The following is a 72,089-nucleotide window of genomic DNA, read 5'->3' on the forward strand; positions in this document are numbered from 1 at the left end:
CACAGTTATCTTGTATATAGGTAGTTTAAGTTTGATACTGCTTTCATACTTGTACTGTGTATGGGTATATGGGCATCTGTTGGCTCCTACTAGTTATATATGGAGGTAGGTGTTGATCAAGATGGAATCTGTTCCTCTAAGTAAATAGAGATAAAATCCTATGTTCATTTAGTTTTTCTTGATGTTTCAAGTTCCTGGCCAGGACAGATAGATTTATTCAGAAAAGAGTTTCTGATGAGAAAAATCTTTTTAATCAAGAATTGGAATTAAAAGAGAACATAATATTCATAGCAAATGGAGTTTGACATAAACCATGACTCCAACTTGAGTTGGGATTTTGTAACAGAGAGATTCTAGTGCATGGCAACATATGATTATAGGTTCATTTAAGGTAAACCTTATTACTAATTGGGTGGCCATGGCATGCTATGCTAGGTGTTAACCATGGTCTATGAGGTTCATAAAATGATTTAGAGAAATCATTTATGGTAAGAAAGAGTTCTGATGATATTAAGAGTTGATATCATGTCTCATTGCCAATTAGTGACGAGCCTAGTAAGTCACACACATACACAAGTTATCACCTATTTAAATATGATTTAATTAATTAATTAAAGAGTTTAATTAATTAATTAAATAGGTTTGGTTTGCAATTAGATTGCAAAGTCCCTAGCATGACTTGAAACCAAATCTAGATTATTGGATGTATAATATAAGTTAAATTTATATTTAAAGTGTTTAAATATGAATTTAATTAATGAGAAATTAATTAATAGAGATTAATTAATTAATTTATATTTGATATAAATTAATTAGAAGAAGAGAATTAATTATTTTGGGTTGAGAACTCAAAATTAAGACACAGGGGCATTTTGGTCATTTCACAGTGTGACACATGGCACCATGAGATGGTGACACATGGGATTACACATAAGCTTGCCAAATGTTTTTTAATCATGTAAGATGATTAAAATCAAGATTAAATATAGGTTTGACACTTGGCACAATGTGATTGGGTCACTTAAACCTAGAGCTAATCAAAGGGTGACATGTGGCAAGGGTTTAATGTGTTAACCTAGCTATTTAAGTGTTGTTATGAAAAAGAAAAGCAACCAGCAGCCACTCCTCTCCTTTGTCACGCCACTTTAAGGGTTTTCATCTTTTCTTCTTCATCTCTCATCAATTCAAAGAGATTAGCCATCAATCTCTTGAATTAAGAACGCTAGAAATTGTTTCTAGTGTCCTGTTTACATCTCTATTCTCTTAAAAGGTAGAACTTGAATTTCTAATTAATAGAAAAAGCTTTAGAAGCTGTTTAAGGGCTGCCATAGGTGTTCTTGGTGTGGACAAGCTAGAGGGACAACATCTGGTGTCCTGAAGACGAATCTCAAAGGCGCAGACACGCTGTAGTGCATCAAGAGGTTAGTGTAATCGTTCTTGATTTAATCTAGGGTTCTAAAATTAATCTGATTAATTTTAAAATCTTAAATGGAAAATACAGATCCAAAAACATATTAAAAGAGTTTTAATATGTTGTTTATCATTGAAATCAAATAGATAAAAATAAATCTTGCATGATGCATGTGACCCTAGGTGAAAATTTTTGAATTCAATGGTATAAACTTGTGTTTTTCACGCTTCCGTTCCTTCAAAAATTACATTGATTCTCTACTAAAGCTTTAAATTGTTTAAAAACATCAAAGACTTCACTTTTGAGTTTAATGAAATAAACCCAACACATCTTGGTGCAATCATCAATAAATAGGAGAAAATAATTATTACCATTCAAGGACTTGTTTTTCATTGGGCCACACACATCAGTGTGGATGAGCTGAAGTTTCTGGTTGGCTCTCCATGCTTGATTAGTTTGAAATGGTAGCTTTGTTTGCTTACCCTACTGACAGATCTCACAAACTTGAGCATCATAAGAAATTTTAGGCATATTTTCCACCTGCCCCTTCTTGTTCATCTCAACAATGCTTCTCTGATTGACATGACCAAGCCTTCTGTGCCACAGGTTTGTAACTGATTGTGAAGCACTTATATAGGCCTGCTCATTTGCTTTTTCAAAATTTACCACAAAACTTCTATTGTTCATCTTGACATAGAATAGTTCTATTCCAGAAGGATAAAAAATAGTGCATGTTCGATCCTTAAAAAATAGTGAGTAGTTCTTTTCAAGCATCTGTCTAACACTCAATAAATTTTGGCTAATACTAGGTATATACAAAACATTTGGAATAGTTTTGATACCTGAGATTATTGAAACAGCCATTGACCCTCTTCCTTTGACTTCCATGAACTCTCCATTTCCCACCTTTACTCGAGAATTGTAAGTATCATCAAGGATCCTGAAAATCTTAGCATTATTGCACAAATGATGTGTGCAACCACTGTCAATGAGCCAAGCATCAGAGGGGTCATTCGTTGAGAAGCAAGAAACTGCAAAGAGTTGCTCCTCCTATGCCTCATTGCATCTACCAATTGAGCTTGTGAAGATTTGGAGCCTTTGTTTTTGGATTTATAGACCTTGGATATGTGCCCCATCTATTTGCAGTTGCCACATATATCATCAGGCCTCCACCAACAGTACTTTTCCAGGTGTGTTGTTTTTTTGCAGTGTTTGCAAGGAGGGAATGACTTCTTTGACCCTTCACTAACGTTTCCTCCATCATGCTTGCTTTTATTTTTTTGGTTAGGCAACTGCTTTCCCTTACCAGAATATTGCTTTTGCATAGAAAAAGCTCCTTCAGTGATCCTCTCTTGTCTCATAGTCCTTCTTTGTTCTTGTGCTTGAAGAGCACTCATTAGCTCGCCTAATGAGATTTTGTTTAGGTCCTTGGACTCTTTAAGAGAGGAGATCCTAGATTCAAACCTCTCAGGAAGAGTTATAAGAACTTTCTCCACAATCCTTTGGTCTGTAAATTCCTCACCAAGCAGTCTAATGTTATTAACAATTAAGGAGATTCGATCAGCATACTTACCAATTGTTTCATCCTCCTGGATATTTAGGGACTCAAATTCTCTTTTCAGATTTAACACTTGCATTTGGCGTGTTCTATCACTGCCTTGGTATTCTTCTTTTAGCCTCTCCCAAGCCTCATTTGCTTTGTTGCAAGCCATGATCCTGTAAAACACAGAATCAAACACTGAATTCTGAATGAGTGACTTGGCCCTGGATTTTTTTGCCTTTTCTTAACTGTTGAATTTAATATGGGCTAAGGTGGGGTTTGCTGGTAGAGGAGGTATTGGTTTGTCTTCAATCACAGTTTCCTAGAGGTCATAGGCTTCCAAAAAAGCTTGCATCTTTACTGACCAAATGTGATAATTTTGACCAGTGAAGATGATAGGTGGGTTTAAAGATTGGCTGCTGGATGCCATTTGATTTTTAGGCTGAAAAGCTTTTGTTTTTGGTCCTATAAGATCAAATAGTGCTCTGATACCACTGTTAAAACAGAACTTTAAAGCAAAAAGGAAAGTAATCCAGCTCAGTTTTATTCAAGAAAATTTCAGAATTTATACAAGAAGAGAAATAACAAACTTTCCTATCTAGCTGCCACTTACAAAGTGGGCAAAAACTGAAATGAGAATAATCAACCACTAACAGCTACTAACTTCAGAAAAATAAGCAATTATTTTTGGACGTGATCTTTTGCTTAAAAATAGGAAACAATAAATTGAAATAACAAAGAAACAATGAAATGGAACTGAAATGCCAGCTTTCTAGCAAAAATCCCAATTCACGGAAAACTATTCTCGTAATGATTCAAGAAAAGATTTTTCTTGGGAAATTTTCTATGTTTAAAATCAGAGTCTTTTTCTAAAATCAATAATATGCAAATATGTGACGGTTTGTGTAAAAGTAATAAAGTATATGTCAGAGAAAATTCAGACCTCCAAAAGGCATTTTCCTTCTGAAAGCTGAGAGATTATCTAATAATGGCTGCCAAGATGGATTTTGGGCTCCTTCTGCTGCCATCACAAATTTCAACTTTTATCCCAATTGGGTAGCAGTGCAAAATTTTCAAGTAAGATCACAAGTCGAGTCCATTAAGATATATTCAAAATTCAAGCCACATAAAAATAATTACAAAAATAATTATGTATCATGATCATGAAATGACCTAAATTTTAAATACTCATTTATTTAGTTTTATTTACAATACTTTAATTATAATTTAGTTATTTAAAGTATGTGATGAAATCAATAGTTATTTTATGGGAATATTTTATGCATATGTATTGTTTTAAATAGATCACCTCCAATTTATAAATAATTTTAATTATATATATATATATATATATATATGTTATAAATAACAATTTATGCATTTATATTAAATAAGCAATATCTTATATTAATAAAACAACATAAGCAATAATAAATGATAATATAGATTCTAAAATTTCTATTAAAAATTTTAATGTTTTATTTTAGTTAATTAGTTGATAATTTAATTAATTTAGATTAAATGATTTTCTAATTTACATTAATATATTATTACCAATAAAATAGGATAGATTAAATTTTAAGTAAATAATTTATAATATAACCTATTTGCTCTTGTGTAAGTTAGTAATATATTTTTTTAAGAGAATAGTACATATGTTTTACTTTGTAAAATTAATAATAGTTATAATAGTATATATATAATATAAATAGGAAAGAGGCCATCAGCATGTGAATTTTCTTTAATCAAGAGCTTCTCCCTCTGTCAACAACCAATCAAATAATTAAAAAAAAAAAAAGAAGATACTTAAGTTTGGAACCACGAAGAACAGACCCAAGAAATGGGTCCTTTAACTCGTCTCTTCCTTGAGGAGCTTTTAGCTCAACCAGTTATGTTTGGCAAGAAACAATGGCCGGTGAGTGTCCCAAGCAACTCCAGTGTCCTTCGGCTAGCTCCCTGAATGTTAGACGATCACCACACAGCCCAAGAAATGGCAAACAACAAGAAAGGAAAAAAATGTGAAGTTAACACCTTTCCAGCATCCAAGTCATCATCTGCCTTGTCATTTCCCCTAGTTAAAGTGTTTCAATCTAAGGGTGAAGTTTCAACTCTTCCCCACCGGTTTTAATGGAAGTTTCCAGCGAGAAATAAAAATAGAGAGAGAGAGAGAGAAATGGGTCCAGCATCTTTTTGGGCAACTTCCAACCAATCCGACAGCCAAATTGGCGATCCGAGACCACCGATGAACTCAGAGCAACGAAACCTTCGAGATGGGACTGACCCTGCTTCGATAAAACATCGTTTGAAAAAGACAATCATCGAACGGTTTAGATCGCGTGATAAGATTTTTGACTTTTTGATACCTGAAAATTAAATATAATTATATGATAATTATTAATAATTTTTTAGTTTCGTTTAGGTGCGATCGGATTGATGATAGCTTATCAGCGCCTAGAATCGAGTTTTCGGATAGACCCTGCTGCTCGACAGCCGGTCCCAGAATATGGTCAATATTATAGTCGATCCTAGGGGTTTAAGACATTTCGGACGCATTTCAGGTGTCAGATTTGATATAGATAAACCCAAACTCTAAGTTGCTCAATATTTGCCTAATACTGGATTTAAAATAAAATTCATAACATATTCATGGGTGATCAGAAAATTGTGATTCTTTTTGCAATAGTCTTATGATATCGTTAAGGACCGCGGGGCAAAATGTTAAAATTTTTAGAGCTAATTTGAATGACTTTTGCAAAATATCAGCTTTAAGCCTTATAATTGAATTGTTGGACTGTATGAGTTTTGTTTTATTTTTAGGAGTTGATGCGTCCCAACCGCAAGTGCACGGGTCGTACAAGTAGTATAGAAAAATATCGATCCCACGAGGAGTTGTGTTAATGATTGAATTTTTGATATAAAAGTTGACTAAATTGAAGTATTTATGAAATTAAAATAATGAATTAATGGGTAATGGAGTATGAAATCTAAATGTGCAAAATTAATATTCTATTCAACAATGTATTACGTTAAACTAAAATTTCATCAAATTGAAATAAGCGAGTTCAAATATGGCAATATTGAAAATGGCAAGCAATTAAATTCAATTGAAAATTAACAATGGTAAAAAGGTGATTCCGGAGTTTGGGATTTCATATTCGAGCTATTTTGGGATTTTAAATTGGTTGTCCAATCTTATGAAACTTATGAGTTTTAAGGAGATTAATTCTTAAATCCTTTGAATTCCCTTTCGAGTGAGACAAAGAGTGCCTTAATCAAACTAATCCTACTTTCGTGGAGTTAGAATTAATTAAGACCCATTAAGTTCCTTAATTAATCTATGAATCCTCTTAATCCTTAGCCTATTTCTAGGTCTAAGTTAATTAAGTCCAATTTCCTGATTATCTATCACAAGGCCTTCTCCTTTCGGTGCTTCAACCATGGATTAAGAACATTACTCAATGGGATCCTACATTAAGCATGTCATTAAGCATACAAGAAATGAATAAAACTCATTAAGACCACAAAATATGGATTACCCAATCAAAATCCACAAAATATCTCAAATATTACAACCCTTACTCCAGAATCAAAAGTAAACTACTCACTATCCATAATGCTTACAAGATATGATGAGTTTAAATGGAAATAAAGCTTTAATCTAAGCTAAGAAGTAAGAAATTAAACACTAGAAATGTAGAAAAGTGTAAAGAAAGAAAGAAATCTGCAAATCTTGGTTGAAAATGGTGTGGAAGGTGAAAATGACTCCTCAAATTCTGCTCAGCCTCCTCTTCTTCTTCTTTGCTCCTTGTCTCTCCCAAAATTGGGAAAATGAGACTATATATAGCATTTTTCTGACATGGAGCCCTAAAATAGTATGTTCTAGGAGGAATTATTTGAGGGAATCTCCTGCCAGCTCATTAATGAACTCTTCAAGGGACTGCATAAGTGGACTGCATAAGTTATGCAGTCCCTTATGCAGTTTTCGGCTGGATCTGGGTCACTTATGCGAAGCTGCATGACTTGGTGCATAGGTTATGCACAATTTCGTGAATGTGCATAAGGGAGGCGAGAATGTGCATAAGCTATGCAGTCTCCTTATGCACATTTCGGCTGGTTCTGGAACAGTGATCTTTCTCCTTATGCAGATCTGCATAGCTTATGCGGCAAGTTATGCACAGTTTGGTCAATGCATATTTCAGCTTGAAAACTTGTTTTTGACATCTTTTTGCTGTAGAAGACACTCCTCAATGGCAAAATTCTCTTTAGTCCTTCAAAAACACCATTTTTCCTACAAAACAAAGTAAAAATTACAAATTAATCCAAAATCGACAATTATGAAAAACTAACTAATTAACTAATGAAACTAGCTAAAAATGACTAATAATCAAATAAAATGGTTATGAAATTAGACCTAAATGACTATGCAAAATGTGTGCATCAAATACCCCCAAACTCAAGCTTTTGCTTGTCCTCAAGCAAACTTTAAAATGTGGTGCAAAGTTTCTAGGGGTGCCTTATCCTAAGAGTTATGAAAATTACCAATTAAAGTAACTTAACACACCTTTAGCCATACCAACAATCCATATACCCATCCCTCAAAATGCAAAGAATCTAATGCTTATCCAAGCTTTCACCGCTTAGCCATCAAGTCAATTATCATTCAAAATCCCCAAACCAACCAATCAAAAGAGAGAGTCATGCTCAAAAGGAATTCTAGAACAATCAATAGTCAAAGTGTCTCTATATGGAATGATGGAATTGAATGAATGAATGAATAGTTCTCCAATCCCATAGGCAAATTCCCCACTCCTATCTCCACTAATGTAGCAAGTACTTTCAAGAGATCAAAGGTCTTTTTAGGGATGTAATGGGGTCATGGGGTTCAAAATGAGGCTAAAAAGAAAGATGGGTAAAAAGGATTCAAAGCATGAGAATATTTTCAATTTTGAAACATAAGGTACACTTTATTATATATATTTTTTCTTTTTCTCTCTTTTTTATATGGGAGAGAGAAATACACAATGAGGATTGTCAAGTGCTAGCATAGTTTACAAAACACATAAAAAATGGAGGGACATTTTTGATACTTTAACTTGTATTTTGCATTTTCTTTTGATGATTGTCCCTAAAATTGCCACCCCCAAACTCATTTCTTTTAATACTTTGGGTGGATTTCTTTCATTTTGAATGGCAATAGTGAAAAGCACATATACTAGCACTTTTACAAGATGACAAGCATTTCTTCTCCCTTTTATTGTATATATTTTTTTTCTTTTCTTTTTCTCTTTTTTTTATGTACCTAATATTGTAAATAATTATTCTCATGAAAAGGGTTGTAGTGTTTGGTTCATTGGCTAGGTAGCAATAAGGGATTCAAGAAAAATTAGGGATAAAAAGGCTCAAAAGGGGTTTGCAAGGGTAATTTTAATTAGGAAAAGGGCCAAAGGTTTAAAATGAGAAGGTTTAAATCAAAGAATGCCTAATCATCTCTCTTTTCAAGTACAAGCTGGTATTTCGCCTTGAAAGGTTTAGAAAATTTGTTCTAGGATTGGTGAGACATCATTTGACTACCTTATATCCAATAACTCCCTCTAAACACTCCAATCTCTAAATGACTAGTTGGGTGGCTTTTTGGCTAAGAAGATATAGGCAAGGGATAGACACTTCAAAACCTTGCACCTTTTAGGAACTTTCAATCCACAAACCCAACTAAAAGGTGAGTCAAATCACTCTCATAGGCACATTTTCAATACTCAAGGGATTTGGCAAAAGATTTTAATGCATGGTGCATGATTCCTAAAATGAGTAATGCATGAACTAAATGGAGGAAGTCTATTTGTATGCAATTTGTACAATTTCTAAGTGATGTATAATGTGTGTGTAAATGTGTAATGAATATGTATGTATGGATGTATATGTAAAATATTTACAATATATGTAAATGAAATGGGATGAGATGCTCTTATACTCAAAATGTGAAAAATAAAGCTAAAAATCAAAATGTGCACCCCCAAACTCAAAAGTAGACATTGTCCTCAATGTCTCAAACAGTAGATAACCAAAACTCAAAGCAAATAATATTGACCAGGAATTGTAAAAATTAAGAGCAAAAAGAAAGAGTTACAGTATGAGAATTCAAGATAAAGGGATGCATAAGAAGCCGCATGTTATGCGAGTTAAGTGTCATCGAGCATGTGCATAGGTAAGGTGCATAAGCCATGCGGTCTTGCATAAGAGGCAATATATGTTGCATAGGCTATGCAGACAGTTGCATAAGGAAATACAACTGTGCAGATTCTGCAGTAGCGAAAAGAGTTGCTGAGCTATGCAAAGGTTATGCATGAGGAAATTCATAGTATGCAGTGTATACAAAAGTCTGCATGGGAATTGGCAAGGGAAATGTACAACCAGCAGAAAAGTATGGAAATATAGACAGAGTATGGGCAAATATGTACAAAAAGGCAATAAGTGCAATAAAAATCAAAGAAGACTAATGTAATAGCTATCCAATAAAACTTCAAAAGAAACAGAATTTAAAAGAAACTAATTCAGAACAAACAAACAAAATCCAAAACAAACTATAAATGTTTGAACATATTTACAAAGAAAAGGTCCTACAAGATTGAACAAAAGTAAAATAAACACTAATATATGTCTATTGTTTTTCCTTTGTCCAAGGATGTTGCTAAATGGTATCAGTCGAAATGATGGTGCAGGAGGAGGTGATGGAGGTGGGGGTGGCATGCCCAGAAAGATCATGAGTTGCTTCACCATCTCCTTCAGTTCTTTCTGTTTGTCCCTGGTTTCCATGACAAGGTCAAATAGTTGATCATGACGATCCTTGAGTGTATCAAGACCACTGTCAAGCTTCCTATCCACAAAGTAGATATCATCACTAAGCCTGTCAAGGTAGGTGAATAAGGCTTTAGTGTTGAATGCAGGAGGTGCTGTGGATGAGGTAGGTTCAGCTGTAGGAGGAATGGGCTGAGCAGAGGCTGCTGGGATGTCCTGTGCAGGCTGAGGGGGTGGGGTAGGTGTGAAAGGTTGGGTTTCTGGTTGTGCAATAGGCTCAGTTTCTGCTGCAGGGTGGGCAGTATCAAAATATGATAAATGGAACCCTGTTTTGGTTAAGTGTGCAGTATCAAAATATAAAGTGTCCTCAAGTGCTGGGATTGAGTGCTCTGCAGGATTAAAACCAAAATGCTTGGCTATGACAGTAATGAGCCCACCCAAAACAATGTCACCTATGGATTTGGTGGCAATATGCAGCACATGTTCACAAAAGAAATAACCAGGAGATACCTTAACTTTGTGAAATGCACACCATAACATAAATAGTTCAGATTTGCCCACAGCACCAGAACTAGTCCCTCTGCCCAATATGGTGCTAGCCATCAGCCTATGAATAAACCTAAGTGCAGGGTCAAGGATTTGGGATGTTTTTGATCTTCCAGCAGAGAAAGTTTGAGGTTGGTTTGTTATGATTCTCCAAAATTGGGCAGGATTCCAAATGCCCTTGTTGGCTACCTCTACTCCAGTATGTGGTACTCTAAAGAACCCATCAATTGCAAAACCAAAAATGCTATGAAATTGGTCCAATGACAGCTCTCTATTTTGCCCCAAGCATCTAAATGTCATAATTGGTTTATGGTCTACATCATGCAAGTTGAGGGTAGCAGAGAATGAAGAAATAAACTCCAAAACTAGAATTGGATAAACTACCTCTTGCTTATGCACAAATTCTGTCCAACCCATACCATCAAGAAATGCAACTACATTGTCAAATAAACCAAGAGATTGTAAAGCATCAGCAGATATATACCTAGTGGGTTGTACCTTCCTATCCTTAAGTCGCTTGAAAGCGGCTTTTTGAATTGTATCAGGGAGAGGCCAGGGTAGCTTTGATACAAATGAGGTTGCCGAAATTGTCTTTTTGCTGGAAGAGGGTGTAGAGGCTGGAGCTTTTGGCTTTTTGGGAGGCGGTTCCGACAGTGGGATGGGTGGGTCTTTGCGTTTGGACAGAGGAGGGGCAGAGGACATGGGTCGCACGGATTTGGACCGAATTTTGCGTTTGTATGTGGTTGGGGGAGGTGGTGGGGGTGTCGTTTGTGGTGGAGGATTGGAAGTGGGGTGTATCGATGACAAAGGAGAGACTTCGAGAGGAGAAGCGGGGCGGGAATGTGGAGGGGAATCCATTGCCGATGGAGAAGAGATAGGGGGAAATGAAAATGTAGGGGGGAATTTAGGGTTTTTGTGATGAGAGTGCTAGTGGAGAAGATGGGAGAGAGACGGCGAGAATGCCGGAAGGAATGGAGGTTGAAGGGCGGTCGTGGGGTGAATAGTCGGGAAGTGGAGGTGGGAAGTTTTGTTTGCCGAAAATGAATTTGAATCGGGTTTGTAAGGGACTGCATAAGGGGAAAATGATTTATGCATAACCTGTGCACTCTTTTGTACATGTTTTAGAATGATTTAAACTTCAGAGAAATGGCTTATGCACAAGTGCATAGGTCATGCACTGTCCTTATGCATGTTTCGGTGACCCTTGAAATGTTGAGGAGCAAAGTCATGCGGGAGTGCATAAGTTATGCACTCCCCTTATGCATCTCTCGGCAAAAGTGGTGTTTCAGAAAGTTGGGTCATGCAGAAGTGCATAGGTTATGCACTCTGCTCATGCACTGTTCGGCAATTTTTTTGAAATTTTGGTTGGTGGTCATGCAGATGTGCATAAGCTATGCACTCTGCTTATGCACTCTTCGGTGGGTTTTGAAATTCAGAATTTTTGGTTATGCAGAAGTGCATAAGCTATGCACTCTGCCTATGCAGGTCTCGGCAACTTTGGTTTTTCTGTGTTTCTGGTCATGCAGAAGTGCATAGGTTATGCACTCTGCTTATGCACCCCTCAGCAAATTTGTATTTTTGGAGTTCTTGGTTATGCGGAAGTGCATAACTTATGCACCTTCCTTATGCACCCCTTGGCAAGATTGATTTTTCTGGGTTTCTGGTCATGCAGAAGTGCATAGGTTATGCACTCTGCTTATGCACCCTTCGGCAGAATTGGAGTTTTGGATTTTTGGTTATGCAGAAGTGCATAAGTCATGCACTCTCCTTATGCAAACTTCGGCAGAGAGAGAAAATGAAGGATTTGAAGTTATGCAAATGTGCATAAGTCATGCACTCACCTTATGCAAGTTTTGACAGATATGAAATTTGACAAAATGAGGTTATGCAGAGTTGCATAAGCTATGCACTCTCCTTATGCACTTGCAATAAAGGTGAAAAATGGCAAGAATTTTGGTTATGCAGGATTGCATAAGCTATGCAGTTGCTTATGCACAAATTCAACAAGATCAAGAATGCAATAGAACATGGATTGCAAGTGTGAAGAATACCCTAAAATGAAGAAATATAATTCCATGAAGCATAAACCACAAGAAATTGTCACTAAAAACACATCAATATATACAAAGTGTATCAAAAAGGTATCACACAAGCATGTAGACATTGATCCTACATAAAAGACCTTTGAGAACTATGCCATTTTAAGTCGAATTCTGCAAATCAACATTTAGCACATAAAACTCCATAAAAATCTGCATAAAGTTGCATCTAACCACAAATGAGAAATGAACTCTCCAAGATTCGCCCAGAAAATGCAGCATGTTTACCTTGTATCCTATAACCCAAAGAAGCTCAAAACTGCAAAAATGACCAACTTACCACCATAATATCATTGTAAGCACAAATATTAGAAAATTACCCACCCAACCTCACCAAAAACACAAGTGATCTGCTGCAGATTCTATTTTTCTACTCTGCAGAATGTACTTTTCCTCTGCAATAATCAGATTGCAGCTTTCAGCAGTTCACCAACCTTCCTCCATTTAAATACATCCAACCTCATCAAAAACATGAGCCATTTGCTGCAGACACCCTTTTTGCTGCAGAATGTACTTTTCCTCTGCAATAACCAGATTGCAGCTCCCGACAGTTATGCAAAGAAAACTTATCATTCTTTTGAAGGACAAAATTTTTCAAGTTAAGAATTACTTTCCCAACAGTTCTGACCTTTCTTCATTGAATTACATCTACAAGATACAAAATTTAACAATGTCAAAAATTGAATTTGGGGAGATTTAAGATAAAAACAAAATTAATGAAAATGAAAGTAAATCAACAAAAGCAAAATAAAAGGACTTGGGATGCCTCCCAAGAGGGCTAATTTATAGTCCTTAGCTGGACTTTTCATGAATTTCACTGAAAAGAGGCGAGGGATTGGAGAGCTTGTAACAGCTTGCTCCTAGTATTGGGTCTCCAGTTATGTAATGTTTCAATCTATGCCCATTGACCTTAAAATTCCCAGATTTTGCACTCCAAATTTCAATTGCTCCATAAGGGAAAACCTTAGAAACTCTATATGGACCAGTCCACCTTGACTTAAGTTTTCCAGGGAACAATTTCAATCTTGAGTTGAACAACAAAACTAAATCACCTTCTTTGAATTCCTTTTCCCTCAGATGCTTATCATGCCAAACTTTAGTTCTTTCTTTGTAAATACGGGCACTTTCATAAGCATCCATCCTCAATTCCTCAAGCTCATTAAGTTGTAACAACCTTTTCTCACCAAATTGCTTAAGATCAAAATTCAAGGTTTGAATGGCCCAATATGCTCTATGTTCTAGCTCCATTGTAAATGACAAGACTTACCATACACCAACCTAAAGGGAGTAGTTCCTATAGGGTTTTGTAGGCATCCTATATGCCCATAAAGCATCATCTAGTTTGATAGACCAATCTTTCCTAGAATTGTTCACTGCTTTCTCCAAAATATGCTTGAGCTCTCTGTAGAAATTTCAACTTGTCACGAAGTTTGAGGATGGTATGGGGTAGCTATCTTGTGCACTACACCATACTTCCTCATTAAGCTCTCAAATTGCTTATTACAAAAATGGGAACCCCATCACTAATTATAGCCCTAGAGCTCCAAATGCTCAAGACAAATTTCTTCAAAAATTTCACTACCACTCTAGCATCATTAGTTGGAGTTGCAATAGCTTCCACCCACTTTGACACATAGTCAACCCCAACTAAGATGTATCTATTACCATATGAAGGAGGGAATGGCCCCATAAAATCTATTCCCCAGACATCAAATAATTCCACTTCAAGAATATTATTTAGGGGCATTTGATCTCTTTTTGACAAATTTCCACTCCTTTGACATTTATCACAATCCAACACAAATTTCCTCACATCCTTAAAAAGATTTGGCCAAAAGAAACCAGCTTGCAAAATTTTACTAGCTGTCTTAGAGATGCCAAAATGACCTCCATAATCAGAAGCATGGCAATGATGCAAAATACTCTGTACCTCCTCTTCAGGAATACATCTTCTAATTAGACCATCACAACATCTCCTAAAGAGTAAAGGATCATCCCATCTATAAAACTTCACCTCATGCAGAAACTTTTTCTTTTGTTGCCATGTCATACCTAGAGGTAAAACTCCACAAGATAGATAATTCACAAAGTCTGCATACCAAGGTAGTTTAGCAACAAGAGAGAAAAGTTGTTCATCCAAGAAAAACTCATCAATAGGTATTTCATCTAATTCTTCACCATCCAATTTCAACCTACTAAGATTGTCAGCAACTACATTTTCAGCTCCTTTCTTATCTCTAATCTCCAAATCAAATTCTTGTAGCATCAGAATCCACCTAATGAGCCTAGGTTTAGCCTCCTTTTACTGAGCAAATACACGATGGTGCATGATCTGAAAATATAACCACCTTTGAGTCAATAATGTAAGGTCCGAACTTTTCCAATGCAAAGACAATTGCCAAAAATTCCTTTTCGGTTGTTGCATAATTTGTTTGAGCCTCATCCAGTTGTTCTACTAGCATAATAAATAGCATAAGCCTTTTTGTCCTTTCTTTGACCAAGAATAGCCCCAATTGCATAGTTGCTAGCATCACACATAATTTCAAAAGGTAGGCTCCAATCAGGTGGTTGCATGATTGGTGCAGTGATAAGAGCTTGCTTCAACCTGCAAAAGGCATCCAAACACTCTTGGTCAAATACAAATGGTGTGTCATTACTTAGCAAATTAGACAAAGGTTTAGCTATTTTAGAAAAATCCTGATAAAGCGTCAGTAGAACCCGGTGTGTCCTAGGAAACTTCAATTCTTGACATTGGTAGGAGGAGCCATCTTCTCTATCACTTCAACTTTGGCTTTATCAACCTCTATTCCTCTGTTAGACACCAAATGTCCAAGCACTATCCCTTCCTGGACCATAAAATGACACTTTTCCCAATTTAACACAAGGTCAGTATCTGCACATTGCTGCAAAATTTTAGAAAGGTTAGCCAAGCATATATCAAATGAAGATCCATAAACAAAAATCGTCCATAAAAACCTCCATTATGTCTTCAATGAAATCGAGAAGATTGCCATCATGCACCTCTGAAAAGTGGTGCATTACACAACCCAAATGGCATCCTTCTATAAGCAAAGGTTCCATATGGACAAGTAAAAGTGGTTTTCTCTTGATCATTTGGATGGATAGGGATTTGAAAAAAACCTGAATATCCATCTAAATAGCAAAAGTAAGAATGCCTAGCTAGTCTTTCCAACATTTGATCAATGAAGGGAAGTGGAAAATGATCTTTTCTAGTGGCAACATTTAATTTTCTGTAATCTATGCACATTCGCCAACTAGTCACTGTTCTGGTGGGAATTAATTCATTGTTTTCATTTTTGACAACTGTCATTCCACCCTTTTTTGGAACAACATGTACTGGGCTCACCCAAGTACTATCTGAGATGGGGTAAATGATCCCTGCATCAAGCAACTTCAAAATTTCCTTTTTAACAACTTCTTTCATATTTGGGTTCAACCTCCTCTGATGTTCAATAGATGGTTTACAATTTTCTTCCAAAATGATTCTATGCATGCAAAAATGTGGGCTTATTCCCTTAATGTCATCTATGGTGTATCCCAAAACTTTCCTAAATTTTCTCAACACTCTTAACAACTTATCAGCTTCTAAAGTACTCAAGTTTGCATTTACTATTACTGGATAAGTGTTATTAGTGCCAAGAAATTCATACCTGAGCTGAGAAGGAAGTTGCTTAAGTTCTACCTTAGGTGCATCTTCTTCCTTGAATGATGATTGCTTAAATTCAGCGTTTTCCTTTTGTGTGAGTTGAAAAACTGGAGCAGAAATGAATGGTGGACTTCCCTCTAAGTGTTGAGCATATGCAGCTACATGAGGGTTGTCATAGTCTATGCCTCCTCCATGAACCAAACAATTTTCAAGTGGATCTTCTGGATATTTCTTCCTGAAGTGTTCTTCAACCAGCTCATCAATGATATCAACTCTCAAGCAAGTATCAGCTTCAGAATGATGCTTTCTCATAGTGTTATTAATATTGAAAACCAATTGCTCTTCACCAACCCTAAGAGTCAGCTTTTCTCCTTTCACATCAATCAATGCTCCTGCTGTAGCTAGAAAGGGTCTCCCCAAGATAATTGGAATATTAGAATCTTCCTCCATGTCCAAGATGACAAAGTCAACAGGTATATAGAACTTTCCAACCTTCAGGCACATTCTCCAAAATTCCTTCAGATACTTGATTGTTCACCAATCAAGAGAAATGTGGGTTGGCTTTAGATCTCCCATGTTGAGCTTCTCATAGATGGAAAGGGGCATAAGGCTAACACTAGCCCCTAAATCACATAAGGCTTTTGTAGAACATGATTCTCCAATGTGGCATGGAATTGAAAAACTCCCTGGATCCTTAAGCTTTGGAGGAAGTTTCCTTTGGAGGATAGCACTACATTCTTCTGTCAAAGCTACAGTTTCATCATCTTCAAGTTTCCTTTTGTTTGAGAGAATTTCTTTCAAGAATTTTGCATAAGAGGGCATTTGTGAAAGAGCATCAACAAAAGGCACATTTATGTAAAGTTTCTTCAAAACCTCTAAGAACTTCCCAAATTGCCTATCAAGCTTGGCTTTGTGAAATCTTTGTGGAAAGGGAAGCTGTGGCTTGTAGGGCTCAGGAGGTATATATTTCTCTTCTTTTTCTTCAAATTCCTCTTTACATTTTTCTGCACTCTCTTGTTTTTCACTCCCATCAGTTTCTTTCTCATTTTCTCTCTTCTCACTGTTTTCACTCTTCTCATCATTTATAACTTTACCACTTCTTAAAGTAATGGCTTGACACTGCTCTCTTGGATTTTCTGGTTGACTTGGAAGCTTTCCAAAAGATTTGGCACTTGAGGAAGATGCTTGTTGTGCAATCTGGTTTTCCAGCATTCTGTTGTGTGTTTGCATCTGTTCCAGCCTTGCTTTCACCTCTCTCATCTCCTCATCATGTTTATTTTGGTTAGCAAGTATCTGTTGCAATAAAGCTTCAGTGGTGGAATTTCGTTCTTGCTGTTTTGGTGGAGGGTTCATATTTTTCTGCTGAAAATTAGGTAGTGGTTGCCTATTTTGCTGATATGGAACTTGACTCTGCTGTTGTGGTTGAAAATTCTGATTTGGAACTTGACTTTGCTGATTTCCCCATGAAAAGTTGGGATGATTCCTCCAATTTGGATTGTAAGTTTGAGAATAAGGATTCCCCATTTGCTTGTTTCCATAATTACCAACATATGCTGCTTGTTCTCCATAATCTACTCCACAGCTGGTTGTTTCCTCTGCATAAGCCACTTGTTGTGAACTTCCAGCTGATGATGATGAACTAACCAACATACTCAAATCTTCCATCTTCTTAGCAAGTACATTTGTAAGTGCATCAAACTTTGCATTAATCATGTTGAATGGATCAAGATCATATATTCCAGCAGCTTGCCTTTTCTGAGTTGGAGCTGGTCCTCTTGGACTACTCCAAAGATGAGTATTCTTTGCAATTTTCTCCAATAGCTCATAAGCTTCATCTTCATGCTTAATAATGAATTCTCCTCCTGTTTGAGCATCAATAATTCCTCTGATTGCAGGAGTGACATTGGTGTAAAAATTTTGATTTATCATCCATTTTGGAATGGCATGATGTGGGCATAATCTCTCTAATTCCTTCCATCTCATCCATGACTCATAAAGAGTTTCATCTTCTCTTGGTCTGAAAGCTGTCATTTGATTCCTCAATTCTTGAGTTTTTCCAGGTGGAAAATATTATGCAAGAAATGCATCAGTTAGTTGCTCCCAATTTGTAATGGAGTTGTGAGGTAAAGAATCAAGCCAATCCAATGCTCTATCTTTCAAAGAGAATGGGAATAGCTTAAATCTTGCTGCATCATCAGATACTCCAGGTTGTTTTTGCATGTCACAAATCATAGCAAACTTCTTCAGGTGTGTGTGTGGATTTTCAGAAGGGTGTCCTCCAAATTGAGAATTCTGAATCATTTGAAGAACTCCAAAATCCATCTTGTAACTATTTGCATCAATCCTTGGTCTTGCTATGCTCTCTCTCAAATCATCAAAACGAGGAAAAGCATGATCCATCATACTTCCCCTAGGCACGTTTGCATTAACAACTTCTTCTCCTTGGGCTTCATTTTCATTGTTTTGACCATTTCCAGCATTACCAACATCAATTCTAACTCTTTCATCAGCCATGTCTGCTTCAATTTCGGTTTCTCTCAAAGCTTCCTTCCTTCTTCTGGTTTCTTTCTTGTTGGCTTTACAAAATTTCTCTATTTCAGGATTGAACAATAAGGATGCATCACTTGAGCTTCTAGCTCTTCTCATAAAAGATTAAAAGTACCTGAAAAAGAACAAACAAACACAAAAATGAAAAGATAAATGAAATAAAACTATAATCAACTAAAATAATCAAGAATTCAATCTTAAACAAACAACTCCCCGGCAACGGCGCCAAAAACTTGATGTGTCCCAACCGCAAGTGCACGGGTCATACAAGTAGTATAGAAAAATATCGATCCCACGAGGAGTTGTGTTAATGATTGAATTTTTGATATAAAAGTTGACTAAATTGAAGTATTTATGAAATTAAAATAATGAATTAATGGGTAATGGAGTATGAAATCTAAATGTGCAAAATTAATATTCTATTCAACAATGTATTACGTTAAACTAAAATTTCATCAAATTGAAATAAGCGAGTTCAAATATGGCAATATTGAAAATGGCAAGCAATTAAATTCAATTGAAAATTAACAATGGTAAAAAGGTGATTCCGGAGTTTGGGATTTCATATTCGAGCTATTTTGGGATTTTAAATTGGTTGTCCAATTTTATGAAACTTATGAGTTTTAAGGAGATTAATTCTTAAATCCTTTGAATTCCCTTTCGAGTGAGACAAAGAGTGCCTTAATCAAACTAATCCTACTTTCGTGGAGTTAGAATTAATTAAGACCCATTAAGTTCCTTAATTAATCTGTGAATCCTCTTAATCCTTAGCCTATTTCTAGGTCTAAGTTAATTAAGTCCAATTTCCTGATTATCTATCACAAGGCCTTCTCCTTTCGGTGCTTCAACCATGGATTAAGAACATTACTCAATGGGATCCTACATTAAGCATGTCATTAAGCATACAAGAAATGAATAAAACTCATTAAGACCACAAAATATGGATTACCCAATCAAAATCCACAAAATATCTCAAATATTACAACCCTTACTCCAGAATCAAAAGTAAACTACTCACTATCCATAATGCTTACAAGATATGATGAATTTAAATGGAAATAAAGCTTTAATCTAAGCTAAGAAGTAAGAAATTAAACACTAGAAATGTAGAAAAGTGTAAAGAAAGAAAGAAATCTGCAAATCTTGGTTGAAAATGGTGTGGAAGGTGAAAATGACTCCTCAAATTCTGCTCAGCCTCCTCTTCTTCTTCTTTGCTCCTTGTCCCTCCCAAAATTGGGAAAATGAGACTATATATAGCATTTTTCTGACATGGAGCCCTAAAATAGTATGTTCTAGGAGGAATTATTTGAGGAAATCTCCGCCACTCATTAATGAACTCTTCAAGGGATCGCATAAGTGGATCGCATAAGTTATGCAATCCCTTATGCGCTTTCTGATCTGGGTCACTTATGCGAAGCTGCATGACTTGGTGCATAGGTTATGAACAATTTCGTGAATGTGCATAAGGGAGGCGAGAATGTGCATAAGCTATGCAGTCTCCTTATGCACATTTCGCTAGTTCGAACGATGATCTTTATCCTTATGCAGATCTGCATAGCTTATGCGGCAAGTTATGCACAGTTTGGTCAATGCATATTTCAGCTTGAAAACTTGTTTTTGACATCTTTTTGCTGTAGAAGACACTCTTCATTGGCAAAATTCTCTTTAGTCCTTCAAAAACACCATTTTTCCTACAAAACAAAGTAAAAATTACAAATTAATCCAAAATCGACAATTATGAAAAACTAACTAATTAACTAATGAAACTAGCTAAAAATGACTAATAATCAAATAAAATGGTTATGAAATTAGACCTAAATGACTATGCAAAATGTGTGCATCAGGAGTTGGCCAATCCTTAATGGCTATGACCTTTTGCTCGGCTACTTTCACACCTTTGCTAGTCACAACATAACCAAGAAAGACAACTCTATCAAAGCAAAAAAGAACACTTTTTTATATTAGCACACAATTTTTCAGATCTCAACACATCAAACACATATCTCAAATGATGCAAATGCTCATCCATGTTTTTGCTATAAATCAAGATGTCATCAAAATAAACTATAACAAATCTGCTAATGAATTGTCTAAGCACATGGTTCATTAACCTCATGAAAGTACTAGGTGCATTGGTTAGCCCAAATGCTCATCCAATTGAGGAATGGGATGTCGATACTTTACCATGATTTTGTTGATAGCACAGCAATCTACACACATTCTGAATGTCTCATCCTTCTTTGGTACTAGGAGCACTGGAACCGCACATGGACTCATACTTTCACGCACATGGCCCTTTGCCAAAAGTTCCTCCACTTACCTTTGTAGTTCTTTTGTCTCCTCAAGATTACTTCTATATGTTGGTCTGTTTGGAATTGGAGCACCCAAAATGAGATCAATTTGGTGTTCTATCCCCCGAATTGGTGGCAAACCCAAAGGAAGATCATCTGGAAACACATCCTCAAATTCTGCAACAAAGAAACAGCACCACTAGGCAAGTTTTGGCCAATGTCAGATAAACATAAATTCACCTCCCGATAAATAAGCACACAAAGAGGTCTCCCCCCATGTAAGGCTTCCCTCACTTCTTTTCCTCTCACATACAAACTCATTTTCTTCTCTCTACTCTCCTTTTGCCCCGAGCCCTCACTCTTTTCTTTTTCTTTTACTTCTTTTGCTCTCACTCTCCTCTCATTTTTTTTCTCATCAAGCTCGGCCTCTCTCAAATTTTCTCTCCAATCTTTCCTTTCCTCAATTGATTTTAAGATCCTCACTTGGTCTTCATGCACTTGAGATGGTGACATAGGAAGCAAGGTGTAGGTTCGGCCATCTTTCAAAACTGTATACTTATTCTTTTTCCCATCACGAACCACACTTCTATCAAATTGCCATGGACGGCCCAATAATAAATGGGTAGCTATCATAGGCACCACGTCACAAACTACCTCATCATGGTACTTTCCAATGCTAAAAGGCACTACAACCTGTTTGAAAACTCTCAATTTTCCACAATCATTAAGCCATTGGAGACCATATGGCTTTGGGTGCAAAGTGGTAGGCAACCCCAATTTCTCAACCAATAAGCTACTAGCAACATTGCAGCAACTACCATTATCCACAATCACACTACATAATTTCTCATTCACCAAACATCTAGTATAGAAAATATTGTCCCTTTGCTTCTCATCTCCATTACCCAAACTGACTTGTGCACTCAAGGTGCACATAGTGACAAGGACATTACCATCCATGGGAGCTTGCTCACCCTCATCAAGATATTCATCATCACTAGCATTCTCTTCAGTCTTTTCTTCACCACTCTCCCATTCTCCATCTTCTCTAATAAACATCACTCTCCTATTTGGACACTCATCGGAACAATGCCCCCTTCCCAAACACTTGAAGCACTTCACATCCCTTGCTATATTTTCCATTTTCTTATTTTTCTCTTCTACATTTCCTTCTGTCTTCCCTTTTTCTTTCTACTCCTCCTTCATTTTTGGCACATCCTTTTCCACTTTAGGTGTTCCACTCCAATTCGGTTTCCATGGTGTATTGGAAGTCGAATTGTATGATGATTGAGTGTTCCATTTACTTTTGGCAGCCCGCTTCCTCTTCATCTCCTTTTCTGTTTTGATGGCTACTTGCATCATTTGCTCTACCTTTCTGCAATTTTGCAAGTCAACCATGTAAGCACTGTCGAGATTCAACCCATTCAAGAACTGAACCATGGTGGCCTCTTCATCCTCCTCTACTTCACCCCTAATCATGGCAATTTGCATGGCTTTGTAATACTCCTCCTGATAAGTGCATAATTTATTAATTTTACTCCCATCACATTTAGTGTTTTTAATGTGTTTTTATGTTTAATTCAGTTGGTTAAGTATAGTTATCTATTAGGCATATGTTTAGAGAGTTGTTGAAATAATTGTGTTAAATGGAGAAATTTGACTCTTGCTGTATTTTTCAGGGTTTTGGTGAAGTTTCGGAGCAATATAGTGTGGAAGGAAGCTTGGAAAGGTCGAAGGATTGAGAAGCATTGTTGGTACAAAGTACACGGGTCGTGTAAGCATAACCAAAGATCCGTGTAACATTCTACCAGAAGGAATCCAGAGAACAGAGGAAGAAATGAAGTACACGGGCCGTGTAATTTGACTCGTGTAAATCCTAGAGACCCGTGTAACTTTCTATGCTAATGCGAGACAGACCCACTCAGCTCCAGTAAGTTACACGGCCCTGGGTCTTGTAGTGATACACGGGCCATGTATCCATCGATAGTCAAATTCCTAATTTTGCTCTAGTTACAGTTTTTGACAGAGACTCTAAAAAAACCTAACCCAAGACCATTTATTATAAATAGAAGAGATAGCAGCCGACTCAAAGGGCATTCAGACGCCTCCAAAATCATTCAGCAGCCTCTCCATTCATCTTTTAGAATTCTTCTTTTTTTTTCTGTAAGCCATGAGTGGCTAAGTTTTTAATTCAGTTCAAGGGATTTAAGTTCTTTTGCTTGATTTATGAGACCAGGTCCTTAATTTAATTTATGCCTTTTTGAATATCTATTGTTTTCTGATTTATTTATCTTTGATCTATTGAATGATTTGCTAAAAAGGCCTATTAGTTGATTGTTTGATGAGATCGATTGCTAGTTCATCTTCATAATCCGTAATTGTTGTGTAAGATTGAACATAAGTAGTAATTAGGTTTTATTGATTATTATCTCAATTTTTGATAATAACCTAAGGAAATAATAGGGTGGATTAAATGATTTATGCTTCATAAATTGTTGTTCAGCTTAACTACTTTCTTTTTCTTAAAGCAGTTATTAATTTGATGAGGATTGCTTAATACCAACTCAGTTAATAATTAGAGTCAATAAGAGTGCTAGGCTCAAATTGATGAGTATAGGGAAGTCAAGGGTTTACCTCGCTCTTTGGTAAATCTACGTTAAGTATTCAATAAGAGATAATTGTTTTTCTTTTGTCTATAATCAAATCAATGCATTGGAATGAGAATTACCTAGGACTGAAGTTTGTTTAAATTGAGATTTTCATATTTAGTTCTTGAATTTCTGATTTCTTCTGATTTTGTGTTACAAAACCCCCCTAATCTTTGTCTCTTTCGTTTCCCATTACACAAGTGCACGAAATTTAATAATTCAGTCTCTAGGGTTTGACCTGGATTTACCATTTACTGTAGAAAATATTTCATTATTGGTGATTTCAATTAATTTAATTTTTGGTGGATTCGACATCCATCACCTCCACACTCTGACTTCCTTGGGTATGTTGCTGCAACCTCAACTTCACCTCTCTTCCATAGTGTGGTGGCACAAACCTTTCTCTCAAGATCTCCTTCATTTCAGTCCAAGTAGTAACACCCCTCAAGCCATGTCTTCTCCTCCTTGTAAGTAATTGATCCCACCAAACCAATGCATAATCCTTGAACTCAACTGCTGCCAACTTAACTTTCTTCTCCTCACTATAATTGTGGCACTCAAAAATTATCTCAATCTACCTCTCCCATTCAATATAGGCTTCAGCATGAAAAGGAGGTATTTTCATCGTTATGCTTCCTACATTGGCATCAACCCTCTCATGGTGCATCTCTCTCTCAGCATAGTCATCAAATCTAAGTTGTCTTCCTCCTCGCCTACCTTTAACACCTATCCCCTTTGGTGGCCAAAACCTCTTACCATCAAAGTGATGGTTTCCATACTCAAATGCTTCCTCAAACTCATCATCATACCAATTCAACTCTTCTTGCTCCACCATCCTAGTTTCTACCCGAATTCCCCTTCCAACTCTACCTCCATTTCCCACATGCACACCAACTTCCTCCCTCCTATTTCATGCATCATGCCACATCTCTTATGTGCCTAATCAATTTCAAAGCTCAATTACATACTAAAACAGATTTTAGCATGTATTAAAATCTTTATTTTCCATTTAAGATTGTGAATTAATAAATTAATTCAATTAATCCCTAATTAGAGAGAGGGATTTGGGTACTAACCTCTTTGATGCACAATGGATGCAATTGACACCTTTAGGAAGCTCCTAGGACCCCAAGTGTTGTCCCTCTAGCTTGTCCACAATAAGATCACCAATGGAAGCCACCAAATTTGCTTCCAAAGCCTTGCCAACCAATTATGATTTGGGGTTTTTGCTTTTAGAGAGGTTATATGTGTGTATAGGACACTAGAAACAATTTCTAGCAATTTTAATTCAAAGGGAATTGAGTGATTCTCTTTGAATTGATGAGAGAACAAGAAGAAGGAGAGGGAGAGAGGTGCTGCCACCACTCTTGAGGAAGAGAGAGTTCTATTTGTTTCTTCTTTCTTTTCCTTTTATAATTAGGTCAAAATTTCATTACTCCCTTTGCCACATGTCACCACCATATTCAATCTTATTTTTAATTGACTTAATCTCATTAAGCCAAGTGTCAAAGCTAGATTTAATCTTGACTTTGATCATCTTGTATGATAGGAAGACAAATGGCAAGCTTATATGATGTCATGTGTCACCATCTCATGGTGCCACATGTCACCATGTGAAATGACCAAATTACCCTTATGTTTTAATTTTGAGTTCTCAACCCAAAATAATTATTTCTCCTCTTCTAATCAATTTATATCAAATATTAATTAATTAATTAATTAATCACCATTAATTAATTTCTCACAATTAAATTCATATTTAAACACTTTAAACATAAATTTAATTTATACTATACATCAAATAACCTCGATTTGATTTCAAGCCATGCTAGGGACTTCGCAATCTCATTGAAAACTAAACCTATTTAACTAATTAATTAATCTCTTTAATTAATTAATTAAATCACATTTTACTTGGTGATTAACTTGTGTATGTGTGTGACTCACTAGGCTCATCACTAATTGGCAATGAGATATGATATTCACTCTTAATATCATCAGAACTCTTTCTTACCGTAAATGATTTCTCTAAATCATTTTAGGCATCTCATAGACCATGGTTGACACCTAGCATAGCATGCCATGGCTACCCAATCAGTAACAAGGAATACCTTAAATGAACCTTTAATCATATATTACCATGCACTAAAATCTCTCTATTACAAAATCACAATTCTAGCTAGAGCCATGGTTAATGTCAAACTCCAATTGCTATGAATATTGTGTTCTCTTTTAATTCTCATTCTTGATTAATTAGACTTTCTTGTTAGAAACTCTTTTCTGACTAAGTCTATCTGTCCTGGCCAGGAACTTGAATCATCAAGAATAATTAAATGAACATAGGATTTTATCCCTATTTACTTAGGGTAATAGATTCCATCTTGATCAACACCTATCTCCATATATAACTTGTAGAAGCCAACACATGCCCATATACCCATACACAGTACAAATATGAAAACAGTATCAAACTCAAATCACCTATACACAAGATAACTGTGTTATCTCAGGTCTAAAGATTATATGCACTGATATGATTTATGACAATGCATTGACAAGAGTAAACTCTACGTGATTGTCATAAATGTCACCGGTTCAACCTACTTATCATGTATAAGTGCCTATCATGTTTGTTATATGGTATGAGACTCACCATTCCAACTTATTAATATCTCATATTAATACTTTGGGAGCAAACATGATTACAATCTTTCTGAATAAGTCATGTGATAAGTGCATAATTTATTAATTTTACTCCCATCATATTTAGTGTTTCTAGTGTGTTTTTATGCATAATTCAGTTGATTAAAGTATATTTATCATTTAGGCATATTTTTAGATAGTTGTTGGAATAATTGTGTTGAATGGAGAAATTTTTAGCATTTGACCTTTGCTGCATTTTTTAGGTATTTCTAAAGTTGTGGGTCTCCAAATTGAGTGTTGTTTAATCCATTGAAAAGCTAAGATAGAGCACTACAAATGATAAAGAGGGACCAAAGCTCAAATCAGTCTCCAAAGTTGACAAAATGAGCTATGGATCTATTGCAAAAGCCCATACTTGATGTGTCACGACCAGTTTCAGTATTTATTTTGTATCTGGAGTTCTAGACGTCCAAATGAAGCAAGCCTAAGCCCAATTGAACCTTAAGAGCCACCTCTACAACTTCTATGAAGGGCTGGATGATAGATGAGGCCATTTTAATTGTCAAAAATGGCAATGAAGTTGTCACTATGGGCTGGATCGTCTGTCTAAATCAGTACTAGTTTTTGGGCCATAACTTGGGCTGTAGAACTCAGATTTGGGCAAATGAGTACCCGTTGGAAAGCTAAGAAATAGGGCTACAACTTTCCTGAAGAGGGTAGAGGCAGATTCGGAAAGGAAGTCACTAAAAATCAGCCTTGATTTCAGAGATGTGAATGCAAGCTGAAAATCTGTCTTTTGAATTTCAAAACTTTTCCTAGTTTGGTTCCTATCTTTGGGATTAGGTTTTGATTATAAATACGTCTTTGGGCAGCAGCTAAGAGCATCCCATTCAGACCTTCGTTCTCTATAGAAGACATTTGTTCTCCATTCTCTTTTTAGATTTCTTCTTTATTTTTCTTTATTTTTCTGTAAGCTATGAAAATGAGTGGCTACGTTTTTAATTCAGTTCAAGGGATTCAAGTTCTTATGTGTGATTTGTGAGACCAGGTTTTTAATTTAATTTATGTCTTTTTAAATATCGATTGTTTTCTAATTTAATTATTTTTTATCTATTGAATGATTTGCTAAAAAGGCCTATTAGTTAATTGTTTGATTTGATCAATGGTTAGTTCATCTTCATAATTCGTAATTGTTGTATAAGGTTGAACATGAGTAGCAATTAGGTTTTATTGATTATGATCCCAGTTTTCGATAATAACCTAAGGAACAAATAGGGTGGATTAAATGATTTATGCTTCATAAATTGTTGTTCAGCTTAAACTACTTCCTTTTCTTAAAGCAGTTATTAATTTGATGAGGATTGCTTAATACCAATTCAGTTAATAATTAGAGTCAACAAGAGTGCTGGGCTCAAATTGATGAGTATTGGAAAGTCAGGGGTTTACCTCGCTGTTTGGTAAATCTACGTTAAGTATTCAATAAGAGATAATTATATTTCTTTTGTCTATGATCAAATCAATGCATTGGAATGCAAATTATCTTGGACTGAAGTTTGTTTAATTCAAGAGTTTCTTATTTAATTTTAGATCTTAATTTTGGATTTTTGATTTCTTCTTTGGATTGTGAATTAACCCCCCCCCCCCACCTTTGTTTCTTTTTTCCATTACACAAGTGCACGAAATTTAATAATTTAGTCTCTAGGGTTCGACCTGGATTTACCACTTGCTACAGAAAATATTTCATAATTGGTAATTTCAGTTAATTTAATTTCTAGTGGATTTGACAGCCATCAAGAATTTTGGCGCCGTTGTCGAGGACTGAAATTTATTAGATTTTGTGTTTTTTTTTTGTTAGGGTATTCTGTTATTAATTTTATTTGTGAAGTGTTGCTATTTTCAGGTTATTGGAAAAAATTAGGGTGTTACTATTCATCGACAGATTTTTAGTTGAATTTAGAGGGTAGCCTATACTTATTTTGAAGGAAATGACACTCTGATCAAGACCAATGAATATAAGATTCATTGGCCCCACTCTCTTGAGGCCAAATTCAATTATTTTCTAGGGTTTTGAGGCATTTTTCTATTTTTACTTTGATTTCTTTTTGTTTATGACAAGAACTTCTCAATTTGATGAGTTGATCTTTGATCCAAAAGTAGAAAAAATAGCTAAACAGTTGAGAAAATTGGCTAAGCAGGCTAAGCAGATTCCTAGTACATCTGAAGGAGTCCAATCTCCAAAGGAGTTAAGTTCAAATTTGGATTTGGATTCAAATTCCGAAAAAGAAACCATAGCTGCTAGGACTTTGAAAGAGTTGGCTGCTTCTAATCTAAACCAACAGCCTTTGTGTATTCAATACCTTGCTTTAAATGTTGCTTTTGAGTTGAAATCTGGACTAATCCATTTGTTGCCTAAATTTCATGATCTTGTAGGTGAGGATCCACATAAGCATCAAAAGGAATTTCATGTTGTGTGTTCCAGCATGAAACCTCAAGGAGTTTCAGAGGATCAAATCAAGCTTCGGGCTTTCCCTTTCTCACTAGAGGGCACAGCTAAGGATTGGTTGTATTACCTTCCTTCTGGATCTATCAACTCATGGAATGGGATGAAGCAGATATTTCTGGAGAAGTATTTTCCTGCTTCCCGTGCTGCCAACATAAGAAAAGAAATTTGTGGCATCCGGCAGTACAATAGAGAGAGCTTGTATGAGTACTGGGAGAGATTTAAAAAGCTGTGTGCAAGCTGTCCCCATCATCAAATAAGTGAGCAGCTGTTGATTCAGTATTTCTATGAGGGATTTCTACCAATGGATCGCAGTATGATAGATGCTGCTAGTGGAGGAGCTTTGGTTGATAAGACACCAGAAGATGCAAGGAGGCTGATTGCTAACATGGCAGCAAACTCTCAACAGTTTAGAATGAGAATGGATCACACACCCATGAAGGTTAATGAGGTAAGTACATCTAACCTTGAGAAACAGATTTCTGATTTAACTTCTTTGGTGAGGCAATTGGCTGTAGGGAAAATGCAAACTGTTAAGGTATGTGGGATTTGTTCGGGTTCGGGTCATGCTACTGACATGTGTCCTACATTACAAGAGGATGAATCAATGCAACATGTTAATGCAGTAGGAAATTATGGACAGCCACAACACAGGTATGATCCCTATTCGAATACTTATAATCCAAGATGGCGAGATCATCCCAATTTGAGTTATGGGAATCAACCGGTGCAAAAATGATACCATCAGTAGAGACCACAAGTGAATCAACCACCACCACCACCACCTCCACCTCCCTCAAATCAAGGTATGTCACTTGATGAAATTGTTAAGGCTTTGGCTAACAAGACACAACAGTTTCAACAGGAGACCAGAAAAAGCATTCAAAATATAGAGAGGTAGATTGGTCAGTTAGCTTTATCTGTGAGCAAACTTAAAGCTCAAGGTTCTGGAAAGCTTCCATCACAAACACTCATGAACCCCAGGGAAAATGCGAGTGCGATACTGTTGCGAAGTGGGAAAGAAGTTGATAACTATACTCCACATGAGTCAATGAAAAGAAGAAGCAAGGAGAAAAAGAGTCTGAAGTTCCTGAAGTTGAGGTAAATACTGAACCTAAACTGAATAAGGTTAATAATTATGTTCTTCCTCCATTCCCATGCAGGTTGGCTAAAAATAAAAAAGAAAAACAAGAGAAAGAAATTTTGGAGACTTTCAGGAAGGTAGAGGTTAATATACCTTTACTTGATGCGATCAAACAAGTTCCTAGGTATGCCAAATTTCTTAAGGAATTATGCACTACAATGCGCAAGTTGAGGAATAATGAGAAGATCAGTGTGGGGGAAAATGTGTCAGCATTAATTCAGCAAAAATTACCCTCTAAGTATAAGGATCCAGGTTTATTTTCTATTCCCTGCAGAATAGGTGATTCTAAATTTGAATATGCAATGGCAGATTTAGGAGCATCTATTAATGTTATATCAAATTCAATTTTTCAAACTTTAAATTTGGGTCCTTTGAAAGAAACTAGTGTCATTATTCAATTAGCTGATCGTTCTAATGCTTACCCATTAGGAGTAGTTGAGGATGTGTTAGTGCAGGTTGGAGGATTGATTTTTTCTGTAGATTTTTACATTCTGGATATGGAGGATGATAGTGCTCTCTCATCAAATTCAGCTTTGATTTTGTTTGGAAGACCTTTCCTAAAAATTGCCAAGACAAAATTTGATGTGGATGAGGGTACCTTAACTATGGAGTTTGATGGAGAGACTGTCAAATTTAATATCTTTGATGCTATGAAATATCCTGATGATAATTATTCTGTCTTTTCTATTAATGTTGTTGATACATTTGTGTAGGATGTGTTTGAGTTAAGCATGGAGGATGAGTTAGAACATAAGGCTATTAGACATTATAATTTGAATTTGGATACTGCTGGTGTGGAAAAAAAATTACAATTGCATGGATTAGAGGAAATTCGCCTTAAGGCTTATGAGAATTCTAGGATCTATAAAGAAAAGACAAAGGCATTCCATGACAAACTAAGGAAGTAGTTTGTGGTTAGACAAAAAGTTTTATTGTATAATTCTAGATTGAAGCTGATGCCTGGTAAGTCGTGTTCTCGTTGGATTGGACCCTTTGTTGTTGCTAATGTGGTTCCTTATGGTGCAGTTGAAATTCAAAGTTTAGGAACTAACAAAGTGTTCAAGGTCAACGGTCATGAACTCAAGCCATTTTATGAGGGGTTTCAGGAGCATTCAGTAGATTAAGGAGCTTTGTCATGTCGAGCTAACGACATTAAACAAAGGCGCTACTTGGGAAGCAACCCATGGGTGGCTTGTTAGCCACAATCAGATTTGTTTTCTTTCCTTTATCTTATTTTATTTTCTAGCATTTTTTTCCTTTTCTTTTGCATTTGGGCTTTACATTGGGGACAATGTAAGTTTTAAGTGTGGGGGAGGAAAAATTTGTTACTGCAATCTTTTTTATTGATTTAAAAAAAATAAATAAATAAATAAAAATAAAAATAAAAATAAAATAAATTTTTTCTCATAAGCTTGATTCATGATTCTATATTAACTCTCAGAAGAAGTGTTTTGTCCTTGAAATGACTTTTCTATTTTAGATTGAATTTTTGGGATTTTAGGCAAGGTAATAGTAACTTTAATGATGGATTTTCCCTCTTCTCCATACCATATATCAATTTTTCTGCATAAATCATTTAGGCTTGATTTAATGGTGAAATGATTAGTTATGTGTGCTTTAAACTAATGTCATGCATATTTTAGAACTTTGTTTAATCTATCAAGGCACTTTATAATATGTGAATGCATAAATTAAGGGAAATAAAAGGTTGAACTTGAAAATTGCTCCACTATTTTAGTTAAGCAAACTAACCAGGGGTCTTCATGAACCCCATGTCGATTCTTAGGCCAAAAGCTAGCTAGGATATGAGCAAGGTACTTTTAGTTATGTGTGCTTTAAACTAATATCATGCATATTTCAGAACTTTGTTTAATCTATCAGGGTACTTTATAATATGTGGATGCATAAATTGGGGGAAATAAAAGGTTGAACTTGAAAATTGCTCCGCTATTTTAGTTAAGCAAACTAACCAGGGGTCTTCATGAACCCCATGTCGATTCTCAGGCCAAAAGCTAGCTAGGATATGAGCAAGGTACTTTTCTGAAGGTGACGGTTGAAATAAAAAAAAAAGTAACTGTGATAGGAGAGAAGTACCAATTTCAAATAATAAAAAAAGGGCATTTCTATCTCCCCTAAGATTTGCAAAGAGCTATAATTGTTGTGCCTTGATAAATTAGCCTTGTGTTTTGGTGTGTATTGACTTAAAATTTTATGGAACTTTAATTGTGTGAGCTTAATTGATTTCAAGTCTTTTGTTTTATGTTGGAAAATTGTTGATATATTGGTATGGTGTTGATAGAATTTATTGTGATGGTTATTACCTTACTTGCCTCTTTTTTCAAACTTTTAATATTTTGTTAGAGAATGTTGTGATAGGGTGAAGTTAAGGAACTTCTAAGTGGAGTTGATTGAGAATTTAAGTCATCATGCTTGAGGACAAGCATGGAATAAGTGTGGGGGAATTTGATAAGTGCATAATTTATTAATTTTACTCCCATCACATTTAGTGTTTCTAGTATGTTTTTATGCATAATTTAGTTAATTAAAGTATATTTATCATTTAGGCATATTTTTAGATAGTTGTTGGAATAATTGTGTTGAATGGAGAAATTTTCAGCATTTGACTTTTATTGCATTTTTCAAGTGTTTCTAAAGTTGTGGGTCTCCAAATTAAGTGCTGTTTAATCCATTGAAAAGCTAAGATAAAGCACTAAAAATGATAAAGAGGGACCAAATCCCAAATCAGTCTCCAAGGTTGACAAAATGAGCTATGGATCTATTGCAAAAGCCCATACTTGATGTGTCACGATCAGTTTTAGTATTTATTTTGTATCTAGAGTTCTAGATGTCCAAATGAAGCAAGCTCAAGCACAATTGAACCTTAAGAGCCACCTCTACAACTTCTATGAGGGGCTGGACGCGAGATGAGGCCATTTTAATTGTCAAAAATGGCAATAAAGTCATCACTATGGGCTAAACCGTCTGTCTGAATCAGTCTTAGTTTTTAGGCCATAACTTGGGCTGTAGAACTTAGATTTAGACAAATGAGTACCCATTGGAAAGCTAAGAAATAGGACTACAACTTTCCTGAAGAGGGCAGAGGCAGATTAGAAAAGGAAGTCACTGAAAATTAGCCTTGATTTCAAAGAAGTGAATGTAGGCTGAAAATCTATCTTTTGAATTTCAAAACTTTTCCTAGTTTGGTTCCTATCTTTGGGATTCAGTTTTTGATTATAAATACGTCTTTGGGCAGCAGCTAAGAGCATCCCATTCAGACCTTCGTTCTCCATAGAAGACATTTGTAACACCCTCCCGGTAGTAACTAAAATATTTAAACTAAAGTCAAGAACCAAAATTAACTCAAATATTAATAAGAAAAATTTAGGAAAAATTTTAGAAATAAAATACAACCAAGTCAAATGAGCCTATGTCAGCAAGGGTAACAAAATTCATAAAATAATTTTGGGACTCCAGAGAAGGGTCATTGAGGTTCCTATAGCATTAGAATGCCAAGAAAATATTTAGAAAAATTTTTCAATAATTTTGACCCGTTAAGCCAAACGGAGGGCATTTTGGTCATTTCGCCTTCAGAGGTGATTTTTGGCCGACTTGTCCAGTTGAGTAAATAATTATTATGACATAAAATATGAATTAATGTTGATGAAAAATTAGTTTGAAGTTAGTAGAAGAGAAAAGAAAAGAAAATACAATAAAATGCCAATTATGACATATTATGAGGTCATTTAAAATTGTCCACCAATCACAATTAAGTAACCATTTGACTAATTAATAAAAGAGATAAATAAAGACCAAGGAAGACCAAAAACAAGCAGCCATCTTCTTCTTCAAAACGTGATCCTCTCCTCCATAACCCTCCATGGAAGTTTTCTTTAATTACTTCCATTTTCCCCATGAATTTGCACAATAAAACCCTAAGTCCCTTCACTAAAAGCTTGTCTCTACCTCTTGGGAAGTGTTTGGCAGCCAAGAAGAAGAAAGAAAGTGAAGATTGGGACTTGGAAAAATCTGCCTACAAGAGGTTAAAGTGAGGTTAGTGCACATATGTATTTAAAACTCCTTAATTCCATGTTAGAGATGTGTAATAGGTAAGAAATTGTGAAATAAATGAACTAAACTCATGTGTATGAAGCCCATGGATTTCCTAAGGAAGGAACAAGATTGAGTGTTTTGATGGAATTGGAGTGCACTAGAGATTATGATTAAAGTGTATAAACATAAGGATAATGAAGTAGTTGGTTAATTAAGGTAAATTGTGTAAATTTTGAATTTAAGCTAGGGTTTTGGGAGTGAAAATTTGATTTGGCTTATGGAATGATTAGTGGACATTCTAATGGTCAATTAGTGACCATTTAAGGCAAGTAAATCATAATTTGAAGTGAGCTAATGCATGGTAAACTGAATGGGAAGGCTGCCAAGAGACGAGAATGAGGCTGTGAGTCCAGCATGTTTGGACTGCCATATCTTTGGCTGTATAGGTCCAATTGGTGTTTGGCCAATTGGACATGAAACTAGGCTTATAATGGCACATTTTTTCTGAAGAAACCATGCTCAAAAGACCAAAGCAAGAGGACCAAAACTTGGCCCCAATCCGGATACAAATGGCCAAATGAACAGTAACTGTTCATTTGGCCATAACTCACTGTAGATATGGTCAATTGACCTAAAATTTTTACAGCAACAAGATAAGATATAGAAAAACAACTTTCATGAAGGACACCAATCTAAATTATGCCATTAACCTAATCAAATCATTGAGCAAACTGAAGTTTACTGTACTGAGATTTCCAGAATTTTCATTTGAGCAGTAATGTTTGGATGGCTATAACTCTCTCTAGAAAACTCAGATTTAGGCGATTCTTGAACCAATGAAAACCTAAGGCATAGTAGAACATTTCATATGAAGAAATTTAGGCCAAATTATGAACTTAACTTGATCAAATTACTGACCAAAGTTGGACCAAAATTTGCCAAAACCCAAAAGTGCAACTTATTTTGGCCATAACTTGAGCATCAAAACTCCAAATGGAGTGATTCAAAAAAGGAAATTCAACTAGACAAAATAAGGAACAACTTTCATGTTTACCATTTCCTCAAATTCCCACTGTAAAAATAACAAATGGAACAGTAAAAATGAAGTACCAAATCTGAAAATTTTGTTCAATTAGCATTAAGCTTAGAAATGGTATCGGCAACCAATACCAACAAGTTTTAAATACAAAATGTGGTATGTTTGGGGTGTTAAAACCAATACACCTATTTGCTATCCAAAAGTCAACATTTTTGTTGACCAATGAGGTGAATAGTGACACCAAAACCAAAAATTGACAATTTTGCCAAAATGACCTAAGCTTTGAGAAAGTGATCAAAACTAACAAGTTTTGAATACAAAATGTGGTATGTTGGGAGTACTAAAACCAATGTACCTATTGTTTATGCAAAAGTCAACATTTTAGTTGACTAATGAAATGAATAGTGACATGAAAACTTGAAATTCAAAAATTGTGAAACTTAAAAGTGCAAAATGCCCTAGTAGGCCTAATGTGATTGGTTTGGATAGATTGGCATGCCAATAGGGCATTGTTTTAGCAGTACTGTGAAAGGCTTTATGCCTGTATTCATGGCTTTATGCCCGTATTCATGGCTTTTATGCCAGTATTCATGGCTTTTATGCCCGATCATGTGATATCGTGTCTTTTAACCATACCGATCGCGATAATGGGTTGGCGCTCTCCGCCCCCCATGGTATGACGCCCCAGTGGTGTGTGTCCGCCGCCAACGAAATCGATCCATCCAAATGATTCAAGCATAGGTTACTTGGGCATGGAAAAGTATAACTGTAATTGAACTGATTGTTAAAGAAAATACGAAAATTAAATATCAGGAATGATTATGATAGAATACAAAGAAACTCAAGATCATGAAGAAAATAATTAACAAAATGCATGAAGAAGTTAATATCATAAAACGTAATTAGCCCTCGACTAAATATTAAGTTGGTAATTATTCAGTTCTTATGAACACAATGGCTAAGAAATTATGATTTTTATTTGCATATTATATTTTCTTGTATTATTGGCACCACTAAGCTTTATGAGATTTGGATGTCCGTGTCACCTCAACTTCTACAGTGCATTGGTAGGACACTAGGTGTCATTTTGGCATTCTATAATAAATTTTGATTTTCTCATATGTAATGTATTTTGATTTTCATGTAAATAATGCAAATTTGTGTTTGTAAATGGAAAAGTGAATATTGATCTATGATTGTTACATGACTATCAAATGAGATGAATGATTGAGAATTGAAATTGAGAAATGAATGGTTGACAAATGTTGAGATGATGATTATTGGAGTTTGAGAGTAATTGAATACGAATATATGAATATTGGAATTGTTTTTTTCTCCATTTTTAATTTTCTTTAAAATTTTCGGAACCTTAAATAAATTATAATTTCGATAAATGGCTTAAATAAATTATATTTCACAAGTTATATTCAAAAGGAAGAATAAAAATGAATTAAGATAAAATTGAGTGCTCGTGGCATAACTTGCGGTTGTCACAACATTCGTTCTCCATTTTCTTTTTAGATTTCTTCTTTATTTTTCTTTATTTTTTTGTAAGCCATGAACATGAGTGGCTAAGTTTTTAATTTAGTTCAAGGGATTCAAGTTCTTATATATGATTTGTGAGACCAGGTTCTTAATTTAATTTATGTCTTTTTTGAATATCTATTATTTTCTGATTTAATTGTTTTTGATCTGTTGAATGATTTGCTAAAAAGGCCTATTAGTTAATTGTTTGATTTGATCAATGGCTAGTTCATCTTCATAATCCGTAATTATTGTATAAGGTTGAACATGAGTAGCAATTAGGTTTTATTGATTATGATCCTAGTTTTCGATAATAACCTAAGGAACCAATAGGGTGGATTAAATGATTTATGCTTCATAAATTGTTGTTCAGCTTAACTACTTCCTTTTTCTTAAAGTAGTTATTAATTTGATGAGGATTGCTTAATACCAATTCATTTAATAATTAGAGTCAACAAGAATGCTAGGCTCGAATTGATGAGTATAGGGAAGTCAGGGGTTTACCTCGCTATTTAGTAAATCTACGTTAAGTATTCAATAAGAGATAATTATATTTCTTTTGTCTATAATCAAATCAATGTATTGGAATGCGAATTAACTTGGACTAAAGTTTGTTTAATTCAAGAGTTTCTTATTTAATTTTAGATCTTAATTTTGGATTTTTGATTTCTTCTTTGGATTGCGAATTAACCCCCCCCCAACCTTTGTTTCTTTTTTCTATTACACAAGTGCATGAAATTTAATAATTCAGTCTCTAGGGTTCGACTGGATTTACCACTTGCTACAGAAAATATTTCATAATTGGTAATTTCAGTTAATTTAATTTCTGGTGGATTCGACAGCCATCATCATGTCCTTATTGTGAAGTATCATCGATTATGAACCAATTTATAATACTTTGTACTAGAAATATTGTCACTCATATTCTCAACAACTTAAGAATAGAATTTCTAACAAAATATTAATGGACCTTTTCAATTATACATAAATAATTATATAAACAGAAAAGTGTAATTGCCTTTTATTAATTAAAATATTTACAAGATACATTCAAAATGATATGCTTTAGGGCATACTACTAACAATCTCCCACTAGCACTAGAGCCATTCATTACAGTATCTTAGACCCATCTTCTCAAGATGTCAGTCTAACTGAGCTTGTGACATAGCTTTCGTGAATGGATCAACTGGATTTTCGGTTGATGCTATTTGCATGGCTACATTGCTTCTCCCAACTATCTCTCTGATAATGTGATAGCACCTTTCTATGTGTTTGGATTTTTGGTGAGATCTGGGTTCCTTAGCCTGAATGATCGCTCCATTATTGTCACAGTAAAGAGAAACTACTGACTCAATGGAAGGAACTACTGCAAGTTCTATCACGAACTTCTTTATCCAAATAGTCTCTTTTGCAGCATCTGATACAGCAATATACTCGACCTCTATAGTGGAATTAGCAGTTTTACTCTGTTTGGAACTCTTCCAACTAACTGCGCCTCCATTACAAATGAACACAAAACCAAAAGTAGACTTTCTATCATCAATATATGATTGAAAATTAGAATCAGTATAATCATCCAATTATAGGTCACCACCTCCATATACCAAGAATAAATCCTTAGTTCTTCTCAAGTACTTAAAGCTATTCTTGATAGCTATCTAGTGTTCCAAACCTGGATTGGATTGAAACCTGCTAATTAAACTAACAGCATATGCAATATCCGGCCTAGTGTACAACATTACATATATTAAACTTTCAATAGCCGAAGCGTATAGAATCCTGGTCATTTTGTTTCTTTCTTCAGGTGTCTTTGGAGACATCTCCTTAGAAAGATGGATACCATGTCTTACTGGTAACAATCCTCTCTTGGAATCTAGCATGTTAAACCTCTTTAACACCTTTTCCAAGTATAGACTTTGGGATAAACCAATTATTCTTTTCATTCTATCTCTATAGATGCGAATACCAAGAATATAGGTTGTTTCCTCTAAGTCTTTCATGGAGAATGTATTTGACAATCATACCTTGACAATTGTTAGTATACCTATGTCATTGCCTATTAATAATATGTCGTCCACATATAAGACAAGGAAAGTGACAGCACTCTCACTAACCTTCTTATAAACACATGGCTTATCCATATCTTTGATAAAGCCAAATGATTTAATGGATTCATCAAAACGGATGTTCCAACTCCTCGAAGCTTGTTTCAACCCATAAATAGATCGTTTTAGCTTGCACACTTTGGAATGATCTTGGGATTCAAAACCCCTAGGTTGTTTCATGAAAATGTTTTCTTCAATGTTTCCATTGAGAAAAGCCGTTTTGACATCCATCTGCCAAATTTCATAATTATAATATGCAGCTATTGCTAATAAAATCCTAATTGATTTAAGCATGGCAACAAGCGAGAAAGTCTCCTCATAGTCGATTCCTTGCCTTTGGCAAAACTCTTTCGCAACCAGCCTTGCTTTATAGGTCTCCACCTTTCCATCAGAACCAATTTTCTTTTTGAAAACTCATTTATTTCCTATAGGTACAATACCTTCAGGTGGGTCAACAAGATCCCAAACTTGGTTCTTATACATGGAATCAATTTTGGATTTCATAGCTTCAATCCATTTAAAAGAGTCTATATCTGATATAGCTTCTTCATATGTAAAAGGATCATCTCCATGATCTGTTTCTTCATGAGCAAACAACTCTTGTTCATCTTCATGAAGAAAACCATATCTCTCTGATGGGTGAGATATTCTAGTTGATCTTTGAGGAATTTCTGTAGATGTTTCATTAACAGGCATAGGTTGACTAGATGAATCTATATCCATCTGATTTGTTGGTTGGTCAGAATTCTCTAATTCTAACTCTATTTGCCTTCCTTTGCCACCTTCTTCAATGAACTGTTGTTCAAGAAATATGACATCTTTGCTTACCACAATTCTTTGTGATGTAGGCAAATAAAAAAAATATCCAAAACTTTCTTTTGGATATCCAACAAATCGACCCTTTTCTGATTTGAATTCCAATTTGTCAGTCTTTAGCTTTTTAATATAAGCTGGACAACCCCAAATCTTAACATGCTTAAGACTTGGTTTTCTTCCATGCCATATCTCATAGGGTTTGGAAGAAACCGATTTGGATGGAATGCTATTCAGAATATGCAAAGCTGATTCTAATGCAAATCTCCAAAAGAAGATTGGCATATCAGTATAGCTCATCATACTACGTACCATATCTAATAGGATACAATTTCTCCTTTCAGATGCACCATTCAACTGTGGTGTTCTTGGAGGAGTCATATGAGAAATAATGCCATGCTCTTTCAAGTATTCATCAAATTCAGTACTTAGGTATTGTAACACCCTAGGCAAATCCCACATCGACAAAACACGGGAGAGATCTTTGGGTTCATAAGCCATTACATTTGTACAATTTGTACAATTTGTACAAATGTAATGGCTAGTGATATTGCAATGCGCCAAAGCCCTCACGATTTTAAAACGCGTCACTATGGGTTACGAACTGTCAACTTATGAACCCAGCATCTCTCCCGTGTTTTGTCGATGTGGGATTTGCCTAGGTGTTACAATCCACCCCCCTTATGGGACTCAGCGTCCTCGCTGAGGTTTGCCCCACCATCGTTCAAGGTTGCACGCGGAGCGGCTCTGATACCACAAATGTAACGGCCCGGCCCACTAGTGATATTGTCCGCTCTAGGCCGAAGCCCTCACGGTTTTAAAACGCGTCACTAGGGTTACGAACCATTAACTTATAAACCCAGCATCTCTCCTGTGTTTTGTCGATGTGGGATTTGCCTAGGGTGTTACAATCCACCCTCAGGGTCCTCGCTGAGGTTTGCCCCACCACCGTTCAAGGTTGCACGCGGAGCGGCTCTGATACCACAAATGTAATGGCCCGGCCCACTAGTGATATTGTCCGCTCTGGGCCAAAGCCCTCACGGTTTTAAAACGCGTCACTATGGGTTACGAACTGTCAACTTATGAACCCAGCATCTCTCCCGTGTTTTGTCGATGTGGGAATCCACCCTCAGGGTCCTCGCTGAGGTTTGCCCCACCATCGTTCAAGGTTGCACGCGGAGCGGCTCTGATACCACAAATGTAATGGCCCAGCCCACTAGTGATATTGTCCGCTCTGGGCCAAAGCCCTCACGGTTTTAAAACGCGTCACTATGGGTTACGAACTGTCAACTTATGAACCCAGCATCTCTCCCGTGTTTTGTCGATGTGGGATTTGCCTAGGGTGTTACAGGTATTCACCTCCACGATCTGATTGAAGAGTTTTAATACTTTTTCCTGTTTGATTTTCTACTTCAGATTTAAATTCTTTGAACTTTTCAAAGGATTCATGTTTGTATTTCATCAAATACAAATACCCAAACCTTGATTTATCATCAGTACAGGTAATAAAGTATTGAAAACCGCCTCTTGCCATTTCTTTAAATAGACCACATAAATCATTATGTATTAGTTCCAAAATATTTTCAGCTCTTAGTCCTTGCCCAATAAAAGGTAATCTAGTCATTTTGCCCTGAAAGCAAGGTTCACAAGTTGGATTAGGTTCAGAACCCAATGAGAATAAAATCCCCATTTTCTCCAGTTTTGTAATCCTATCTTCTGCAATGTGACCTAATCTTAAGTGCTAAAGATGTTTTGGACTAGATTTGATTTTCATTATGGCATTACATTCATTTAGATTGCTTGCATTCAATTTTTATTTATCATTGTTATACAAATAATAAAGACTATCATGCATATAACCCGAGCCAACATACTTATTTCCAAAATAGATATTGCAAACATCATTTGTGAACTGAAATTCATAATTATTTCTAGTCAAACTAGATATAGAAATGATATTCTTAAAAGCATCAGGTACATACAAAATATTATTTAAACACAAAACATGTCCATACATGTAAAATGATTTAGATCCTATGGCTAAAGCTTCAACAATTGAGCCATTGCCAATATGGAGTCTAACATCTCTAGCATGCAAGCTGCTATTGTTTGCTAGTTCCTTCATATCAAAAGAAATGTGAGAACTGGCACCAGTATCTAAAACCCAAGCTGTAGATGAACTATGAGCATCATCAGAATCTAAATAACAAGATATAGACATACCTTCTGAAGGTCTATCCTTCTTGTCCTTCAGAGAAGCAAGATACTCTGGGTAGTTTCTTTTCCAGTGCCCATCCTTCTGGCAGTAGAAACACTTTCCTTTACCACCATCAGCTTTGGTTTTGGTTTTCTATTTGGCTATCTTCTTGGAAGGTCTAGGAACTTGAGGTTTCTTTTTCTTATTGCCCTTCTTCTTGTTGGACTTTCCAGCAGAAGAAGATGCAATCAAACCTACCTCTTTTCCTTTATTGCTTAACATATTCTTTTGGGCAATAACTAGCATGTTAAGCAAGCCAGCCAAGGTGTATTCCTGCTTGGTCATATGGAAATTTGTCACAAAATTCCCAAATGACTCAGGTAGGGACTGAAGGATCAAATCCGTCTGCAGTTGGAAATCCATGTGAAAGTCAAGATGTTCCAGCTACTCTAGAAGCCGAATCATATTATGGACATGATCCCCTAAATTTTGTCCCTCAGACATCCTCATACGAAATAGTTACCTAGATATCTCATACCTAGCATTTCTGCTATGCTCACCATACAACTCTTATAGGTGAAGGAGGATCTCACTTGCACTTTGCATGTTTTCATGCTGCTTTTGTAACTCATTAGTCATAGAAGTAAGCATGTAACATCTGGCTCTCATATCATGCTCCTTCCACTTGTCCAAAGTCTCTAGTTCCTCTGGAGTGGCCCCTGGAGGTAAGGGACTAGGAACTATTAAATCTAGAACATATCCTATACGTTCTAGGTTCAAGACAAGCTTCAAATTTCTAAGCTAATCAGAAAGGTTAGGTCCTGTCAACCTATTATGGTCTAGTATGCTCACAAGGATATTGGATGGTGGTGGTTGTTGTGTGCTCATTTTATCAGATTAAAAACTATAGAAAATAACAAGATTAATTAGTAATTGTATCAAGTAATTAACCAAAATGATTATGGCCTTTTAATCAAATTGATCCTCCCACTAACTTGACGAATCCTACACTTCCAAAGTAGGAAATGGAAATCCTAGTTGGATGGATTTCTAGTGGGTGATTGAATTCTTATAGTCTTATTGGTCATCCTTAGGCACATTCATTATTGAAATCACAATAAACTATAAGTGAGAAACTCCTTGCCCATCACATCTCATGTGAGGTTCAATCAATTATTTGGCTCTTAATGCTCAAAATCTCAGGCACATCCATTATTGATTTATCTTGCATTAGTTAAGTTGATCCTATTGAGCTACTAAACATGCAAATAATTTCAATGACCTCAGGCACATCCATTATTGGCCATCAACCATTTATATACTTACAATATCTTATGCTTAACAATTATTCTTAAGAAAATCTCTTAAACATAAACTGCATCATTCCCAAGCTCAAATAGCTAATAATGCAAGTATTTAAAATTTCTTAAAAAACTGCCGTAATGGAGAGCCATGATATAATTATCATAATTATACCATTAACAACTTAATCATTAGTTTGGAAGATTTTGTGGTCAGCTTAATTACTATTATGGTTGCACTTTGCACATTATCTAGTTGGCATGCATATATCTCATATTTGCATTCATTCATACACATCTCATGCATACATAAATAAACAAATAATATGGTATGATTATGGACTTTCTAAGGGATTCAATTCTAAGCCACCAAGAATTGAATCAGGGCATTCCTAAGTGTATTTCATTCATTCATTTTACAAAAATTGCTGAAGGAGTACATAATCAACCCCCCTTGACCTGGATCTCCTCCCACTGGTCCCACCAATGCTCTTGATCTCCTTGTTCTTCTTGTAATCCAATTACATTGTAATCCTTGACATACCAAGGAGAATTTACAAGAAAACGGACTTTTAAAGTCCTTAAATAAATGAAAATACATCCTGAGTTATTACAACATTTATAATACATGCCTCTATAAATAAAATAAAATAAATTATTTTACATCCTAAAGAAAAATAAAAGAAATAAATAAATTTAATCACATTGGTCTTTTATTGTCCATGATTATCCATCATGCATATTAAAATTTAACAATTAAATAAAATATACATGTATAAAAATTAAATTGAATACATATATTTAATTATAAATTAAATTTGAATCTCATTCAAATAATTTAAATTTAGAACCTGTTCCAAATTTAATTCTATGAAAATAATTTTCATAATTATTTGTGTGATTGGAATTGCTAATTAAACCATTTAATTAGATTCAGGCTTAATTCTAGGTCCATAATTATATAACATTTGCATAAAAGCCCAAAAATAAGCCAAACACGCCCTTAAAATGCCAAACACGCCCTTATACTGAAGAACATGGGGTGATGGGGACCAACACGGGGCAGGCCGTGTAAACGGGCGGACCGACACGGGGTGGGGCACGTTAAAGCATGGCCTGTGTCGGTGAAACACACCCTGGGCCATGTTTAAGCCCAGAATAAGCCCAGACCGTGTTTCTTGCAGCAGTTTGGTTCCTTTAGGGTTTTGACGATCCGAACCAACTTCAAATCAACCCAAATTTGATCCAATCACACAAATAAGCCTCATAAACAATCTAAATGGCAAATATAGTGGCTCTGATACCAATTGAATGAGCGGAAGCATGGAAATTGGTGCATTTAGAGTATTGAATTTCAAAATTTATTCTAGGGTTTCATGCATCATGCCACATCTCTTATGTGCCTAGTCAATTTCAATGCTCAATTACACACTAAAACAAATTTTAGCATGTATTAAAATATCCATTTTCCATTTAAGATTGTGAATTAATAAATTAATTCAATTAATCCCTAATTAGAAAGAGGGATTTGGGTACTAACCTCTTTGATGCACAATGGATGCAATTGACACCTTCAGGAAGCTCCTAGGACCCTAAGTGCTGTCCCTCTAGCTTGTCCACAACAAGATCACCAATGGCAGCCCCCAAATTTGCTTCCAAAGCCTTGCCAACCAATTATGATTTGGGGTTTTTGCTTTTAGAGAGGTTATATGTGTGTCTAAGACACTAGAAACAATTTCTAGCAATTTTAATTCAAAGGGAATTGAGTGATTCTCTTTGAATTGATGAGAGAACAAGAAGAAGGAGAAGGAGAGAGGTGCTGCCGCCACTCTTAAGGAAGAGAGAGTTCTATTTGTTTCTTCTTTCTTTTCCTTTTATAATTAGGTTAAAATTTCACTTACTCCCTTTGCCACATATCACCACCACATTCAATCTTATTTCTAATTGACTTAATCTCATTAAGCCAAGTGTCAAAGCTAGATTTAATCTTGACTTTGATCATCTAGCATTATAGGAAGACAAATGGCAAGCTTATATGATGCCATGTGTCACCATCTCATGGTGCCACATGTCACCATGTGAAATGACCAAATTACCCTTATGTTTTAATTTTGAGTTCTCAACCCAAAATAATTATTTCTCCTCTTCTAATCAATTTATATCAAATATAAATTAATTAATTAATCTTCATTAATTAATTTCTCACAATTAAATTCATATTTAAACACTTTAAACATAAATTTAATTTATACTATACATCAAATAACTTAGATTTGGTTTCAAGCCATGCTAGGGACTTTGCAATCTCATTGCAAACCAAACCTATTTAATTAATTAAATAATCTCTTTAATTAATCAATTAAATCACATTTTACTTGATGATTAACTTGTGTATGTGTGTGACTCACTAGGCTCATCACTAATTGGCAATGAGATATGATATTAACTCTTAATATCATTAGAACTCTTTCTTACTGTAAATGATTTTTCTAAATCATTTTAGGCATCTCATAGACCATGGTTGACACCTAGAATAGCATGCCATGGCCACCCAATCAATAACAAGGAATACCTTAAATGAACCTTTAATCATATGTTACCATGCACTAGAATCTGTCTGTTACAAAATTCCAATTCTAGCTAGAGCCATAGTTAATGTCAAACTCTGATTGCTATGAATATTATGTTTTGTTTTAATTCTCATTCTTGATTAATTAGACTTTCTTATCAGAAACTCTTTTCTGACTAAGTCTATCTCTCCTGGCCAGGAACTTGAATCATCAAGAACAATTAAATGAACATAGGACTTTATCCCTATTTACTTAGGGTAATAGATTCCATCTTGATCAACACCTATCTCCATATATAACTAGTAGAAGCCAACACATGCCCATATACCCATACACAGTACAAGTATGAAAGCAGTATCAAACTCAAACCACCTATACATAAGATAACTGTGTTATCTCAGGTCTAAAGATTGTATGCACTGATATGATTTATGACAATGCATTGACAAGAGTAAACTCCACGTGCTTGTTATAAGTGTCACTGGTTCGGCCTACTTATCATGTATAAGTGCCTATCATGTTTGTTATATGGCATGAGACTCACCATTCCAACTTATTAATATCTCATATTAATACTTTAGGAACAAACATGATTATAATCTTTCTGGATAAGTCATGTCCTTATTGTGAAGTATCCTCGATTATGAACCAATTCATAATACTTTATACTTGAAATACTGTCACTCATATTCTCAACAAGAATAGAATTTCTAACAAAATATTAATGGACATTTTCAATTACACATAAATAATTATGTAAACAGAAAAGTGTAATTGCCTTTTATTAATTAAAACATTTACAAGATACATTCAAAATGATATACTCTAGGGCATACTACTAACAGAAATTGAGTAGATTATGGAGCTTGGGCAACTGGTGATCTTGTTCTTCAAAGTGGTCATGAGGATGTCATTCATTTATTGAATGACATGGCAGATTTTGATTACCCTTGGCATTGGGACCCTTCACTGCAGGGTTGGAGTCACCAATATCCCCCATACGACTACCAACCTAATATTTCACACCAACCATTTGAGTTTGAAGAAGAGAAGGGAGTGGGACATGAAGAGGCAGAAAATAAATTTGAAAATCTATTTAACCAATTATTGAAGATTTAAGAAAACCAAGGAATGAAACTTAAAGAGATGGTAGCTAAATTGGTGATCTTGAAACATTAACGAAGAAAAATGAGCTATCAATCAAGATGATGAGTGGAGTTTATGAGGAGGAACAAAATACTCAAGGTGGGGACAATGGGTTAAGCTATGACAATGCTTCATGGGAATTTGAATTTGCAGAAGAAGTGGAGCCTTAATCAGAAAAAGAAAAATCCCTTGGAGATGAGTTACCAATAGAGTTTCCACAAGAAAATGAGTTACTTGAAGAAGAAATAGAACTTAAACTTGAAGAAAACAACTCTTTTATCCTTAAAGGGTCATTGGAAGAGGGCTTATATGAAAATGAGTCAGAAATGAAGTTGGTGGTTGAGGAAATTGAGAAAACCATCAACTTGAGCTCAGTGATGGATCTTTCACATACACTACCAGAAGAACCTTTTCTCTCATGGATACCTCCTTCATCATTTTATATCCTCCATGAGCTAAAGCTTTCTTCAACCCAAGCAAGTGATTCAACTCCAAGTGTTGTTCATGCTACATGCAATTTTATTTCAAATTTGGTCAATCTTGAGGGCACTTTACATCAAGACCCATATGTCATATTGTATGACAATTATTGTGGAAGGAAGCCACTTTTTGATTAGCATATCTGAAGGGGTCAAGCTAATGACCTTAAATAAGCGCTTCTTGGAAGGCAACCCAAGTTTACTTTTAGTAGTTTGTTTATTTTCTTTTTGAGTTTTTGAGTTTTACCCCATTCAACTCAAAAGTGACATTTGTTTATCTTTTGTAGGTTATTTATAAAGATTGGGCAAATTGAAATTTGCTGCAAAAGGGAAAGAATTACAAAGTACCTAATAAAGGGAGAAATTTTGCATTTTTTTAAGTCTCTATGAACAGTAATTTTAGACAAATTTGTGTCAGATTGTTGATATTGGAAATTTGATTAATGAAACATGTTCATATACATGTTATTGTGTATTTTGTTGAATGAAACTTGATTGAGGATTGATTTTGATATTTTGGACTGATTTTAGGTTTATTAGTGTGTCAAATTATGTCTGTTGCAATTTGGATTTTTTTGGTGCATACAAAATTTTTATTTAAAAAGTTGTTGTTCTTGTTACTGATATAATTCTTATTGCTGATATAGTTGTTAATATAGATTTTGGTGCTTGATGTGAATTTCACTTATTGATATTGCAGATATAGTTGTTGAATTTTAGTTTTAGTTTGTTCTAAATTTCATGTCTGCATAATTTTCTTGCAGACTGCGTTTGAATTTGAGCTTCTTAACTCTTAAATTTGCATTTTTAGAATATGTTTTACTTGTTTTAGGAAGTTTTTGGGTTGAGTTTTTAGTTTTTTGGTGTAAATGTGTAATGGGTATATGTTGGAGGTTAGGATAGCCCTTTGGTAGCATTTGGAATGCTTTCAGTGAGTAAAATCTCAATTTTTAAATAGACTAGCCGAAATTTGCTGAAGGTATTGCTTACTCTAAGCTGTACCCTATGCAAATCCTGCTTACCCTAAGCAACAGGTTAAGTAACATCTTAAGCAATTTCTTAAGCAGTGTAAATTCATACATTTGGGATACTTTTTCACATTTTTTTTCTCTAAAGCTTCATTGTTGATATCATTTTGAGCTTAATTTTAAAATTCTTGAGCTTATATTGTTCTAATTCCCAATTGTCTATATTTCATTAATTGATTAGTTCACATAATTTGGCCCATATTTGCAATCATTTTAGACCTTGAGGACAATGTCTCATTTGAGTTTGGGGGTGAGGGCAAAATTTTTGTAAAATTTTTAAAAATTTTTTGAGCATTTTCATTTATTCATTTGTTGCAATTCATTCATTCATATATAGTTAATCCATACACTCATACTTATACCACACACATGTCTATACTTATACACATACACCTACATATAGCTTTCATATAGATTACACTTAGTTTTAATTTGATTTATGTATTCATTTTAGGATCATGCATATCATAAAAATAATTTTTTTATTCTTAAAGGATTGAGAGTTTCTTTGAAGAGTAATTGAGCTTACTTTTAGAAGGTTTTAATGGATTGAAAGTTCTGGATAGGTGCAAGGTTATTAGATTCTTGTCTTAGTTTATATCTTCTTAGCCAAGGGTCATCCAATCAATTGCATTAAGTTTGAATGCCTTGAGAAAGCTCTAGAGTAAGAAGTAGCTAATTGATGTCTCACCAATTCTAGAATAATCCTTCGAGACCTTTTGAGGCGAAATTCTAGCATGCACTTGAGAAAGAAATGATTTAGGCATTCTTCGGATTTTAAACTCACATTTTAGCCTTAACCAACCTCACTTTAAAATTTCTCTTTGAAACCAATTTGAGCCTACATTTATTTCTTTTATTTCTTTGGCACCCACATTACTACCTAGCCATAAACCCAAACACTTACCTACCCTTCATGAGAATAATTCTTTGAGTGATAGATACACTATAAAAAATAAAAAATAAAAAATATACATAGAAAAAAAAGGAAAAAAGAAAAAAAAAATCTAATGATTAGTTGGGAGAAGTGACTAAAGTAAAATGATTAGCAAATTCAATTATGATATGTAAAGTAATTATCACCTAAGTACACTAAAAAATGAGTTTGAGAGTGAATTAAAAGGGACAATTGTAATTCAAAATCAATGTTATTTAAGTAGTCTCTCTAAAAGCTTTAAAGTTTTATGCTAGCATTGGTAAATGGTTGTAAAGTTCCTTCTCCCATTTGATTCTTAAAAAAATAAAAAAAGGTTGTGTCTTGATCTTTTAATAATTTGATTATTCTCATGTTTTGTTACCTTTATCCTTTTCTTGTTAGCCACATTATCACCCCCTTAGCCCTATTATAACCCTTGAAAGTCTTTTTGATCTTTTTATGGTGTTTTGCTGCATTAATGGAGATTGAAATAGTAGAATTGCATATGGGATTGGGATATCATTCATCCATTTATTTACTTCCATCATTATTTGAGAAACTTTAGTTTATGAACTGCTCTAGAGTCTATTTAGGCATGATTATTCTTTGTGATTGATTGGTTTAGGCTTAATGATATGGATAATTGACCCAAGGCTAAGCGGTGATAACTTTGGTAAGAAATATATTCTTTGTACCTTGAAAGTGGATATATAGTTTGTTGGTGGCTAGAGGTAAGCTTAAGAGTTTGGATAAGTAGTTTTTATGAAATTAAGGGAAGGTACCGCAATTGCATTAATTGTTTTTAATTTGCTTGAGGACAAGCAAATGTTTGAGTTTGGGGGAATTTGTTACACTCATTTCATATAGGCATTTTAGGATAGTTTTGCATCAATTTTGCTCTTATAATTAAGTATATTTTATGTTTTTAACTTTATTTTAACTAAATTGTTAATTTTAGTTACTTTGTATTTGACTTTTGTAATTTTGATGTTTTTAATAGGTTTTTGTGGCAAATTGAAGGTCAATGAGTGCATTAGGAGGTGATTTAAAGAAATTTGGAGCTCTTTAAGCATGGAGAAAAGTTGAAGAAATTAACCCTTAAAAGATTAAGTTGGCTGAGATTTGCTTGGGGTCCTACTTAGGGTAAGCGGTAGTGCTTAAGGTGCAACTCAGGTCAAGCTGGAAGTCAAACATAAGCAGAAAAACTCATTTTATCCAAAACCTGCCGAGATTTGTTGAGGATCTACTTAACCTTAAGCAGACAGTGATGTAGAGGCTGAATATTGCTGAAAATGTTGCTTAGGGTAAGCAGTACCCTAAAAAGACTGCCCAGAACTTGAACAGCTTTGTTGACCTGGATATTTTTACACCTCATTTCCTATCCAATCCTTGGCTCTTATCCATTTTTAGGGCAACTTTTGGGACCATATAAAAGCATCATTTTCTAGCTTTTGCCACAAGAAGAAGAGAGGAGAAAGGGAGAACAACAAAAAGAAATGCAAGAAAAGAATAAGAAGGAGGAGAGGACGCCATTTCTGCTGGAGAGCTGCTGCCAAGTGATGTTCACTTGCAGTTTTTTAGAGTCTTGGGTTCTCCTTCCCCTGGGTTTTTCTATTCTTAATCTATTTTTATATTTCTTCATGCCATTTCTTCTTATAAATTTTACTATGATAGAATAGTTTTTCTAAGATTTCAGAGTTGGGTTGTAATGATTTGAATTTATTTGTGGATTTGGATTGGGTTTTATCTAGATTTATATAAATATGAGTTTTAATTCTTTTCCTTGTGTGCTTTATGACTTGCCTAATGATGGATCCCATTGGGTTTAATTTTTAATCTTTGATTGAAGAACCGAAAGGTGAAAATCATTGATAGATAATCAAGTATTAGAACTTGAAATCACCTAGATTTAGAAATAAACTAGGGTTTTAAGAGGATTCATTGATTGGTTACAAAACTTAATGGGTTTTAAGTTAATCAAATATCGTACAAAAGTAGGTTTAGTTTTCTTAAAATACTCTTTGGTTTGCTTGAAAAAAATATCAAAAAATTTTAGAATCAATCACCTTCAAACTCTATTTGCTTTTAAAATTGAATGACCCAAGACAAATCCCGATAAATTTAATTCATAAAACCCAACTCTGAAATCATTTATACTATTAATTAGTCTTTATTTTTGCTTGTCCATTATTAATTTAGTTAATTTTTGCTTAGATTAAGACCTTATTTACATTACCCATCGCCTATTTTCTTTATTTTCCATTTAAATTACTGCATTTAGTTAATTTAGTTATTATAAATTGCCATTAGTTTAAATAATTGAAATAATCATAGTTTAGTACTCAAATTCAATTCCTTGTGGGAACGATACTTTACTTATCACTTTATTATTTGATACGGCCTGTATAATTTGTCTCAGTTATAATTTGGGAAACGAACTGATCGAATTTCACTTTTGGAGTTCAAAGCTAAGATAGCCGCTGATCCATATGGAATCTTGAGCTCATGGAACGATTCTGTCAACTTCTGCAAATGGCAAGGGGTTACTTGTGGCGGAAAATACCATAGAGTTACGTCTCTAAACCTGCACGGGCTGTGCTTGTTGGGTACCATATCTTCATATGCAGGGAACCTCACCTTTTTAAGGTTCCTCAACCTCCCTGGCAACAGATTTGATGGGGAAATTCCCCAAGAAATTGGCCGTCTATTTTGTCTAAGACATCTCAACCTGAGGAACAACACATTGGGAGGAGAAATTCCAATCAACATTAGCTTGTGTTCAGAGCTTAAGGTTATGAATTTGGCCGATAATGGCTTAGTGGGGAAAATTCTTGTCGAGCTAGCCTCTTTAAAGAAGCTTGTGACACTTTTCCTTGGTTCAAACTACCTCACGGGAAAGATCCCATAATCAGTTGGAAACCTTTCGTCCCTCCAACATTTCTATGTATCATATAATCATATGGAAGGAAATATTCCGAATGAATTGGGACAAATAACAAGCTTAACTGTGCTCGCGATGGGACCTAATAATCTGGTTGGTTCAATTCCTTCTAACCTTTACAATATCTCATCCATCGCTGTGTTATTTGCAGCACAGAATCAATTGCATGGGAAGCTCCCAACAAACATAGGGCTCACTCTTCCTAACCTGCAAATTTTGCAAATCGGCATGAACTAATTTTATGGAAGTATTCCAGTTTCATTGACGAATGATTCTCAGCTTGAAATAGTTGACATCTCTTTCACCAGCTTCACAAGAGAAGTCCCAATCAATCTGGGAGACTTGAATGGTCTTAAATGGCTGAAATTGAAATTCAATTTTCTAGGAAATAATTCAAGTCAGGATTGATTTGGCTTTCAAAACCTCTCTATCAAACTGCAGAAATGTCCAAAAATTCTCTCTTGTTGATAATTATTTTGGAGGTGAATTACCTAGCACCATAGTTAATATGTCTACCCTTATGGATTTAACTATAGGAAGAAACCAAATATCCGGTAGAATTCTAGCAGATATTGGGAATCTTGTCAATTTTTATCGATTAAGCATGGAGGAAGATCATTTTTCTGGCAGCATTCCCATTTTTTTCGGGAGGCTTCAAAAGCTTGAAGGGTTGTATTTGCATTCAAACAAGTTATCAAGACAAATCACTCCATCCATAGGCAACATCACCCAACTGTATGAGATTTGGTTAGGAAAAAACAAATTAGAAGGGAATATAACATCAAGTATAGCTCACTGCCAAAATCTGCTTAGGCTGAATGTTGCGAAAAATAACCTGACTGGTATCACACCCCAACAAATTCTTGGTCTCTCCTTTCTATCACAACTTCTTAACTTGTCATATAACTCATTGACAGGTCCGTTACCCCAATAAGTTGGCCACCTGAAAAATATTGGTGCATTAGATATCTCAGAGAAAAAATTGTTTGGTGAAATTCCTAGGTCAATAGGTGAACGTTTGAGAGTAGTATTCCTTTACATACAAGGTAACTTTCTCCAAGGACCCATTCCTTCATCCCTTGCTTCCTTGAGGAGTCTCCAATCCTTAGACCTGTCAAGAAACAATTTATCACAAAAGATTCCAAAAGAGATAGACAAGCTTCCTTTTTTGCAATATATGAATCTTTCTTTCAATAATGTTGAGGGTGAGGTACCAATCAACTGAGTGTTCAGCGATATGACAGAAGTTTCACTTGTTGGAAACAAAAATCTTTGTGGAGGTATCCTAGAACTGCAACTACCAGCATGCCCCATCGAGCGAATGAAACACAAAAAGTCTCCTATTGCCAATATCCTTGGAACAATCATCAGTTCAACTGTGCTTTTAATGACGAAAATCAAGAAAGAATTCATCATCCAGTCCTTTTATTTTGGATAAGCTCCTTTGAATTTCATACAAGGAGCTTCTCCAACCAACTCAGGGATTCTCTTCAGACAACTTAATTGGACAAGGTAGTTTTGGTTCTCTATATAGAGGAAGTCTTGATCTACAAGGAGAAAGGATAGTTGCTGTGAAGGTACTTAACCTTCAACAACACGCAGCTCCAATTGCTTCATTGCTGAGTGCAAAGCATTGCGAAACCTCACTCACCGAAATCTAGTGGAGATCTTGACATATTGCTCGAGCATTGATTTTAAAGGCAACGATTAAAAGCTGTTGTGCTTGATTTCATGGTGAATGCAAGTTTAGAAATGTGGTTGCTTCCAAATGAAGATGGTATAAGTCAGTCAAGGAATTTAAACCTTCTTCAAAGGCTTTCGAGTTGCCATTGATTTGCCATCTACATTGCATTGTGCTCATGCGATACTCCTGTAACACCCCTATTTGCATAGCCTGGTATATGTTACTGTTTCGATGACCGATGTCGGTCTAGACAATTAAGAGGACTAGAAATATGTTTAAGACATATAGAAAAGCCTTGATCTAAAATAAATAGTGATTACTAGATGGAAAAGTAAAAATAAGAAAACAAAAGCATAGAAAGTTAAATGAGCCGAGGGTCACAGTGATTGGTGACCTTATCGGGAAGTGACTACGAAGTCAGTCCTAACACAAATTTTGAATGGGAAAATGTGATGCCACGGTCCAAAGGACTATTGCGAACACAGTGAAAAAGAGAAAATCACAGAAAAGAATTTTCAAGCAGGTCAAATAATTAGGTGAGGGATCCGGAAGAAATATCGAATAACTTGTAAACCGGATCAGACCGGCGAGGGGCAATTTGGTCAATTCACCCCTAGAGGTGATTCCTGACCTAACTGTCCAATAAAATTGGAGAAATAAAATTTTGGGATCGAGAATTAAATTAAATAACTAATGAAAAAAAAGAAAGGAAAAGAAAAGAAAATAAATTAAGAATTATGATATCATCCTAGTGAGGTAAGCATAACCTCATAATTAATTTTCTTTTTATTTACTAATTTGACCAAGTCAAATTTTGAGATAAATATACACAAATAATAATTAAAAAAAAAGCCATTTGGTCTTCTTCTTCCTCTTGATGCCACCACCTTCTCTCTCTACACTCTCTCTTTTTTTTTCTTTGTCTTCCACCATTAAAGCTCCTTCTGAGCTTTAAAAACCTTAAATTCCTCCATAACTAACCTAGCTCCTTTGGTTAAACCTTATAATTGAGACTTGAAAAGAAGATTTGGAGAAGAGAAAGTGGGAAAAAAAATTGAAGAAATTAAAGATTGAAGAAGCTTCCTTCAAGGTGAGCAAATAAACACTTAAATTCTCTTCAAGATTATGGTTATATGCATGATTTAGTTTAGAAATTGTGAGAAAATTTAATAAAATCAAACATGGTAGGATGATTAGGGATTTTCGGCCAGCCATAAGTAGGGTTGGAATTGAATGAAATTGATGCATTTGAATGGTTGTTTAGGTTGAATTATGTATGTAGACCATGGATATATACTTTGATTTCATTAGATTTTAAACTTGTGGAATTAGGGTTCTTGAACATTTTGAAAATTGGAAAAAAATTGGAGAATTGGTCAATTGATGTAATTGACCTTACATGAGTTGAGAAGTGGTCAATTGAGACCATTTGTGGTCTGTGTGAATTGGTAGAACCAAATTGTAATTCGGATTGGTTAGTGTACAGATTCTGGCAGCTTGACCTAGGTCTCTTTCAGGGACCAAAACTGAAAATTTACCAAACCAATCGGTGTGAGGCCAATTGGGAATGAAAACAGACACATAATGGCACATTTTTCATTCAGGAATCATGCCTAGAAAATGACCATAACATAGTGAACAATTAGGTCAAACCCAGGTGTAGTGCACTGCCACTATACCAAAATGACTAAATAAACAGTATTTGTTCATTTGGCCATAACTTGGGCTATACAGGTTCAAAAGACCTGATTTTTGTGGCATTGGAAAGGTATGACATAGCACTACAACTTTCATGAAGAACACCAATTCAAATTCTGTCCATAACCCAGTCATTTTGCCACCCAAAGTCAGTGGTCTAAAACTGCCAGAACCAAATTAGGTGCCCAGAAATCTGGGTTAATCCAATCCGGCCAGCCATGTTCAAATGGCCATATCTTGGGCTAAAAAACTCCAAATGGAGTGAATCAAAAAGGGAAGTAAAGTTAAGACAATAAGGAACAAGTTTTATGAAGAATACTTTGCCAAATTCTCATAGCAACAAGACCAATGGAACAGTATAAAATAGGACATCAAATTTGAAAATTTTGAAATTGTACCTAAGAGACCTAAAATTTGAAGAAACAATCAAAACCAACAAATTTGGCACCCAAAATGTGGTATGTGGGTATAATTGGATTTCTCATACCTATTAAACATAAGAAAGTCAACATATTGACATGAATAGTAACCCCAAAATGAAAATTTCTAAGAACGTTAGTTTAAGCATATTGGGGCTAGAATTGAGTATATATGAATTAATTATTGGATTTCTTGTGAGATAAGATACTGAAACACTATAAATTGCATGTTTCAGCTAAAAAAGCCTTGGAAAAGGATAGGGCAAACTGAGTCAAGGCCTAAAGGAGACTCACATCAGGTTTGTGCACAATAAATTTTCACTTTCGATTTGCTATTAGAAAATTTATTTGAATACATTATTGGAGCATTTTATGCTAAATAATACCTTAAGAAATGTTGTATTGCCTACTTTGTAAATAGAAATTTAAAATGAAAATTGATTAATGTTTTGCATGAAATGTTGAATAATATGATTTTGAAATTGTTTTTGATTCACACTTGGCATGGCAGTCCCTTAATATGTTCCTCCTCCACTTGTGGGGTTGAGTTTGATATTTGATCATTTTCCTTCCCTCTCTGGCTTGCCAGTCTGAGGTGAGTTTGGATGAGTACTCATTAGCTAGCTAGCCACCTCCCTCATTGATTTCGATTAGTGGGGTGAGTTTGTCTTGTCGTGGTGTACAACACGGCATGTTTGAAAATTTTGTGTCATAGCCTAAGTTGTGTTATTGATTGGCAACACTGTGTTTATTAAATTGTTTGATCGAATTTGTATTATATTAAGCTTTGAAAATTGTGATTTGTTATAAATGTGATTTGAAAAATTGTGAAATGCGCTTGTTAGATTTTTGAATTATGAATTATTTATAAATGTTTTATATTATGCATTTTACATTTTATTGTGCACCACTGAGTATTTTTATACTCAACGATAGCTTCTTTTGCTGTCGCAGATAGAGGCAAGGAAAAAGCAGCAGAGTGAGCTACTTATTTTGGGGACTACTCAGATCCTTTTATACATGTATTTAATTATACCCTTATAATTAGTTGATATAAATAATTTTGTAATCATATGTATTTTTATAATTGAGCAATTGTACAGTTAATATGTAATCATATTGTCTTTTGGCTTTTTATGTCTGTGAATTAATTTATGAATGTAATCAAATATTTTGAATGCAATGGGAATGAATTTATTTAACTGTTTTGAAAATATTATGAATTGTGGAGATTGGATGGATTTGTATTGATTGAGAGTTTTGGTGGTTGAATTGGTGAAATGTATCATTATTGGGAGTGTTTTTCTACAGGTAAAATTTTCGGTTTTTGCAAATACTACCGGCACTCTGCCGAAATTTTTCCAGAATTTCCAAAAAAATAAAATTAGTCAAAAATTTTACATAGCTTTTCAACTTCAATTAATGTTTTTAGTTCCTACCAAAAATGCTCACCACTTTCAAAAAGTAAGAAAATGGTTTTAAAATCCCTTATAGTGTACTTAATGGGTTATCGGTAGGTGAAGTTTGGTAAGTCATTAGGTATACTACGGGATCATGTTATGCCTTACAGAGGGGTAAGGTGTGACATGTTTTAGTGGTATCAGAGCATGGTTTTGAAATGAATTTTGATTATGCATGTGCATATTTCCTTTGATAAGTACAACTGCTCAAGTGTCCTAAATTGATACATATGACATATTTACATCATGAATATGCACTAATGGAGGTCAACCTCCTTGTGTTTGATCTCAGGAAGTAGGAATTCTGGAAAATGGAATAGAAGAGGGAGATCATTTAGTAGAGCAATCTGTCGAGGCTGAGGCCCAAGGAGAAGCCCTAGCACTCCAGACCATGAGTGGGTCAGCCACTCCAGCTCCTGCTCAAGCACCGTAGTTTCTTGCTTAGTTTGCATAGCAATTGGCTGCGTTCTTTCAACAAATGGCAGGAAATGTGCCACCATAAGCTCAGATGCAAGCACCTGCAGCACAATCATAGCCCCCGGCTCGACAATATAAAAAATTAATGAAATTTGGGGCTACCGAGTTCAAGGGCACCGTGGATCCACTGGAAGCAAAACAATGGCTAGAACGGATGGAAAGGGTATTCAGAAAGCTGCAATGTGCTGAGGAATTAAAATTTGAATACTCAGTATCTCTTCTGCAAGGGGATGCATATGAATGATGGAAGACCATCCCCCACAGCCTGGTTGAGCCCCCTGTTCTTACATGGGCAGACTTCCTGAGGGAGTTCAGACAGAAATGGGTCCCCGATACTTACGTTAACATGAAAGTGCAAGAATTTTTGAATTTGAAGCAAGGGGACAAGACCATAGTAGAATATGAACGGGATTTTTCAAGACTAAGCCATTATGCTGGAAGCTTAGTTACCACCCCTAGAGACCAGTGCAAGAGGTTTGAAGCTGGGTTGAGGCCTAGCTTGAGAATGCAAGTGGTGGGGTTCCGACATTAGAATTTTTCTGAATTGACTTCACAAACCCTAGAACTAGAAAGGATTGAGTTGGAAGGGTTAGTTAAAAAGAGCACACAAGAGAAAGATAAAACATAAAAAGTTACTGGTCAAGCTACAGAAAATAGTTCCAGGAAGAGAAAACATTTTGGAGGATCTAGCTCACGCGAATCGGGTAGAGGTAGATCTTCTGGACAGAAACCACCCCAATCCAATCAGCAAACTCAGCAGACACACAGAAATACGTTGTCGGATCGACTTTGTGAGACTTGTGGTAAACCACATAGTGGAGTATGTTATAGAGCCATAGGAGCATGTTTTAATTGTGGAGGGACTGGTCATTTTGCTAATGATTGTGTAAGTCCACGCCGTTATGGATCATTTACCACGTCAGAAGGATCAGCTCAGGTCTCTACCCCAAAGAGTTCACCAGCAGGTGGTAGAGGTAGAGGCAGAGGTAGGGGTAGTACACCTGGAAGTCAGAGTACTGTGAATCAGCCAGAACAAGGTGATGCTTCAACTAGAGTATACACTATGCGGCAGAGGGACGAAGATGAGACTTCTGACATTGTTGCTGGTAAATTATCAATTTTTAACTAAGATATATATATGTATAAAAATCAATTTTAATATATTAGTGACTAGTCTTTTTAGAATCAGTTTTGAAAGAGTTTGTTAGCGAAAGACATCACCTAGAATACGATAAATTATTGAATATCAATAGAAAAAAGAGTTATGGAAGTAAAAAGTTGAATAGTTAGTTCAGACGTAATAAAGAAATATTACGAATATTAGCAAGATTATTGACTAGAATGGTCAGAAGACCAATGATTAGGTAAATAGTATCGGTTAAAGTGCTATGGACTGTTATTTAGACTATGAAGCTACGTACAAATGTGAGAAAGACATGAGAAAACAAAATGTATGACTATTTTAGGATGAATATTGGGTAAAATTTCGCAGACAAAATTTCTTTTAAGAGGGGAAAAATTATAACACCCCTATTTGCATAGCTTGGTAAATTATACTGTTCCGGTGACCAATGTCGGTCCGGACAATTAAGAGGACTAGAACTATGTTTAAGACATATAGAAAAGCCCTGATCGAAAATAAATAGTGATTACCAGATGGAAAAGTAAAAATAAGAAAAACAAAGCATAAAAAGTTAAATGAGTCGAGGGTCACAGTGATGGGTGACCTTACCGGGAAGTGACTGCGAAGTCAGTCCTAACCCAAATTTTGAACGAGAAAATGTGACGCCACGGTCCTAAGGATTATTGTGAACACAGTGGAAAAGAGAAAATCATAGAAAAGAATTTTTAAGCAGGTCAAATAATTAGGTCAGGGATCCGAAAGAAATATCGAATAACTTGCAAACCGGATCAGATCGGCAAGGGGCAATTTGGTCAATTCACCCCTAGAGGTGATTCCTGACCTAACTGTCCAATAAAATCGGAGAAATAAAAATTTTGGGATCGAGAATTAAATTAAAGAACTAATGAAAAAAAAAAAAAGGAAAAGAAAAGAAAAGAAATTAAGAATTATGATATCATCCTAGTGAGGTAAGCATAACCTCATAATTAATTTTCTTTTTATTTACTAATTTGGCGAAGTCAAATTTTGAGATAAATATACACAAATAATAATTTTAAAAAAAAGCCATTTGGTCTTCTTCTTCCTCTTGATGCCGCCACCTTCTCTCTCTACACTCTCTCTTTTTTTTTTTTCTTTGTCTTCCTCCATTAAAGCTCATTTTGAGCTTTAAAAACCTTAAATTCCTCCATAACTAACCTAGCTCCTTTGGTTAAACCTTATAATTGAGACTTGAAAAGAAGATTTGAAGAAGAGAAAGTGGGAAAAAAATTTGAAGAAATTGAAGATTGAAGAAGCTTCCTTCAAGGTTAGCAAATAAACACTTAAATTCTCTTTAAGATTATGGTTATATGCATGACTTAGTTTAGAAATTGTGAGAAAATTTAACAAAATCAAACATGGTAGGATGATTAGGGATTTTTGGCCAGCCATAAGTAGGGTTGGAATTGAATGAAATTGATGCATTTAAATGGTTGTTTAGGTTGAATTATATATGTAGACCATGGATATATACTTTGATTTCATTAGATTTTAAACTTGTGGAATTAGGGTTCTTGAACATTTTGAAAATTGGAAAAAAAAAAATTAGAGAATTGGTCAATTGATGTAATTGACCTTACTTGAGTTGAGAAGTTGTCAATTGAGACCATTTGTGGTGTGTGTGAATTGGTAGAATCAAATTGTAATTTGGATTGGTTAGTGTACAGATTCTGGCAGTTTGACCTAGGTCCTTTTCAGGGACCAAAACTAAAAATTTACCAAACCAATTGGTGTGAGGTCAATTGGGAATGAAAACAGACACATAATGGCACATTTTTCATTTAGGAATCATGCCCTAGAGGCGACTCACATCAGGTTTGTGCACAATAACTTTTCACTTTCGATTTGCTATTAGAAAATTTATTTGAATACATTATTGGAGCATTTTATGCTAAATAATCCCTTGAGAAATGTTGTGTTGCCTACTTTGTAAATAGAAATTTGAAATGAAAATTGATTAATGTTTTGCATGAAATATTGAATAATATGATTTTGAAATTTTTTTTGATTCAAACTTGGCATGGCAGTCCTTTACTATGTTCCTCCTCCACTTGTGGGGTTGAGTTTGATATTTGATCATTTTTCTCCCTCTCTAGCTTGCCAGTCTGAGGTGAGTTTGGATGAGTACTCATTAGCTAGCTAGCCACCTCCCTCATTGATTTCGATTAGTGGAGTGAGTTTGCCTTGTCGTGGTGTACAACACGGTATGTTTGGAAATTTTGTGTCATGGCCTAAGTTGTGTTATTGATTGACAACACTGTGTTTATTAAATTGTTTGATCGAATTTGTGTTATATTAAGCTTTGAAAATTGTGATTTGTTATAAATGTGATTTGAAAAATTATGAAATGCGATTGTGAGATTTTTGAATTATGAATTACTTATAAATGTTTTATATTATGTATTTTACATTTTATTGTGCACCACTGAGTATTTTTATACTCAGCGATAGCTTCTTTTGCTGTCGCAGATAGAGACAAGGAAAAAGCAGCAGAGTGAGCTGCTGATTTTGGGGACTACTCAGATACTTTTGTACGGGTATTTAATTATACCCTTATAATTAGTTGATGTAAATAATTTTGTAGTCATATGTACTTTTATAACTGAGCAGTTGTATAGTTAATATGTAATCATATTGTCTTTTGGCTTTTTATGTTTGTGAATTAATTTATGAATGTAATCAAATATTTTGAATGCAATGGGAATGAATTTATTTAACTGTTTTGAAAATGTTATGAATTGTGGAGATTGGATGGATTTGTATTGATTGAGAGTTTTGGTGGTTGAATTGGTGAAGTGTATCATTATTGGGAGTGTTTTTCTACAGGTAAAATTTTCGATTTTTGCAAATACTGCCGGCACTCTGCCGAAATTTTTCCAGAATTTGCGAAAAAATAAAATTGGTCAAAAATTTTACATAGCTTTTCAACTTCAATTAAATGTTTTTAGTTCCTACAAAAAATGCTCACCACTTTCAAAAAGTAAGAAAATGATTTTAAAATCCCTTATAGTGTACTTAATGGGTTATCGGTAGGTGAAGTTCGGTAAGTCATTAGGTATACTACGGGATCATGTTATGCCTTACAGAGAGGTAAGGTGTGACAACTCCTTTCCAAAAGCTCAAACAATTCTTCTCAAGGCCAAACGAGCTCCAATGGGGTAAAGGGAACAATCAGCTATATGCCTTCGGGTAAAAACTTCTATGCTTTTATTTATCACATAACCACACTGGTCATGTATACAATAAAAATGGAATTTCATATGTTTGCCTTGCAGAATATGGAATAGGTGGCGAGCCAGCAACACATGGGGATGTGTACAGCTTTCGAATAATTTTGTTAGAGATTTCTATAGGACGGAGACCAATTGATGAAGTGTTCGCAGATGGTTTGAATCTCCACAACTTTGTTAGGTGTAAGCTACTAGGAGAAGTACTGCAGGTTCTAGCTCCCATGCTTATTGCAACAGGAGAAGTGGGGGCAGAACAAATTGTTGAAGACAACGAGAGTGATGATGGTCAAACAGAATTCCAAGAAAATAATGTCAATATTGAAAATTTGAAATTACAAGGAAGCAATGTGCAAAAATGTGTTGTATCAGTCCTCAAAATAGGATCAGCATGTTCAGCAGAACTACCAGGAGATCGAATGACTATGAGAGATGTCACAAGAAAACTAAACATTATCACAGAGGCTTTCGTTGGTGCAAGGACTCGTTAAGATCCGACGAATTGTAAACCACAAATGGGTATGAGTTTAATTTTTTAACGCACTATCTGATCAATAAATATTATACTATATATATCTTCATATTTGCCCAAAGACTACTTTGATTTGGATTGAATTGCAGAGGAATAAGCTGTTCATTCAAGCATCCAGGCCCCCACTAACCTATGCTAGTGCATCTCATTAAATTTCAAGAATAACTATTCTCTTGGTACCTTCCCCTATATGAACATCACCCTCCAGCAAATAAACCTCAAGTTTTGCCCCGTGAACTGTCTGCGAGGACTTCTCCGTGCTTCTCTTTCAACTAAATCTAAAATCAGAATGTGTTATTAAATCAATAAATGTCACCAAGTGTTCTGCAGAAGTATTTCATCTGTTGTGGGTGAAAACGAAATTTCCTCCCCTTTAGAAATGGAAGTGAAAACAAATCTCTTGGAAATGAATTACCAATTTGAGAGTATGTAATATATGAATCTAAAATTTATAAAAAAAATTCATATTCATTGATTTATAAAAATATTTAATTAGTGTATAATATATGAATCTAAAATTTTTAAATATTATATAATTTTGCATATAAAATAAATTATATAAATGAGAAAACCATTTAAATAGATAAATATATATTATTTAAAAATTAATAATTAACATTATATGTTAGGTTTGAGTTCTATTATAGAATTAATATAATTAATAGGATGATTAGAATTTATAATATTGATTTTTTTATGTGTACATATAAAAAAATAATATTTTTTAATTTTTTAATATTATAATCTTATTCTGACCTTGGCAAATAATGAATATATATAAAAAGAATTTGGAATTATAATTTGAATATAAAATTGTTACCTCAATTTAATAAATTTATATTTAAATATAAACACAAAATAATATTGTAATTTAAAATGAGTCCAATTTTTATATAAATATAAACATTACATCATTTAACAGAATTTTTATTTATTTGAATTCAACAAGTTTTTTATTTAAATTTAATATTTATTTATAGAAAAATAATTATAAGAAATTTAATTTAAAAAAACATTATACGTTAGTTTCATAAAGTGTTTTACTATAAATCAAATAATTGTCTATACATTTTTTACTATAATCATTCTAATTAAAAATAATAATATACTAATGTCAATATTTTTTATTCTATTAGCATCATTTTATAATTTTTTACATAAAAAGAAAATTTTAGTTATTAATTTATTATTTATAAATAATTTATTAGTGTTAATATATTTATTAATCTTATTTTTAAGGTTTTTCTTCCCATTGTAAGAAAATATGAAATCATGAAAAATATTACATATCAAAAAAAAATTAATGCTAATGGTACTTATTGATATGAGTGTGTACAATTAATTTTATCAAATAAAATTAAAAAATCAAATAAAAAATAATTTAAAAAATCAACATTATATAAAATATATTAAATTGAATTTATTTTACTATCATGTATATAAACTCTTAAATATCATTAAAAAAAGTTTAGATTTTTCACGCTTATTATATATGTTTTATAAGAATTATAAAATACCGAAAGCTAATTAATCTTGATAAATGTAATACTTCATTATTGAAAAAATTTTAAATGAAAATATAAGAACTAACAAAATAATAAATAATTAAATTTATATATTTATAAAGCATTGACAATTATAAAATTATATTATAATAATTTTTTTTTTCATAATAAATTTTACATTTATAATTTCTTATTTTTATTGATATATTTTTATTTTCATTAACTTAATCTAAAAATAATAAGTATACATACAACATACATATAATATAATAAAAAATGAAAATTGTTAAATTATCATAATAATATCAATATATTACAATAATATTATATTCTATAAAAATTAATAAAAATTATATATAAAAATATTAACTACGGATATATACAATAAGCATAAAAAAACGTGTAATGAAAGTTAAAAAAAAACTAATATATAAAATACATAAAACACGTTGATGAGAGAGACACCCTTTATTTTTATGAAAATAAAATATTAATAATAAATTAAAAAAAATAAAGTATGTCCTTTATAAAATAAAATTTTACCCCTTATTTTGATCAGATATATAAAAATATAGACTCAAAATTAACAGATTAATCCTTATATTTTTTTAATCACGAAATATAAAATGAGCCATTGACTAGAAATACAATAACTTTTTTATTTGTTTATGTGTTTTAATTTTTTATTATTTTATTTGTTTGATTGCTTTTTTTTTTTTTTTATGGGTGTTACACAATAGGCATTAGTTAATTAAAAAGCATCTTAGCCCAATTGCTTGCTAAATTTACACCACAATTACTCGTCCAACGACACTGGTTATAATTTCATCTGTGTGTCACTTCCAGGCAACAAATTAAGATGGCACATCCAGCCAACTTGTTAGCACCTTGGCCTTCAACCCTTCATGTTCATCTCATTGTCTTATTTTCTATGAGCATACTCAGCTTGCAACCTGAGATTTGTCTCTGCAATATGGGAAATGAGACCGATCGTATTTCACTTTTGGAGTTCAAAGTCAAGATAGCCACAGATCCGTATGGAATCTTGAGCTCATGGAACGATTCTGTCAACTTCTGCAAATGGCATGGGATTACTTGTAGCTCAAAACACCATAGAGTTGCGTCTCTAAAACTGCAAGGGATGAGGCTATCAGGCACCATATCTTCATATACAGGGAACCTCACCTTCTTAAGGTTCCTCAACCTTGCTGACAACAGATTTTATGGGGAAATCCCCCAGGAAGTTGGCCGTCTGTTTCGTCTAAGACTTCATAAAAGACTTCATAACCTGTCGGACAACACATTGAGAGGAGAAATTCAATCAACATCAGCTTTTGTTCAGAGCTCAAGTGTAACACCCTAATTTTTGGAAAAAGAAATTATGGATATATTATAAATTGAAGAATTTAATTATAAAGATTTGGAGAGAAAATTTAAGATTAATTGGACTTGAAAGTTGAATTTTTGAAGTTTTTGGGCTAAAAGAGAATTGTGGAAGAGTTGAAGGACCAAAATGAAATTTGATTAAAAAAAATTTGGACAGGAGAGGAGGAAAAAGAAAGGAAAAGAAAGAAAGAAATAAGGGAAGAAGGAGAAGAAGAGAAGGGAAGAGGGAGATGGTGTAGGATTTTTTGAGTTTCTCAAGCAAGAAAGAACAATAACAAGGGAAAAGAAGGATTTTAGACTAGGATACAAGAATTAAAAAGAGAGATATGGAGAAGAATGTGAACAGTAGCAGAAACATGGGTTCAGCAGGGCAGCATATTTCTCTTCAATCTAGGTGAGTTTGGTGTAACTTTTAACGTTATTTTTGGATATGTTAAAGGTCTATATGTGTAGAAGTTATGGTTAAAATTTGGTGATTTTTCAACGGTTGGATTTGAAGAAATAAATTATTGAACACAGGCTGTCTGTAAGTTGAATTCTGAATTTTGGCTACTGAAATTTTAGAAAAATAAATAGTTAGGATGCTTAGAAAATCATGAAATTTGGTATAAATGATATTTGGGATGTTGAGGCTATTGTGTTAAAATTTGGTGAATTTTAGACTTGTGGTTTATGAGATATAAATTATTTTGTATGAGTTATTTGATTAAAAATTATTTCTGAAAAATTCAGAATTTGAAGGGTTTGATAAATATGTTGATATCTCATGAAGTAGAATAACTTGATGCTAAAATTTTTACTGATGATGTATATGGATGTCTTAAATATATGGTTAAAATTTGGGATTTATCTGACGGGTGGATCATTATATATAAATTTGAATGTACAAGCTGCCAGATTGGCTATTCATGGTTGGGTTAAGTTGAATAAGTGATTTTGATAGAAATAAAATTATTTTGAGATGAGATATAGTGTTTATTGAATTTTTATGTGATTATGGAATACTTTTTAGAAAGAATTATATATGTTTAGATGGATTTTTAGTGTTATGGATACATTATAGAACATTTTTTTATTGATATTTGAGTAGGAAGTGTTGGCAATAATATTGATATGGAGATATGAGTGGGGAATATCGATATGTTGATATAATTTTTGAATTTTATATTTGAGTTTATGACAGGGAGTTAAGTTTAATTTCAAGAGGAAATGCTATTAAATTTTATTAGATTTTTAATTAGAAAAATAGAAGTTTATGGTTGATTTTAATTAATTATTGTTATGGTTTTAGGAGAAGCTTTTGATTATGGTTTTAAGTGGATGGAAGGTGATATTTGCTGGTTGGTATCATGAGGTCAGGTGAGTGGTATTTACAATATATGGCATAAATTTGCTTCTCAATTGATTCTTGATCCTTTGAAAATTGAAAATGGTGATTTGCTTCCGATATTATTGTTGATTATTTGATTCATCTTTATTGTTCAATCTAATTCCATTCTATTGTTGTTCATTGCCATTCCAATATTTCATGCATACTAGTAAGTCTAGAAAGAGAGTTAGAGGTTATAAAATTGAGATAAATGATAAATGATGATGAGATTAATAACTTGTACAAAGAGATAGATGATAGTAGCAAAGTTCAGCAGATGTGATTTAATATTTTGGAATTATAAGAAGAATTATGAGATTGTGGGCATTTATGATGGAATTGCTTGGCTACTTTGGGTAGTAATGATTTGTGTGGCAGAAGTTGGTTATTGGAGTTTATAAATTTGATGGTCTATGGTATTGACAATCATGATATGCTCTTGTATCACTATGAGATATAAAATTATATTTAGCATATTTGCTCCCGTTAGAGGGGTGCCAGTAGTTTAGTTTAGTGTAGTAGGAAAGGGCTGCCCATAGAGAGGGTAGAGCTACCACTATGAGATTTGACACAACATTGCTATGATTTTTACATCTATTTCGATACTCCGGCATATCTTTGGATGTCAAGTACCAATTATTGGTAATTTTTATATCTGTGAGGAATAATTGGAGACTAAGAAGAAAATAATTTGAGTTATTTAGAGATTCTATAATTGCATAGCATGTTGATTTGATTATTCAATTTATTAAGCTTTTTTTTAATTTCTTTTTTTTTTCATCTATCCATTTAGCTTATTTCTTCCATAATTCTTTTTCTTACATGATGTATATTGTAAATGCCAACTCACTGGGTAATTGATACTCACCCCACCCAACTCATCAGTTTTGCAAGAAATTTAGGGTGAATATTGGGTATCAGTTTGATGGATCTTAGAGCTTCAATTGGCTAGACTCCGCAGTCTTAGAAAGCATAGGAAGAATGATTATTCAGTAGAGATAAAAGTGTCACATCAGAATTATGAGTTTGGCCTTTAATGGCTTAGTAGGGAAAATTCCTACCGAGCTAGGCTCTTTAAAGAAGCTTGTGACACTTTACCACAGTTCAAACAACCTCACTGGAAAGATCCCACATTCTGTTGGAAACCTTTCGTCCCTCCAACATTTTTCTGTGGCAAGTAATCATATGGAAGGAAATATTCCAAATGAATTGGGATGAATAACAAGCTTAACTCTGCTTGCTATGGGAGACAATAATCTGGTTGTTTCAATTCCTTCTACCCTCTACAATATCTCATCCATCGCAATGCTATCCGTTACACAGAATCAATTGCATGGGAAACTCCCAACAAATATAGGGCTTACTCTTCCTAACCTGCAAAATTTTGAAATCAGCATGAACCAATTCCATCAAAGTATTCCAGTTTTGTGGACGAATGCTTCTGTGCAGCTTGAAATATTTGACATTTATGCCAACAGTTTTACAGGACAAGTCCCGATCAATCAGGGAAATTTAAATGGTCTCCAATTGCTAAATATGGGAGACAATTTTCTTGGCAATAATTCAAGTCAGGATTTGGCTTTCAAAACATCTTTGTCAAATTGCACCAATCTCCGAGGACTATTTCTTTTTTATAATAATTTTAGCGGTGTATTACCTAGCTATAACTTTAGGAAGAAACCAAATATCCAGTAGAATTCCAGCAGACATTGGGAATCTTGTCAATTTGTATGGATTAGGCATGGAGAAAAACCTTTTTTTTGGTAGCATTCCCATTTCTTTCGGGAAGCTTTAAAAGCTGCAACTATTGTATTTGCATACCAACATGTTGTCAGGACAAATCTCTCCGTCCCTAGGTAACATCACCCAACTATTTAAGCTTCGATTAGGAAGAAACAAATTAGAAGGGAATATACCATTAAGCATCGCTCACTGCTAAAATCTGCTTATTCTGGATGTCGGCAAAAATAAGCTAACTACTATCATACCCCAGCAAATTCTTCGTCTGCCCTTTCTATCACTAATTCTTAACTTGTCATATAACTCATTGGCAAGAATGCTACCCTGAGAAGTTGGCCACCTGAAAAGTGTTGGTGCACTAGATGTCTAAGTCAACAAATTGTTTGGAGAAATTCCTGGGACAATAGGCGAATGTCTGAGTCTAAAAATCCTTTACGTGCAGGGTAACTTTCTCCAAGGACCCATTCCTCCATCCCTTGTGTCCTTGAGGGGTCTCCAACGCTTAGACCTGTCAAGAAACAACTTATCAAGAAAGATTCTAAAAGAGATAGAAAAGCTTCCTTTTTTGGAATATCTGAATCTCTCTTTCAATAATCTTGAGGGTGAGGTACCAACAAAGGGAGTGCTCAACAATATAACGGCAGTTTTACTTGTTGGAAACAAAAATCTTTGTGGAGGTATCATAGAACTACAAGCGAAAGAAACAAAAAAAGTCTCCTACTGCCATGCTTTTCATGACAATAACATCTTTAAGAGTTTTCTACCGACAAAAATAAAGAAAGAATCCATTATCCATTCGTTTTATTTTGGAAAAACTCCTTTGAATTTCATACAAAGAGCTTCTCCAAGCAACTCAGGGATTCACCTCTGACAATTTAATTGGACAAGGTAGTTTTGGCTCTGTTTATAGAGGAAGTCTTGATCTCCAAGGTGAAAGGCTAGTTGCTGTGAAAGTACTCAACCTTTAACAATAAGGAGCTTCTAAGAGCTTCATTGCTGAGTGCAAAGCATTGCGAAACATCAGACATCGAAATCTAGTGAAGATTTTGACGTATTGCTCTAGGATTGATTTTAAAGGCAATGACTTCAAAGCTCTGGTGTATGATTTCATGGCGAATGGAAGTTTGGAAATGTGGTTGCATCCACAAGAAGATGGTATTAATCAGTCAAGGAATTTAAACCTTCTTCAAAGGCTTCATGTTGCCATTGATTTGTCATCAGCAATGCATTACCTTCATGGCCTTTGTGAAACACCAATCATTCATTGCGACCTAAAGCCAAGCAATATTCTGCTCGACACATACATGATTGCTCATGTTGGTGATTTCGGATTAGCAAGGCTCCTTTCCGAAACCGCAGATAATTCTTCTTAAGGCCAAACGAGCTCCATTGGGATAAAGAGAACAATCGGCTATATGCCTCCAGGTAAAATCTTGCATGCTCTTATTTATCAAAAAACCACGCTGGTCGTGTATTTAATAAAAATGAAATTGGACATGTTTGCAGTTCAGAATATGGAATAGGTAGCAAGGCAACAACATATGGGGATGTGTATAGCTTTGGAATAATTTTGTTCGAGATTTTTACAGGACGAAGACCAACTGATGAAGTGTTCATAGATGGTTTGAATCTCCACAACTTTTTTAGGTCCAAGCTACCAAGACGAGTGATGCAGCTTCTAGATCCCAAGCTTATTGCAACAGGAGAAATTAGAGCAGAAGAAATTGTTGAAGACAACAAAAGTGATGATGGTCAAAATGAAATCCAAGAAAATAATGTGAATATTGAAAATTTGAAATTACAGGGAAGCAATGTGCAAAAATGTGTTGTATTAGTCCTCAAAATAGAACTAGCATGCTCAGCAGAACTACCAGCAGATCGAATGAATATGAGCGATGTCACAAGAAAACTTAACATAATCACAGAGGCTTTTGTTCGTGCAAGGACTCATTAAGATCAACAAATTATAAGCCACAAATAGGTATGAGTTTAATTTTTTAAGACTTTTAATTTTTTAACACACTATCTGATTAATGAATATTATACTATTTATATCTTCATATTTGCTTATAGCCCAAAGACTACTTTGATTTGGATTGAATTGCAAAGGAGTTATCCTTGAAATTTAATGAGATGCGCAAGCTTAGGTTAGTGGGGGCCAGGATGCTTGAATGAACATCACCCCCCAGCAAATAAACCTCAAGTTTTGCCTCCTGAACTGTCTGCGAGGACTTCTCCGTACTTCTCTTTCAACTAAATCTAAAATCAGAAAGTGCAATTAAATCAATTAATGTCATCGAGTGTTCTGTAGAAGTATTTCATCTGTTGTGGGTGAAAACGAAAATTTCATTCCCTTTAGAGATGGAAGTGAAATAAAATCTCTTGGAAATGAATTACCAATTTGAGAGTAAGATTATATCATTTTAAATGGGAGAGTGTTGGGATTTGGTCTTGTCTTACGTTGGTTGGGAATGAGATAAAAGCATGGGCATAAAATAAAGGCCCAGCCTAGATCAAAATTAACCCTTTCGGCAAACAATCTGCAAGCCCAAAGAGATTGCTATTTCAGCAGCTTAATGATGGAGGAGATTGAGAGCCAAATCTGGGGTGGCCACAGTTTAGGACTTGCCAATTATGGTTTCTAAATTGCTAGTTCAGTTTCAATGAAATCATGGACCTAAATTAAATTATCATGAGACGATTTGGAAGATGGTTCCTGAATCACCAATTCCAATTCGAACCCGATTTAAAACGATTTAAAAAGTGTATTGAAAAATGATTGTTTAGGGACAGTTTAGATAAAAAAGATTAGAAGAAATTTTTATTGATTTAAAATTAAATTATATTTGTAAAAATATTTCAATTTTTCTTAGAAATCTATAACGCCTCTTCCGGCTCACTGAGCCTCACGGCTTTGTCCCTTAGACCCTTTCATTGAGGCTCAAAAGCGCGTTATCCAAGTTAGAAAGCTTGTTATTTATATGACCCTTCACTTTCTCATCCCTTTCCGATCTAGGACTCGGTTCATTCCTACCCCCCATTTGGACAAGGGCACTAGCGAGCCTTGCCCTTCCAGAGGACCGCTCCTGTGACGCCCCTTACCCGTCTACTATATAGCCGAGCAAGGAGTGCAACATTCGGTGCGAGAGCACCCTATCATGTTTTATCATATCTATTGTAAACTTTTAATGTCATTTAAAAGTTGTAATCCATGTGTAGAAATTTTTTTTTTATATATAGCTTATTTCTATGGAAACCCGGACAGAGCCTCCTCTGTTTTATTAGCATCTGGCGGGTTCTACTAATCACCTGTTAACATATTCATAGTCATCTCACACATTTTCATATCATATTCTCTTTTATCATATCATTCACAACTATTTATGAGATCTCAAAATGAAGTATCATCTATTGCATTCATATGGAAATTCATAGATAATAAATTACAACTTTTCATCTCAATCTCAAAGTTTAATTACAAGTCCAAAATGA

At 34.6% G+C, this 72,089-nt stretch overlaps 1 protein-coding gene and 2 non-coding genes across 3 annotated transcripts; 2 read left to right on the top strand and 1 right to left on the bottom strand.

Moving 5' to 3' along the window:
* The first annotated feature begins 17,994 nt into the window (after positions 1-17,994).
* On the top strand, positions 17,995-18,101 carry LOC131177020 (small nucleolar RNA R71). The gene has a single exon (XR_009146764.1). It is a non-coding gene; the product is annotated as a small nucleolar RNA R71 (small nucleolar RNA).
* A 10,734-nt stretch (positions 18,102-28,835) lies between these two features.
* Positions 28,836-28,942, bottom strand: LOC131177022 (small nucleolar RNA R71). The gene has a single exon (XR_009146766.1). It is a non-coding gene; the product is annotated as a small nucleolar RNA R71 (small nucleolar RNA).
* A 36,019-nt stretch (positions 28,943-64,961) lies between these two features.
* LOC110653961 (putative receptor-like protein kinase At3g47110) lies at positions 64,962-70,551 on the top strand. The gene is made up of 5 exons (XM_058142020.1): positions 64,962-65,453; positions 66,780-66,842; positions 69,040-69,274; positions 69,573-69,917; positions 70,187-70,551. The coding sequence occupies exons 1-5, from the start codon at positions 64,962-64,964 to the stop codon at positions 70,549-70,551; spliced, it is 1,500 nt and encodes a 499-aa protein (XP_057998003.1).
* The last annotated feature ends 1,538 nt before the right edge of the window (positions 70,552-72,089 follow it).

This window comes from Hevea brasiliensis, unplaced genomic scaffold (genome assembly GCF_030052815.1).
Source record: "Hevea brasiliensis isolate MT/VB/25A 57/8 unplaced genomic scaffold, ASM3005281v1 Scaf31, whole genome shotgun sequence".
Lineage (NCBI taxonomy): Eukaryota > Viridiplantae > Streptophyta > Magnoliopsida > Malpighiales > Euphorbiaceae > Hevea > Hevea brasiliensis.

Bases quoted from the DNA above. Each gene is read 5' to 3' on its own strand.
- LOC110653961 (XM_058142020.1), top strand. From the start codon at position 64,962: ATGGCACATCCAGCCAACTTGTTAGCACCTTGGCCTTCAACCCTTCAT. The intron at 65,454-66,779 runs GTAACACCCTAA...TTATGGTTTTAG, and splicing joins CTTTTGTTCAGAGCTCAAGT to GAGAAGCTTTTGATTATGGT. The intron at 69,918-70,186 runs GTGATTTCGGAT...AGATTTTTACAG, and splicing joins ATACATGATTGCTCATGTTG to GACGAAGACCAACTGATGAA.